General features: G+C 38.1%; 1 protein-coding gene, 1 long non-coding RNA gene and 1 pseudogene across 3 annotated transcripts; all 3 read right to left on the reverse strand.

The window, feature by feature from the left end:
- Window positions 1-40,227: 40,227 nt before the first annotated feature.
- Window positions 40,228-41,689, reverse strand: LOC147475731 (uncharacterized). Its single transcript, XM_086585515.1, has 4 exons — window positions 41,677-41,689; window positions 41,176-41,366; window positions 40,975-41,073; window positions 40,228-40,323 (listed from the first exon to the last, which is right to left on the reverse strand). Exons 1-4 carry the CDS (start codon window positions 41,687-41,689, stop codon window positions 40,228-40,230), a joined length of 399 nt encoding a protein of 132 aa, XP_086441641.1.
- Window positions 41,690-41,819: 130 nt separating this feature from the next.
- LOC147475732 (uncharacterized) lies at window positions 41,820-44,231 on the reverse strand. The gene is made up of 2 exons (XR_015207581.1): window positions 43,904-44,231; window positions 41,820-42,263 (listed from the first exon to the last, which is right to left on the reverse strand). It is a non-coding gene; the product is annotated as an uncharacterized LOC147475732 (long non-coding RNA).
- A 767-nt stretch (window positions 44,232-44,998) lies between these two features.
- Window positions 44,999-48,934, reverse strand: LOC147475733 (formiminotransferase cyclodeaminase-like protein; annotated as a pseudogene). Its single transcript, XR_015209734.1, has 5 exons — window positions 48,518-48,934; window positions 47,627-47,658; window positions 47,285-47,532; window positions 45,995-46,864; window positions 44,999-45,170 (listed from the first exon to the last, which is right to left on the reverse strand). The product of XR_015209734.1 is annotated as a formiminotransferase cyclodeaminase-like protein (transcript).
- Between the last annotated feature and the right edge of the window lie 14,872 nt (window positions 48,935-63,806).

Raw genomic sequence — 63,806 nt, forward strand, 5'->3', positions numbered from 1 at the left:
GTCTTTTGCCTCGTGATTTTTCCCACGTTATTTTCACTTAAGCGTAACCCCTGCCTACAGTAGGAGCTCCAATGTTTGATTCCTTAATTACTCCACTCAAATTTAGCTCTCCAATGTTTACTTGTAACCACCCTAATTTCGGGTATTTTTACAACAAAATACCCCAAATGTCTTCAAATTTTGCAAAGAAAAATTAAAAAAAAAATGTCTTCAAGTTCAATAACAATAACCTAATTACAAGAAAAGGACAATCTTGCATTTATTCAGTCAAGTTTAAGAAATTAAATTAACCAAAACATCATCTTACTTTCATGAAAAGACCAACCTTGAATCTGTATCCAGAGAGAGATAGACTAACCTTGTCCGAAATGAAGAACAGGACTTGGGGAAATCTGAGAGAGAGATAGAGTAGAAACCCTTTTGACAATTGAAAAGATGGAGTTTCATCACGATGTTTTTTGCCCTGTTTTTAGTTTTACTTGCTTGTTTTTCTAGCCAGTGGTTTTGGAAACCCCTTTATCCACGGTAGGTTTGATTTTTCGAAAAACATAAACCACCTTTTTCAAGAAACAGTGGGGTATATGAATTCCCAAAAACAAATTACCCATATTTGGTGGTATATGGCATAATAAATACCACTGTATACTACAGACAGTGGTATTTGCTTGCACCTAAATTGGGAATGCAAATTGTACCGTGGTAAATGACTATTAATCACTGCTATTGGAAAAATAGTGGTATATATCATTTGACCAACCGTGGTTAATGACCCTTTCTGTAGTAGTGTCAACTAATACATTTATACGTCATGCCAACAAGATTTAATTTAAAAAATCTAAAACTAAATTAACACATGGCATCGTCTTTGTCGTTGATAGTTAGATAATCCAATAGCCACTATTTAGTACAACTCCATCTTCTCCATTTTCACAAGCACCACCTCCGCTACCCAAGCACTACCTCCACTCGCCCGACGACCACCTCCTCTAAAACGGTCATAACAACTCAAAAACAATGTTAAGCAATGTCAAGATTAGATCATCCAATTGATTTTAGATAGACGGTCGAGATTAGATCTAACCATTTGGTTGTCTGAAACACACGTGGACTAGTGTTGTATAGGCTTCTATTGATATTTGTGATAATGTTTACATGTGGAAGGGCAAAAAGGGAATCAATTTGTTTTTTTTTCTGTTAGGTGACCAATGGATGGAAGTGAGGAACAAGGGGGTATATCAAATGAATTTGAAAATAGGGGGTACCTCAAAAAAAAACATTCAAAACAGGGGGTATTTCAAATTAACTTTTTTTTTTTATGGATTTTTGTGATTTTTTATGTTTATGATAAAGTAAAAATACAATTAATACACAGAAATATTAAAAGGGAACTTCTCCACTTAATACGTAAACCATACAAATGTTTGAGAATTATTTAGGGTTTTTTAGACTTTGGTCCTATGCATAGTTGGTTTATTAGACTTTAGTCCAAAAAAGCTTGAATATTAGACTTTAGTCCTAGTTCTGTTTGTTCACCGTTAGTCAACTCAGTTGACTAACAGTCAACTCAGTCGTATGTAGGCAGATTGACCACGTTGAATGTTAACGGTAAACAAACAGAACTAGGACTAAAGTCTAATATTCAAGCTTTTCTGGACCAAAGTCTAATAAACCAACTATGCGTAGGACCAAAGTCTAAAAAGCCCAATTATTTAACACACCACACTACTATACAAAGTGACAAAAGAAAAGAGAGATGACGTTACATAGATCTAGATCGATATTTTGGAGAATTAGATGCATAACCAACAACAGTATGACAACAATAACTACTGTTAGAAGGAAGACCTTGAATGCATCATCACATTGCTGCTTTCCAAACTTTTCGATCGGATCCATTATGTTAAACAAGATGAGAGTTAGTGAAGATTAATTTGTGGAGAGTGAGAGAATAGGATGAGTAAAGTATGGTTGGAGGGTCGAATTTTATAGCAAAAAAAATGACCGTTTGTGGATAAGTGTTCAGAATAAAGCCTATTGGCGAATCAAACCGCTGAGCATACTTTTAGATCAGTCCGTTGGACTTACTTTTGGCTAGTGCATAATGCAATAGATTAATCTATATTAGTATATATATAAGGAAGACAATAATCTTATACATAGATAATTTCTCATTTAATTTGTCGCAAGATACAAAATTTTGATAAATTAATCAACACACTGTTTTACAATAATAGAAAAATAAACTTCAATACGTAAACGAAACAAATGATAGAAATCATTTTTAAACTAGAAGGAGTAAAGTTGCTACTGTGAATCTTTAGGATTAGCTGAAGATGAACCAAGGTTACGACGACGACGTGGGCAATGATCTCCCAAGGTGTCTAGCTGATCTTGAATATCCGCTAAAGACTGCAACACCTGACCCTGAAACTGGTGCTGGTTTGCCATGAGCATGCGTTGAAACTCGTTTTGGAGTACGCATGGTCCGCTGAAACTCACCCATGGAAGTTTCCATATTCACTTGGCGCGTGAACATGTTACGCATGCTAGTGTTAATCGAGTGTATTGCTTCCATGGGGTTACTCATTCTTCACATGTCAACCTCATTAAAATAATTTGGTGGGGATGTAGGAGGAACAAGCACGTTATCGTGCTCTACCGCTTCTTTCGCTATAAGGTCCTAGTGATCCATGACACATGTCTCGAAAATCCCAAAGTTTTCAAAGGGCCTTGTGGGAATTAACAGAGTAGCAGACTGGAAACCTAAATGAATCATTATTTGTGTAACAAGAACAACAAGAGGGGCTGACCTTGTAGAGGCATTAGTAATGATATCGCCGAGGAAGCATGCCATGCAGAAATTTTCTTTCCTCTCCTGTAGGATCCACAGCAGGTGAAGAAACGTCTTGTTAACGCCAGATGTCTTTTAGGTGCCAATCACATTGTAGGCCACCCATTGAGTGACCGCTAGTTGGTTGCGTCGCAGAGAGTGTTGGTACACATATCTCGAGCCATCATTGTATTCTCCCTCGATTAACGTGTTGATCATCAAATACAAAGTGGTTGGGTAGTCCGATATCTGCAATGTCAGAGTATAGTAGTTGATTGGAATGGCAGTGATATCAGATATCAACTCCAACATGAGTTCAAGTTCCAGCCCATCTACCACAATCCGAAATTCATTCCCTCGAAAAACACCATTGTTGTAAAACTTTAAAACCAAATCTTCGGAGTAGGATTCCGCATTTTGGTGCAATAAATACTCCCACCCTCTACTTTCAATCTCCTAATCGAAAAAGGGGTGAAACATGCTGCCATTATAAAGGGTGTGGAAATTCCTCTCGACTGTGATTCATTGTTGTTAGGCCATAGAGTGGTTGTTTGTACTAACTCGGGATGAATTTGAGGTGAGGAATGGTGGAGGAACTTGCTGTAGGAACAGAACTAGATTTGGGTTAGTTTAGGTCACGTGTAGGGTGCAAGTGGATATCCAAATATTCGAATCCGATTCGAATTCGTATTCCAAAAATCGGATATTATCCGAAAATTTCGAATTCGGATTCGGATATTATTTTTATGTCCGAACTGGTTTCGGATACAGATTAGGATACTACGATATCCACATCCGATAATATCCGATCCGATTTAAAAAATTAATAGTTATTATATATAATTAATTTATTCATTTTTTATTGTATAAAATATTATATAAAATCATAAACTAATAATATAAAACTATAATAACAAAATAATAATAATAAATGACAAATATATATATTTATACTAGTTTTTATAGTGATAAAATGAATTATTCAAAGCAAATAAAATTTTAATTTATTTTAATTTTCGGATCGAATATTATCCGTTATCCGTTTCGGATATCCGAAATCGGATTCGGATAAATTTTTTAATATCCGTTGGATTCGGATTCGGATTCGGATACAGGCATATCCGCATCCGAACCTATCTGTTTGCGCCCCTACTCACGTGCGCGAGTCGAATTATAGGGATGGGTATCGCGTGCGCGAATGAAAGTGTTGGGAACCATATCCGGATTTTGTGTGGGGGGGAGAAAGAGGAATGGAATGACGCGTGGTGGGTTTATGAAGCGGGCACGTGACTTGGGTCGGGTTGGAAATTTTGGCCCAAGCCCAAATGAAATCCGGAAATGCCCATTATGTCCTAAATTCTCCCGAAATTTTCAAACGCAGATTCCCGATTCGTTACAACTCCAAATGTGACAAATGAGCTACCAAAATGATCACCATTAAAAATTCCATCCAATGGTATATGGAAAGCTCACATTTGAACTTGTTTTTGAAAAAGATGGAAGAAGAATTTACGAAACATGAATGGTTGAGTCATATGGAAACAGAACTCGACCATTTTTTTTTAAAACTATATACAAATGTACAAGGGAAGAGTAACATGATTGCAACACTGGATGGGCAGAAGACTCTCCACGTAAAATCCCAGGCAACTGTCATGTCGGCACTAGAGCGAACCCAATCTAGCTAGACTGTGGCTTAACCTTTATGTTTTGGGGGGCCTAGGGTGTAGGATGATATCATCCTTGACCGTGCGAGGGGCGCAACGGTCTATTAATATTACCCTGATTACATATGGTATAGCATTAAACTGCCCCGAAATGAACTCAAATAGCAAACAGCTAGGGGTTGTTCTGGTGGAATCCATTGCCCATGTCCCAAGTAGGCAACATCCATTGTTGAACACGAATCTTGTTGTGCACAGTGCAAGTGCAAAGGGAAACTGGAAAAGACACGAGTATATACATGTTGAGTCTTTTAACGTCAGATCCTCAAGACGATTTCCAACCTGTAGGAGCAACGACATGGAGGCGAAGTTTATCTTGCTCAGCTAGTGTTAGGCAAAAGTATACCTTATACCGGTAAGTATCAGATAGTGATTGAAGCTAAGACCTGGACAGAAAGGTGTTTGACAACGCATACACCACCCTATATTTCGTGCACATCATTTACGAATAAAAGTACTACGACCATTACCTATTCGTGATGAGTGAAACTTATACCAAATGATTAGCAGAAGTTCACGAGGAAGAGAGTAGAAAAGGGAAGAGAAGGAAGGAGGGGAAATTTTTGGTACCCATCGTTTACCAGAAGGCACGTTTACTCGATTATCGAAAGACATTTATACTCAATTCTGAAATAGAGTTGTTGTGGACTACAGTTGCGACGCTTGCAACGAACCACACACTCCAAGTGATATGAGAGAAGAAAAGAAAAAAGGGCCTGACTACCAAAATGGTGTACTCCTCCCTTTTGTAGACACATGGAAGGAAGTACACCAGTGAATCTATTAGTCCCTGTAGACTGGATCTTTGATAAGTGTCTTTTCGACATCTGGAGAGCGTAACTCGTGGTAATGTTTGAGGCCCTGCCTATTTACTTGAAATTCACTGTTATCGTTTAGATTTTTCAAAGAGATTGCCCCATAAGGGGTGACAGCAGAAACAATTAAAGGACCAGACCATCTTGTTTTCAATTTTCCTGGAAAAATGTGTAATCTTGAGTTGTATAACAAAACTTTTTGACCAATTTTGAAATCTTTTCTCAGTATGTGCTTGTTGTGCACTCTTTTCATGTTGGCTTTATAGGATTTTGAGAGATCATATGCATCACTCCTAATTTCCTCAAGCTCATTTAATTGCAATTTTCGCTTCTCGCCTGCAGCATTGGTATTATAATTGAGGCTTTTGATGGCCCATAGAGCACAATGCTCCAATTCAACTGGCAAATGACAAGGTTTTCCAAAAATGAGGCAGTAAGGAGACATCCCTATATGTGTTTTAAATGTCGTTCTATATGCCCACAGGGCATTAGATAATCAGAGAGATCAGTCTTTTCTAGATGGATTAACTGTTTTCTCAAAATGGACTTAATTTCTTTATTAGAGACTTCCACTTGGCCACTGGTCTGAGGATGATACGAAATTGCCACCTTGTCGGTGACTCCATATTTCTTTCATAACAACTCAAAAATTTTATTACAAAAATATTTTCCCCCATCACTAATGATAGCTCTGGGAACACCAAAACGAGAGAAAATATTTTCTTTTACAAAAAAAAATGACAGTCTTATGATCATTAGCACGACATGTTATTGCCTCAATCTATTTGGACATGTAGTCAACAACTACTAGGATTTAGAGAAAGTCATGAGAATTTGGAAAGGAACCCATGAAGTCGATGCCCCAAACATAAAATTTTTTGACAATTAGAATTGGATTTAAAGGCATCATATTGTGTTGAGTAATGTGCCCTAGCTGCTGGGAGCGGGTGCATGCTTTGCAATGCTCATGTGCATCTCTAAACAATGTTGGCCAATAAAAACCACATTGTAGAACCTTGGTCGTAGTTTTCTTACCACTGAAATGACCACCACAAGATTGTTCATGACAGAAGGATAACACGTCATTATGTTCCCAGTCAGGAATGCAACAGCGTATTAGTTGATCTGAACAATACTTGAAGAGGTAGGGATCATCCCAGAAATAAAATTTCACAATGGAGAAGAACTTTTTTCGATCAGCACGAGACTAAGATGAAAGGACTTCCTCAGTAACTAGGTAGTTTACTATATCAGTATACCAAGGAGACAAAAAGACTAAGTACAATTGTTCATCAGGAAAGGAATCACAGATGGGGTCTAGATCATTATCGACATCACTGACGAGTCGTGATAAATGGTCGGCCACAACATTCTCGTAACCTTTTTTATCTATAATTTCTAGAGTAAACTCTTGCAAGAGGGGGATCGATCGGATCAACCTCTGTTTTGCATCTTTTTTCACTAGTAGGTAACGAAGTACCGCATGGTCAGTGTAGACTATTATCGAAGAACCAACTAGGTATGGACGAAACTTATCAAAGGCATAGACAACAATGATAAACTCCTTATCCATGGTGATATAGTTATGTTGAGCTTCATTAAGAGTTTTACTAGCATAGTAAATGACAATGGGTTTGTCATCACAGTGTTGCCTTATGACAACTCCAATAGCATAGTTGCTAGCATCACACATTAGTTCAAATGGTTTAGACCAATCAGGTGGTTGAATTATAGGAGTTGTAGTCGAGGCGGTTTTAAGGTCTCAAAAGCTTGTTTGCAATTGAAATTGAAGTCAAAGACGACAACTTTAATCAGGAGATTTGTTAAAGGTCGAGTAACCTTAGAGAAATCTTGAATAAATCTCCTATAGAACTCTGCGTGGCTTAAAAAGGCACGTATGTCGCGAACTGTTCTTGGTATAGGAAGAGATGCAATTTTTTCAATCTTAGCTTTATTAACTTCTATGCCATCCTTGGAAATAATATGTCCTAGACCGATTCCTTTTGTAACCATAAAATTACATTTTTCCCAATTAAGGACGAGATTTTTCTCTTCACAACGTGCAAAAATCTGGGAAAGATTTGATAGGCATCTATCGAATGAGTTTCCATATATGAAGAAATTGTCCATGAAAACTTCCATAAAATGTTCAACCATATCACTAAATATGTGAAGTATACATCGTTGGAATGTACCAGGGGCATTTCAAAGACCGAAAGGCATTCATTTATATGCAAAGGTGCCAAAGGGACAAGTGAATGTTGTTTTTTCTTGATCAGCAGGATCAATGACAATTTGGAAATAGCTTGAATATCCATCAAGAAAATAGTAATATCCATGTCCCGCTAAACGTTCAAGCATCTAGTCAATGAAGGGAAGTGGGAAGTGATCTTTACGAGTTACCACATTAAGTTTGTGATAGTCAATGCATATTCTCCATTTCACTGGGATGCGAGTGGAGATGCATTCATCTTTATTATTTCGCAAAACTGTAATAACAGACTTCTTGGGAACAACATGGACTAGACTTACCTAAACACTATCTGAGATAAGGTATATAATACCCGCATCGAGTAACCTTAAAACTTCCTCCTTTACCACATCCTTCATGGCGGGCTTTAGACGACGTTGCAGTTCACGCGACGTCTTTGCACTTTCTTTAAGATGTATGCGATGGGTGTACACACTAGGGTCAATGCCCTTGATGTCATCGAGAGACCATCCAAGAGCAGAATGGTGTTATTGAATGACATTAATTAAACATGATTTTTGATCGGCAGTTAATTTGGATGAAATAATAATTGGGTGACTACCATCTGGATCAAGATGTACGTATTTTAAATCCGAAGGAAGAGGCTTTAAGTCAGGTGTGGGAGGAGTAGGGATTAAAAATTCTTGAGGAAAGTCGTCTTCAATAAAAAAAAATGGATTGAGGTTCTTCAAAATTGCTTGACGTCACGGTAGTAGGGTCAAATAGTGGTATTGACTCTAATAACGCATTGACTTCTTGAGTATAAGAGTCAATATCAAATTCGGAAACACCAAAAGAAAGAAATTGGTGCACTTCATCGTCAGGAAAAGAGTTTGTTAAATATTTTTGCGCGAGGTTGTCAACTATGTTAATCTCACCATCAATATTAGTCTATGGAATTTGTTTCATTAACTTGAACACATTTACCTTGACTAAAATATTTCCGAAAGACATGGTCATGGAACCATCCCTACAATTTATGAGGGCATTAGTTGTTGCTAGGAAAGGTCGCCCTAATATGATAGGAATGGAGTCACAGGCAACTTCTGTATCCAGAATGACAAAATCGACGGGATAGTAAAAGTCTTAGACTTTTATGAGGACGTTTTCCACAATGTCTTTGGGATACTTAATGGAACGATCGGCTAACTGCAGAGTCATATTGGTAGCTGTTTGAAGTTCATGAAAACTTAATGGAACGATCGACTTTTAAGTTCATGAAGACCTAGCTGTTTGAACATGTAATATGGAAGTAAGTTCACACTAGCTCCTAGATCTAGTAGTGTAGTAGCAGTATATTTGTCACCCAATGTGCATGGAACGGTTGGTCTACCAGGGTCCTTATATTTGACAATACCACTGAAATGAGTGATGGAAGGGAATATCCTCGAGTTTGATATAGGAAGAAGGTCCTTCCTATAAGGCAGTATAGAAGTTCGAAAGGGCATTCTCAGCTGGTGGAGTTTTGTCGGCCATAATGAATGGAGTTAATGGCGACACAGGAGTTTGATTATTTTTATTAATAGATAAAAAACTTTGTTGAGGTGAGAACTTATGCAATTGCCTATCGTATTTTCTCCTATGATAAGTATGTTCAAATTCTTAATTATTACTAAACCTTAATCTCATGCAAGCATAAAATTAGAGCACAAAAGAAACTTATTATTACATGAATTTTTAGTTAGTGCCTTCTAACTTAGTTGGTAAAACCTCTGGGTGATGATACCAGAGGTTTGGAGTTCGAACCCTGATAAACATAAAATTGAATAATTTACCTACAAAATGAACGATGAAACTCAAAACGCAAGTGAAACTAAACTTAATTACGCGTTACTATCAAAGATTTCTATACTCTCAATTCTATCAAAATAGAGTGAAGTAAAAAGTTCGTTCCACTCTTAGTTCTTTAGCATTCAAGTTTCCTAGATTGACTAATCTATTCAAAGTCTAATGAGAGCAATGGTGGGAATTATACTACGATGTGAATTAAAACTAGACGTAATATAAAGATTATAACTTTATTAAATTTAACTAAACAATAATTGAATTCTAAATTAATAACTAAGAATTGAATAACAATAACTGAAATTAGATCTAACAATTTTAAATGACAAAATCTAAATGACCAAGAAATAACTATTTTATTTATCTAATCAATGAAGAACTATGATTCAAAGAATTAATCTAAAACAATGTATTAAACTAATTAATTTAACTAATTGAATTCAAAAACTAGATCTACAAGCTATTTTAATGGCTACTTTCTATTCTAGATTCTCTAACTATCTCTTTCTTAAGAGCTAAGTCTTATTTTATGTAAAATAGGAGACCAGATCCACAATTTCGTGCATGGGCTGAGGAGCCATGTTTTGGGCCGGAAAATCGAGCCCAAAGCCCAATTTCTCCAAGTCCACAGAGCCCGTTTCAGGTGGCTTTGACTTCAGCAAACTTTTTGTCCACTTCTACTCCTCTGATTGGGTCAAGGTTTAGACTATTGGAAAGCTCTTTCCGAGACGGTCGTTTTGACGTAAGGTAGGTCTGAGTCCAAAGATATGGTCTTCGGAAATTCTACTAACTTGTGCATTGTTTCTGCCCGTGTTGACTTTTCAACTTTTGACCGGGCTTTATAAAGGCTTTGTCTCCTTGAATCTTGGCCTTTATCACAGAACTTCTTAGCAACCAACCTTTTGCTCCTTTATATCGCCAAAGTGGCACGTTTCTGCACATAATTGAGTTCCATACCTGAAATACATAAAAGCACGTAATTAGCATTAACTCTTATTTATTACTCGCATAATTGGTCTAAAAGTAGTATTATTAAGGGGTTAAACTACAGTTTTGGGCTCTTATCAAACCACCCCCAAACAGCATTTTGCTTGTCCTCAAGCAAATATGAGAAATTAGCATAAGTGACCAAAAATGGAGTTCTAACTAATCTCGTTTCACCGAGTGCGATTGTATTAACCATATGCAACAAGGCCTTAAACCACTAGGAATTCCCTAGTAGACAAGTTATAGCCTTGTGAGAGTTTTCCAGTGAAGGTACTCACAAACTTCATTTATACTATAATGACTCAGAAATAAAACTATTGTTTCCTTATCTATGTCTCAATTATCTATACATCTCACTAGCAAATGAATACAGAATAATCAAGTCGAAACCTAAATTAATATATGCATAATAATCTATCATCTATGAATAAACATATATACAATGAGTAATACTATGAGATGAACTAGCAGGTCTGTTTCTGAAAACTCGGAATAGCGTCCTTAAGTAGGTCCTCACATAAATGTCAAGACAAAAACCACTCTGATTTTTCCGCTCAAGTTTTGATACTCCAGTATGCAGTGGGCACATGATAAAACATAAAAATGATAGTTTACCTACGAAATGAACGATGAAACTCAAAACGTAAGTAAACTAAAACTATGCACGAGTCTATATTTTATCAAAGATTCTCTACTCTCAATTCTATCGAAATAGAGTGGAGTAACAAGTTCGTTCCACTCCTAGTCCTTCCGCATGATGTGTTCTCTATGTATAAGTAAACTTAACTCTAAAGTCTAATGAGAGATTTACGAAATGGCAACTAGACTACGATGCAACTACCCACGAGATGCAACTAGTCGACTATTAGAACAACTATATGGGAATGCTACATCGATTCTATGATAAGGAGTTAGAGGGGGGATTGATTCCACCTTAACTCGACTTAATCCTACTAACGATGAATCGTCGTAATCCGAATTGAACTACTTCGCTAAACAATCTGGTTACTCCTAATCCCTAATTACACATGGCATTTCTACCAATTCATAACTAGCATGTGAACGATTACACCCATTCTCATGGTGAACTAATCGTTTCTAGAGTGGAAGGGAAATTATGACGACTCTCACGATAATCGGAATCAAGCTTTCATCAAGGCTTCTCAACCCCCTCTAATGAAGGTTTAGCCGAGAATCATGACGCAATCATTTTCGACTAAATTATAACTAAACATAATATAAAGAATTGAATTTTACTAATCTAAATTAAACAATAATTAAATTCTAATTAATAACTAATAATTGAATAACAAGTAATAAATGAAATTAGATCTAACAATTGTAAATGACAAGAATCAAAATTGACAAATAGCTATTTTATTTATCAAACTAATTAAGAACAATGATTCTAAGAGTTTAATCTAAAACAAGAATTGAATATAAACTAAACTTAATTTAATTAAATAAAAACTAGATCTAGAATTATCTATTGTTTTAGGTCTAACTAGCTACCATTAACAAAGAGTCAAGCTCTTGTTTTTATACTTTCAGATCCAAAAATCGTGCATGGGCTTGGAGCCATGTTTTGGGCCAGAGAATCAGGCCCAAAACCCAATTCTTTCAGTCCAAAAAGGCCTCTTCAGCTGCAGTTGGCTTCAACAGACTTTTCGTCTACTTCTGCTCCTTTGATTGGGTCAAGGGTTAGACCATTGGAAAGCTCTTTCCGAGCCGGTCGTTTTGACATAAAGTAGGCCCCATTCCAAGGTCTGAGTCCAAAGATACGGCCTTCGGAAGTTCTCACGACTTTTGTGTGTTGTTTTACGCAAGGCGTCGACTTTTTCACTTTTGATCGGGCTTTAGAAAGGCTTTGTTTTCTTGAATCTTGGCCTTTAATCATGGAACTCCTTAGTAACCGACCTTTGCTCCTTTATCTCACTTAAGTGGCACATTTCTGCACATAATGGACTTTGAAGCCTGAAATGCATAAAAACACGTAATCAGTGTTAACTCTTACTTATTACTCACATAATTGGTCTAAAAGTATGACTGTTACAGGGTTAAAACTACAATTTTGGGCTCTTATCAAACCACCCCCAAACAGCATTTTGCTTGTCCTCAAGCAAAGATGAGAAATTAGAATAAGTGACCAAAAATGGAGTTCTATCTACTCGTTTATTTGAGTCGCGATTGCATTGACCATATGCAACAAGGCTTTTAACCACTAGGAATTCCCTAGTGGACGAAGTTATAGCCTCGTGAGAGTTTTCCAGTAAAGGTACTCACAAACTTCAGTTATACTACAACGACTAAGAAATAAAACTATTGTTTCCTTATTCATGCTCTAAATTAACTATACCTCTCACTAGCAATGCATATAGAGTAATCAAGTCGAAACCTAAGCTAATATATGCATAATAATCAATCATCTATAATAAACATATATATAATGAGTAATACTATGAAATGTCTAGCAGGTTCGTTTCTGAAACTCGGAATAGCGTACTTAAGTAGGTTCTCACAATAATAGTCAAGATACAACACTCTGATTTTTCCACTCAAGTTTTCGTTACTCCGATTAGCAGTATGGGCACACTTTACCTTACAATCTCAATGACAACAAGGAAGCCGGAGTCGATCAAACACATCTGCCACTTACTATCACACTAGCCTATTCCTAATTGAGCTAGAGGTCTTTATTAGGTGTTGCGGGGATTAGGAGATGGTTTAAGAAGGAAGGAAATGGATATTCAAAAAGGACAAGTCCGAGATAATTGAGTCTTCCTATTATGTAACTAGAGAAAACCTTGTTATTTACTTTTGCTTCTACACTTTGTTTCCATCCTTAGCCATATATATATATTCTTCTTTGGCATTTGACCCCTTTTATTCTATATTTTTGGAGTTTTTATTTTATTTCTATTTTTATTTTTCTTTTCTTTGGATGGAAACTTCTTTTCTTTATTTTCTGAAGCAATTAACTAACTTTTGTTTACACAGGTTTTTCTCTTCTTCTTTCTTCCTCATTCTATTCTCAGACTTATTCTAGATTGGGTAGGTTGAATTTTTTATTTTGTTTTGTTTTTCTAACAGGGTAAAGGAATTGTGGTTTATGGAAGGCTAAAGAAGGGCTCAGAGGGGCGACTAGCGGAATATAATTCATAGGTATGAATTTCTGGCTATATCGATCCAAAGAGGGCCTAAATTCTCGCTTAGGATATGGTTTAGTGATCAAGCAAGTGGACGTGTGATATCTCTATCCGAATTTTACTTCTTCCTTGTGTCATTTCTCAAATGTTTCGCTCATATAAGGCTTTAGGCTATATTCTCACAGGATTTGTAGAATAAGTACTCTAGCCTAGATTTCAGAAACTCACTGCTAACAATTATAGATACTCATGTAATATATTTATAGATAGATACAAAGATTATTACCTACATATTAACCTAAGTTTCTAAAAATTATTCTAATGCAAAAGCTACGTGAGACTTCTAGATTATTAAGAGCATAGAGAAAGAAAACAATACCAATATTCCTAAGTGTATAGCATAACTTATTTATTTATATTTTTGAATTTTTTTTTAAAATTTTAACTAGAAAACAAATGCATATTATACCTATCTATATCCTAACAGATGCCTTAATTACACGTGTTTCTATGCCCCCAAAAACAAGAAGCATGCTTTGTCCTCAAAGCATTTTAAATAAAGAGGGTTGGAAAAATACCATTGAATCGTGGAAATTCAGGGAACATCCGCAAAACAAGGTTAGAACATACTAATATAGAAAATAAAACCATTTAACTCTATATCATGAAGTTCTATCCATTATGGGGTTAAAAGAATGAAATTGCTTGGGACATAAGCGGACACTAACTAGAATTAAAACTTACCTTATCTCCCCGCTTTTACTCATCATCTTCTCATCATCCTCTTCTTCTATAAAGAAGTGAGGTTCCTTCAGCGCCCCTGCCATGCCATGATAATTTGCTAGGCTTCCCGCCATTTATCGTCTATTATTGCTAACCTATTAAGAGCCACTTGGTCTGATGGGGTGTAGGGTGCAACCTGATGAGGTTGTATCCTCCACCCTTGCCAAGTCATTGCATGGAAAGATTGAATAATACTATTGGTGGGTCGCATTAATGTCGACCGTAATCCAATCCGTGAAACGTGTACAAAAAATAGGAAAGAAACATAGCATAATACGGGAAATTAGAACAGGCATAAGAAGGTACTTATGCCTCATGCTATGGGATCGAGCTAAAGTAGACATCAAGGTTCGGGGAAGGTCATGACACATACGTCCCCGTGGCTAAAGCAAGGAAGACGCGAAAGTGGCATCATTCACGTAAGAAAAACGTCATTCCCCTAAAATGTTTAGCATGATCCAAAACATAATAGTTCCTATGTTCATGGAAAGGCTACCAAAGGCGACGTTATATTCCCCTTGGTCCTCGATACGGAAAATGCCCGCGCCATACGACTCATGCAAAAACTCGTAAGTGTAGACATACATATTATCTACCCAATAGCACCATGGGTCTTGTATTTCAGCGGGCATAGCAAGTCCAAGAACAAATGCTAGCAAGAACCTGGTAATTTCTATTGGTTCATTATCAATGTTGATGGAGAACACTTGTTCTCCATCTGGTCTCTCAAAGAAAATGTAGTTATCGTAAAAATAAGATGCTAGTGTTGGAGAATACAGTGCATCAGGTGAGCGGTTCCCAACCAACGTATGTGATCGCCTCGCGAAACCAAGCACCATAAGTAGTGCTTTGGAACAAATCTTCGAAAGACTGTTCCGGTATCAATGTAGGAGATGTCATCTCAAAATTACGCTCTAGAATAGCTGCGAATGATCCGGAAACAACCCGCAGAAAACTGAAATTTTTCTGGTAGTCCACGGAGTGCGCTCTTAGGCGAAAAGCGCTCTCTTAGGGAGCGAAAAGCGCTCTGAAGATTTTGGGATTCCAGTGTTTGAGCACGAGTCACGCTCTCCTTGGCCGCAAGTGCGCTCTGAACAAAAATTTTGAAAATGTGCGGGCGCGTGCGCCTTCCATCGAAGCTTGCAGCGTGCTCGAGGTCTGTCAAGATCGAAAAATGACACGAAACGTGGGAATCGCGGGAGTGAAAGGTGAGTGATGGAGGTTAGGTGTAGTGTGAGTTGTGAGTGTAGAATGAATGAAGTTTATATAGGTTTTACGTTGCTAAAACGGATCGGAAAGTTGCCAAAAAGTTTTTACGGCAGTTTCCGGAAATACTAAAATTTCCAAACCCGAAAACAGAAACAACTCATTTTCTTGATTCTAAAACAAACCTAGTATCTTTTAGGTTGAATTTAGGATAGAATCTACCTATTTAATCGAGATTTCATCCTACCATGATACTTATTCATATATAGCCTAAACGGCCATATTTTCACCCTGACTCCGCAATAACTTCTAAAACGAAGGTCATATAAAAATCATGTTGGAATAGATAACACCACCCCCAAACAATTTGGGAAGGTGGGATCAATATTAAACAACCACGCAAAATTAAAATAACGACATTATATTAAAATTGGCATCAAATGCATGTTTACTACAAAATCCAAATTACGGAAATAAAACTTACATTAAAATAACTAACAATATTAAAAACTACAAATAAAAAACATCAAACTATACTATCCCTAACCACTTCGGTACTGGTAGCGGAGGGCACATGCTCAGGAGATGGCTCCTGAGCTCCCGATGGGCCAGCACCATTCGTCTTTCGGTGAAGACTCTCGTGCCTCGATGGTGTGTCCTCAGAAGGAGAATCCCCGTGAGGTGGGAATCGTGCAAGCATGTCGGCCCGGAACTGGCGCTGAGCTTCTAGCTCGGCCTTCATCTGTTCCCACCTCTCACCCTCTCTCTGGGTACGGATCTTGAAGTTATGGTGGATAGTTGCCTGTCGAGTCCGGAGGTCTTCGCAGATAGTGTTGAGCTTAAACGATGCCCACGATGAATCACAGCCATGCGTTACGCGACCGACAAAACACCTCTCCAAGGCATCCGCATCAAAACAAGTCAAATCCTCCTCATCCTCCTCGTCATTCCCATTTCCCCATCATCATTCTCATTTCAAAACCATCCAAGTCCTCTTCTCTATCCTCGGGTAACCTCCAAACTCGTTGGACACAATCCTTATAGATCCGAGGATTTAGGTGTAGGGTGATGTAAATCCTATGGAGGGAGCTGCTCTCAACTTCAAAGATGATCTTGGTTATTCGGGGAGAGGTGCCATCAACTTTTCCCTAATCATGCTAAGCAAAACTCCAAGATCTGAGAACTTCGTACTTCTACTCCGGAGTATCCATAAAATGTGGAGGCGATTCGGGCCGATGTCGCCGACCTTCTCCTTCCCCCGGGATGTTCCGACCCGATCATCGATCGCGGCGGTGGTTGGTTCGAGGTTCCGATCTCGCATTGTAGTTCCTTCGCAGAATCGCATCCACGTTCATCAACGGCTCTACCCCATTATATTGGGACTCTGTAACATGACATTCGGATGGATTCTAGGCAGAATGCCTAGAATCTCAGCCAACAACCCAATAGTTACTTCCTTCCTCCTCTTCGCCACCGTAACAAAAATTCTAGTCCCCTCCAACTCCCTCGTGTTGTAGAACCTTCGGACTAAGTCTTCGTGGTAAAAGGCTTTGGTCGAAAGTACCACAAGCTATTCTAGTCTCTACTAATCATTTCGTCATCAGAAAACGGGCGAAGTGGTCGCTAGTAAATAGTAAATGCTTGCTTCGGCAAAATTCGACGTTGTTGAGCCACTGTAGTGTTTGGAATGTAGTGGGGGTTTAAATGGGATATGGGGTTGGAATTTAAGTCAACCAAATGAAACAACTAGTGGTGGTGGCGGTGGTGGTAATTGTGACAGCTTGAATTTTTGTAATTTTCGGTGGTTTTTGGTGATGTAAGTTGGTGGATTTGGTGGTGGTTTGGTTTTAGAGAAGATTTGAAGTGGATTTTGATGGTTGGTGTGGGTTAGTTTAGGTTTCTTTTTTTTTTTTTTAGGTTTTGGAGCTTTGGTGGGTGTTAATGGCAGTTTGGAAGGATGAACGCGACTATTGGGGCAAAGGTAAGGGCGCGGGTGCGCTGCCGGTGTGCGTGGGTTGGGCCCAAGCCCAATTCGAAATTTTTGAATTTTTCAATTTTTGCGAAACTTCAAACTAAAATTGCCGCTTCGTTACCGGTCCGATTTTTACGAATGAGATATGGAAATGATCAGGAGAGAATTTCCAATCCAATGATCCATAAAACACTCTATTCCGACCGTAGATGACATATAAGATAGTGGAAAACACCTCGAAGTCGTGCGGCGACGTCGACGTTATGCTTAACGATCAACTCTAAATTCATAGATTATGTCAACCCGAATCGAAATACAATTAAACGGCCTAAGCAACTCTAATGGGACATAAAACATTCTAGGAAAGAAACACGAACACCCCAAACCCCCAAACAAATTTTTACATTTTTTTTTTTTTTTTTTTTTTATGATTGGGTCTTTTAAAGTCAGATTCCCGAGACTTCCTAGATTACTATGTTTATTATTTAATATATTTTTTTTTTACTTTTATAAGGAAAAACAATAAGCAAGAAAGACATAATTCACCCCATAGAGAAACATGACTCAAAAATCCGAGAAAACATGCAAGAGTGGAAAACGTGAATTATGTTAAACGTGGACTTAGGATCTGGTACTTACAGCCACTCACTCCCTAGGGAGGGCCCGGTTACCTTAATGGTGCACTCACCAATATATGGAAATGAAAGGAAATGCACCAAACACAAAAAATTGAGTCATTTATAGTCAGATACTTGAGACTTTATCTAAATATATGTATGAATATGCAGTTTATCATATATCAACAACCGAAATAGTTTTGGATCATTCAATAAATAAATATCACAGAAAATATATCCGAACACAATCAAGCACCAAGATTTCCTATAACGCAACCTAGTGAACTGAAAGCGAAGTTGGATAGACCTATAACGTAACCTAGCATGCACCTTCTTTTTCATCTTTGAACGAGAGGGTGTCCTAGTAAATAAGTGTGGAAAAGTGAATGGTTGTGGAAAATATGGTGGATATGGATAAGTTATATAAGGAAAGCATGTAAACAATGAGGATGTGGGTTTAGCACAAAACTCATTCATGGTGTAGGTAGGGACTGTCTCAAGTCTAAAAATGAAGGTGTCAAATGGTTTGTCCTTCTGAAGTATTTGTTTACTAGGTGGATTTAAAAATTTATGAAGCACAGGAGAAACAAAAGGATCGAGTGCAAACTCGAGATTCCTTTGAAAGGGTGGAAGGAAGGGAGTCGAGGTGGATGTTGTGCAAAGTAGTTCTTGATAGGGTGAATCATCACCTGCTCTAAGAAACTCATCGAATTCCTCATCTAGGTTAGTCATATCCACATTACTATGGTAGTCCTCTATATCTTTGAAAAAGTCATCTATCTCATCCTCATCCATAATATGTGTATCGACTAGTGTAAGGATGAAAATGTTGGAGTCTGAACTTCCAAAGGAAAGAAATTTAGGCATATGATTATCAGGGAACGTGTTGTTGAAATAGTCTCGAGCGAAACTCTCGATCATGCTAACCTCTCCATTCATAGACGAATCGGGTACATGTGTCTTTTTTTTTTAAAACATTTACTTCAACAGCAAGATGGCCAAAAGACATGGACATTGAACCATCGCGGCAATTAATGAGCGCATTGGCAGTTGCCAGGAAAGGACGCCCTAAGATGATCGGGACAGAGTCGTTAGCGACTTCTGTATCGAGGATTACAAAATCAGCTAGATAGTAGAAATCCTGAACTTTTACCAGCACATTTTCGACCACACCCTTAGGATACTTAATAGACCGATCTGCTAATTGCAACATCATTTTAGTGGGTTGCATCTTGTCTAGACCTATTTGTTTATACAAATAAAATGGGAGTAAGTTAACACTAGCCCCCAGGTCTAATAACGTGATCGTCGTATAGGAATCTCCTAATGTGCATTGTACAGTAGGATGACCAGGGTCCTTGTACTTAACAATTCCATTATGTTCAGATAAAGTTGGGAATTGTTCTGTTAAAAAGGCGACTTTTGGTATATTGGTCTTACTCCTAGTGGTACACAACTCCTTAAGAAACTTAGCATGGTGTGGTAGCTTTTTAATAGCTTCGAGGAAGGGAAGGTTTATAGTTAGATTCTTGAAAACGTCCCTAATCTCCTCATAATTTGTATCCCTAGTTAACATGGCTAATTTTTGTGGAAACGGTGGTTTCTGTCTATATTTAGCAGTGGTATCACCTGGATGTTTAACCGTGGCTTTCTGTTTCTTAGGTTGTGTTAACCGGTACCTCTACGGTGGTAGGCTCTTCAGTTTCTATTTTGGTATCTAGTAAAATAGCAGGGTGTAGGAACTCTTGGTGGGGGTAACTATAGGCATAGTTACTTTGTTATCAACCACTCTGCCAGAACGGAGAGTGGTGATGGCATTTAGCTCACCTACATTTTCATATTCATTACTAGTATTATCGATTACCTCAATGGCTGTGTTTGTTGTTTTAGGATTAGGTATTGTGTGACCTGGCAACACACCTTTGGGTTGGGCTTTATCTTGGGCCAATTGTTGGGTTAAATTATTAACGGATTGAAGAAGCTGTTGGTTAGATTGAGCCATGGTTTGACAAAGTTTTTGGGTCACTTGTATGAAGGTGTCAAGACGATCCGGTTGTGTGGGTGTAGTAGTCACGGGTGGTGTGACTAGAACTATTTCACATGAATTATTTATGGGTGGATTTTGATAATTATTATTTACCGGAACGATACCTCTATTAGCATTATAATTATTATAACTACCTTGACCTTGTGCTTGACCTTGTCGAGGTTGCACTTGGTTGTTATAATTATTAAAATTACCCCGACCCTATCCTTTGTCGTGGTGGAGCTTGGTTAAACTGTGCGTTGGCCTAACATATTAATTATTGTACCTCGGAGGTGTGGCGTGTTGGTTATTTCTCCAACCGAAGTTGGGATTTTGTCTCCAAGGGCGTTAGGTTCACTATTAATGGAACAAGCCTATTCATAGGCTATAGGACGATGGAGTCGGGATCTTTGAGGGGCTAAAACGAAACTACATGAATTTGAATTTACATTCATGACGGGATAGGCTTTTGTGGAACAAAATGGCCTCTACCTTTTAGTGAGTGATTCGATTAGAGTTTTAAGCTCGGGATCGTGTTTAATTTCAAACATACCGGCGGCCTTAACTGTATTAGAAGAAGCGGGCGGTGGATATCATCACTACCCCCGGTTGTTATTTCGCTTTAGTTTGATCCCTCTAAAAATTTATAAGCCTCGAGGCTCCTTTGCTTAAGAAACTACCCCCATTCATTATATCAAGGACTTATTTATGGTGGTGTAGAAGTCCTTTGAAAAAGGCACGAACTAACGTGTCTTTCGCTAAGTTATGATGTGGACACTCTATAAGGAGATCAGTGAAATGATTCCAAGCCTCTGAAAATGATTCATGAGGATTTTGTCGAAAGAAATGAATCTTGGAAAGCATCTCATCCGTCTTTAGGGGTGGGTAAAATTGTTCCATAAACAGCTGAACAAGTTTAGCCCACGAGTCCACAGAATTAGACGCTTGGGCAGTTAACCAAGACGCCGCCTTATCGGCTAAGGTGAAAGGGAATACCCTTAGTTTAATTTGTTCCGCACCAACCGTAGGATGGTGGAATATTGTTAGGACTTGTTCAATCCCACGATGTAAGCCGATAAGGTTTTCATGGTCTAAACCATGAAAACGGTAACAAATTAAAATATTTGGGGATTCGAAATCCCCAATCGGTCCGCTAGAACGATGCAAGATTTTAGGCTATCGCCAAGGCTTTGTAAAAGTCGAGAGAGGAGTCTCTTCGTCTTCGAGGCATTTATATCGGGTTGTGTGTGTGAAATAGTAGCTAGAGGTGTAGTGGGTGGTATACTAGATAGACTTGTTTGTTGACGTTGTTGTGTAATTACGTTCGGTGTTTTTGTTCGACCAGACCTTAATCTCATACAAGGCTAAGACCAAACTTAGCTAAACACATCAACACTCCAAACAAATCTGATATACTAGTATAAACCTCTAACAGGAGATGCGAGGTGTGGAAGAAAGGAATACATGATTGCGTCCTTGCTTCACTTATGAATAGCGTCTTGTTTACGCGTGTTCAGTGTATATAACAAGTTAGAACACTGAAAGACTTGAAAAATCAAAGTTCGAATCAAAACTGTAGAAATCCGGAAAATTTTAGCTTAGGGCGCGGGTGCGCTCGCCTAAGGCGCGGTCGCACTCCGTGTAACTTCAAGTTACAGTGATTTAGTATGGTCGCCCACACATGGGTCGGTCGCCAAGGTTCCAGCTTTTGGGCGCAGTGCGCTCCGTTTGAAGCGCTGGTGGTGCTTTCGGTGTAATTTTTTCGGAACTTTTCAACGCTGAAACGGACAACCACAGTATATATCAAACAAGGGTGGGTGGGTGAAATGGGACTTTAAGAAAAGTACTTATACTATGAAAACAATGCGAAAGTGAAACTAAGATGGCAGCGGTGCCATTTGATAAAACATAAAAATGATAGTTTATAGTTGTTGGCTGAGATTCTAGGCATTCCGCCTAGAATCCATCTGGATGTCACGTTACAGGAGTCCCAATATAATGGGGTAGAGCCGTTGATGAACATGACAGTTATCGAAGGGAACTACAATGCGAGATCGCATTGTGTTCGCCAGGCATCCCTCAGAACCAACCAGCTGGCTGCAGCTCAGTGGATTGGTCGGAACATCCTGGGGAAGGAGAAGGTCAGCGACATCGGTCTGAACTGCCTCCACATTTTATGGATACTCCAGGAGCAGAAGTACGAGTTTTGTATCTTGGAGTTTTTTCTTAGCATGATTAGGGGAGTGGGAAAGTTGATGGCACCTCTCCCTATTTTAATAACCAAGATCATGCTGAAGTTGAGAGCAGCTCCGGCGTCTGATAGGATTTACATCACCCTACACCGAAATCCTCGGATCTATAAGGATTGTGTCCAACGAGTTTGGAGGTTACCTGAGGATAGAGAAGAGGACGAGGAGGATGGTGGAAATGAGAATGACGAGGAGGATGGGGGAAATGGGAATGACTCGGAGGATGAGGAGGATTTGATTTGTTTTGATGCGGATGCCTTGGAGAGGTGGGAACAGATGAGGGCCGAGCTAGAAGCTCAGTGCCAGTTCCGGGCCAACATGCTTGCATGATTCCCACCTCACGGGGATTCTCCTTCTAAGGACACACCATCGAGGCACGAGCGTCGTCGCCGAAAGACGAATGGTGCTGGCCCATCGGGAGCTCAGGAGCCATCTCCTGAGCATGTGCCCTCCGCTACCAGTACCGAAGTGGTTAGGGATAGTATAGTTTGATGTTTTTTATTTGTAGTTTTTAATATTGTTAGTTATTTTAATGTAAGTTTTATTTCCGTAATATGGATTTTGTAGTAAACAGGCATGTGATGCCAATTTTAATATAATGTCGTTATTTTAATTTTGCGTGGTTTTTTAATATTGATCCCACATTCCCAAATTGTTTGGGGGTGGTGTTATCTATTCCAGCATGATTTTTATATGACCTTCGTTTTAGAAGTTATCATGAGTCGGGGTGAAAATATGGCCGTTTAGGCATATCTATGAATAAGTATCATGGTAGGATGAAATCTCAATTAAATAGGTAGATTCTATCCTAAATTCAACCTAAAAGATACTAGGTTTGTTTTAGAATCAAGAAAATGAGTTGTTTCCGTTTTCGGGTTTGGAAATTTTAGTATTTCCGGAAATTGCCGTAAAAACTTTTTGGCAACTTTCCGATCCGTTTTAGCAACGTAAAACCTATATAAACTTCATTCATTCTACACTCACAACTCACACTACACCTAACCTCCATCACTAACCTTTCATTCCCGCGATTCCCCCGTTTCGTGTCATTTTTCGATCTTCAAGACACCTCGGAAGGCCCGTATGCTGTGAGGAGCGCTTTCGCTACCGCACATTTTCAGAATTTTTGTTAAGAGCGCACTCGCGCCCAAGGGGAGCGCGACTCACGCTCAAACACTGGAATCCCAAAATCTTCAGAGCGCACTCGCGCCCTGACTTCCGTGGACCAGAAAAATTCCAGTTTTCTGCGGGTTGTTTCCAGATCATTCGCAGCTATTCCAGAGCGTAATTTTGAGATGACATCTCCTACATTGATACCGGAACAGTCTTTCGAAGATTTGTTCCAAAGCACTACTTATGGTGCTTGGTTTTGCGAGGCGATCACATACGTTGGCTGGGTACCGCTCATGGTAAGACCTGATGCACTGTATTCTCCAACACTAGCATCTTATTTTTACGATAACTGCATTTTCTTTGAGAGACCAGATGGAGAACAAGTGTTCTCCATCAACATTGATAATGAACCAATGGAAATTACCGTGTTCTTGCTAGCATTTGTTCTTGGACTTGCTATGCCCGCTGAAATACAAGACCCATGGTGCTATTGGGTAGATAATATGTATGTCTACACTTACGAAGTTTTGCATGAGTCGTATGGTGCGGGCATTTTCCGTGATCGAGGACCAAGGGGAATATAATGTCGCCTTTGGTAGCCCTGTCCATGAACATAGGAACTGTTATGTTTTGGATCATGCTAAACATTTTAGGGGAATGGCGTTTTTCTTACGTGAATGATGCCACTTGCGCAGCGTCTTCCTTGCTTTAGCCACGGGACGTATGTGTCATGACCTTCCCGAACCTTGATGTCTAGTTTAGCTCGATCCCATAGCATGAGGCATAAGTACCTTCTTATGCCTGTTCTAATTCCCATATTATGATATGTTTCTTTCCTATTTTTGTACCCGTTTCACGGATTGGATTACGGCCGATTAATTTGTATGACCCACCAATAGTATTATTCGATCTTTTCCGATGCGGTAATGACTTGGCAGGGGTGGAGGATACAACCTCATCAGGTTGCACCCTACACCCCATCGGACCAAGTGGCTCTTAATAGGTTAGCAATAATAGGCGATAAATGGTGGGAAGCCCGGCAAATTATCATGGCATGGCAGCCGAAGGAACCTCACTTCTTTATAGAAGAAAGAGGATGAGGAAGATGATGAGTAAAGCGGGGAGATAAGGTAAGTTTTAATTCTAGTTAGTGTCCGCTTATGTCCCAAGCAATTTCATTCTTTTAACCCCATAATGGATAGAACTTCTCGTTAGTTTTATTACCTAGAGTATGTTGTTTGTTTTTTGTTACCTATATCAATGGTATTTTCCAACCCCTTTATTTAAAATGCTTTGAGGATGTTCTTCTGAATTTCATAGAAACACGTGTAATTAAGGCATCTGTTAGGATATAGATTGGTATAATATGCATTTGTTTTCTAGTTAAAATTTAAAAAAAAAAAAAAAAAAAAAAAAAAAAAAAAAAAAAAAAAAAAAAAAATATAAATAAATAAGTTATGCTATACACTTAGGAATATTGGTATTGTTTTCTTTCTCTATGCTCTTAATAATCTAGAAGTCTCACGTAGCTTTTGCATTAGAATAATTTTTAGAAACTTAGGTTAATATGTAGGTAATAATATTTGCATCTATCTATAAATATATTACATTAGTATCTATGATTGTTAGCAAATGAGTTTAAAATCTAGGCTAGAGTACTTTATTCTACAAATCCTGTGAGAATATAGCCTAAAGCCTTATATGAGCGAAACATTTGAGAAATGACACAAGGGAGAAGTAAAATCCGGATAGAGATATCACACGTCCACTTGCTTGATCACTAAACCATATCCTAAGCGAGAATTTAGGCCCTCTTTGGATCGATATAGCGAGAAATTCATACCTATGAATTATATTCCGCTAGTAAGCCCCCTCGAGCCCTTCTTTTTAGCTTCCATAAACCACAATTCCTTTACCCTGTTAGAAAAACAAAACAAAATAAAAAATTCAACCTACCCAATCTAGAATAAGTCTGAGAATAGAATGAGGAAGAAAGAAGAAGAGAAAAAACGTGTTAAACAAAAGTTAGTTAATTGCTTCAGAAAATAAAGAAAAGAAGTTTCCATCCAAAGAAAAGAAAAATAAAAATAGAAATAAAATAAAAACTCAAAAAAAATAGAATAAAAGGGGTCAAAAGCCAAAGAAGAAAAAAAAAAAATATATATATATATATATGGCTAAGGATGGAAACAAAATGTAGAAGCAAAAGTCAATAGCAAGGTTTTCTCTAGTTACATAATAGGAAGACTCTATTATCTCGGACTTGTGCTTTTTGAATATCCATTTCCTTCCTTCTTAAACCATCTCCTAATCCCCCATGACACCTAATAAAGACCTCTAGCTCAATTAGGAATAGGCTAGTGTGATAGTAAGTGGCGGATGTGTTTGATCGACTCGAAACTTTCTTGTTATCATTGAGATTGTAAGGTAAAGTGTGCCCACCGCACACCGGAGATAACTAAACTTGAGTGGAAAAATCGAGTGTTGTATCTTGACTATTATTGTGAGAACCTACTTAAGGACGCTTATTCCGAAGTTTTTAAACGAACACGCTAGACATTTCATAGCATTACTCATCAGATATATGTTTATTGTAGATGATTGATTATTATGCATATATTAGCTTTAGGTTTCGACTTGATTACTCTATATGCATTGCTAGTGAGAGGTATAGTTAATTTAGAGCATGAATAAGGAAACAATAGTTTTATTTCTTAGTCATTGTAGTATAGATGAAGTTTGTGAGTACCTTCATGGAAAACTCTCTCACGAGGCTATAACTCGTCCATTAGGGAATTCCTAGTGGTTAAAGGCCTTGTTGCGATATGGTCAATGCAATCGCGACTTTAAGTAAATGAGAGTAGATAGAACTCCATTTTTGTCACTTATTCTAATTTCTCATCTTTGCTTGAGGACAAGCAAAATGCTGTTTTGGGGTGGTTTGATAAGAGCCCAAACTGTAGTTTTAACCCCCAGAATAGTCATACTTTTAGACCAATTATGTGAGTAACAATTAAGAGTTAACACGACACGTGTTTTATGCATTTCAGGCTTCAAAGTCCAGTATGTGCATAAATGTGCCACTTTAGCGAGATAAAGGAGCAAAGATCAGTTACTAAGGAGTTTCGTGATTAAAGGCCAAGATTCAAGAAGACAAAGCCTTTCTAAAGCCCGGTCAAAAGCTGAAAAGTCGACACGGGCAGAAACAGCACACAAAGTCAGCAGAACTTCCGAAGGCCGTATCTTTGGACTCAGACCTTGGAATGGGGCCTACCTTATGTCAAAACGACCGGCTCGGAAAGAGCTTTCCAATGCTCTAAGCCTTGACCCAATCAGAGGGGCAGAAGTGGACGAAAAGTCTGTTGAAGCCAACTGCAGTTGAAGAGGCCTTTTTGGACTGAAAGAATTGGGTTTTGGGCCTGATTCTCTGGCCCAAAACATGGCTCCAAGCCCATGCACGATTTTTGGATCTGAAAGTATAAAAACAAAAGCTTGACTCTTTGTTAATGGTAGCTAGTTAGACCTAAAACAATAGATAATTCTAGATCTAGTTTTTATTTAATTAAATTAAGTTTAGTTTATAGTGGTGAGTATTCCTTTATTTGTCACGGGTGACAGGTTCGATCCGGCGGCAATGCGCCATTTGATAAAATATAATGATAAGAGCCCAAAACTGTAGTTTTAACCCCTTAATAATCATAATTGTTAGACCAATTATGTGAATAATAAGTAAGAGTTAATACCGATTATGTGTTTTATGCATTTCGGGCTTCAAAGTCCATTATGTGCATAAATGTGCCACTTTAGCGAGATAAAGGAGCAAAAGTCGTGAGAACTTAGAATGCCATATCTTTGGACTCGGACCACCGAATTGGGCCTCTCTTATGTCAAAACGACCGCCTCCGGAAAGTGCTTTGCAATGGTCCAAGCCTTGACCCAATCAGAGGAGCAGAAGTGGACGAAAAGTCTGTTGAAGCCGAATCTAGGTGAAGAGGCCTTTTTGATCTTGAAAAGAATTGGGTTTTGGGCCGATTCTCGGCCCAAAACATGGCTCCAAGCCCATGCACGATTTTGGATCGAATGTATAAAAACAAAAGCTTGACTCATTGTTAATGGAGTTAGGTTAGGTAGATAGTTAGACCTAGATTAGTTAGCCTCCATTAATTAGTTTTAGAACTTAGTTTAATTAGTTTCAATTCATTGTATTAGATTAAACCTTTGAATCTTGTTCTTCATTTGATTAGATCAATAAAGTAGTATTTTTTATCAATTTCAATTTTGTCATTTCCATTTCTAGATCTAATTTCAATTCTTGTTCTTATTTCATTTTAGTCATTAATTTAGATTTCATTATTGTTTAAATTAGTAAATTTCAATGCTTTATATTATGTTTAGATTTAATTTAAATGGAAATGATTGCGGAATGATTCAAGGCTAAACCTCCATTAGAGGGGGTTGAGAAACCTTGATGAAAGCTTGATTCCAATTATCGGAGATTGTCGTAATTTCCTTTCCACTCTAGAAACGTTTAGTTCACCATGAGAATGGGTTTAATCGTTCACATGCTAATTATTAATTGGTAAAAATGCCATGTGTAATTAGGGATTAGGAAGAACCGATTGTTCTCAGCGAGCTAGATTCAATTCGGATTACGACGACTCGTCGCTAGTGGATTAAGTTGAGTTAAGGTGGAATCAATCCCCCTCTAACTCCTTAACATCGAATCAACGTAGCATTCCCTTAGTTGTCTGATAGTCGACTAGTTGCATTTCGTGGGTAGTTGCATCGTAGTCTAATTCCCCTTCGTAAAGCTCTCATTGACTTAAGACTGATTTCTTAGACTTAGAAAACAATCCATGCTAGGGAACTAGGAGTGGAACGAACTTCCTACTCCACTTAGTGCAATTCGCATCGAGAGTAGAAGCTTTGATAATTGAGACTATTAAGTCCAGTTTTAGTTTACTTACGGATTGAATTCATCGTTCATTTCAGTAGGTAGACTATACATTTTACAGCGGTTATCAAATGGCATGGCCGCTTGCCATCTTAGTTACACTTTAGCATTGTTTTCCTTGTAGAAGTAGTCATTTTAAGTCCCATTAAACCCACCCACCCTTGTTTGTTTCATCATCGTGGTTGCCCATTTCACGCGGGACAAATTCGCGAGAAAAATACGGAAGAGCTACGCAAGCAGAGGAGAGCGACCAGCTAAGTTCTTGGAATTTCGTCTACCCATCGCGGCGCCACGCATACCTGCGACACCGCTCAAACACAGAATTGAATTTAATCGAAACCGCTAAAAACACTTATAATTTGACAATTACTTTCACCGAGCTCAGCGACAGCGCGCTATCTACGCGCCGCTATCTATGCGAATAACACCGTGCGGTTAAATTTTTCGGATTTTGACAGCGGTTTGATTCGAACTTTGATCTTTCATATTTTTGGTGTTCTAACCGCTCTATACAGCGAACAAGCGTAAACAAGACGCTTATTCATAAGCGAAGTAAGGGACGCAATCAGGTATTCCTTTCTTCCACACCTCATCTCGGTTAGAGGTTTCTACTAGTATATCAGAATTGTTTGGAATGTTGCATGTTTAGTTAAGTTCGACTTAGTCTTGCATGAGATTAAGGTCCGGCCGAACAAAAAACACCGAACGTAAATACACAACAACATCAACAATCAAATCTATCTAGTATACCACCCACTACACCTCTAACTACTATTTCACACACACCACCGATATAATGGGGAAGAAAGAGACTCTCTCTCCGGACTTCTACAAAGCCTTGAGCGATAGCCCCAAATCTTGCATCGTTTCTAGCAGACCAAATGGGATTTGAGAATCCCTCCAAATATTTTTTAATTTGTTACCCCGCTTTTCATGGTTTAGACCATGAAAACCTTATCGGCACATCGTAGGATTGAACAAGTCCTAACAACATTCCACCATCCTACGGTTGGTATGGAACAAATTAAATTAAGGGTATTCCCTTTCACCTTAGCCGATAAAAGTGAGTCTTGGTTAACTGCCTAAGCGCCTAATTACGTGGACTCGTGGGCTAAACTTGTTCAGTTTGTTTATGGAACATTTTTACCCACCCCTAAAGACGGATGAGATGCTTTCCAAGATTCATTTCTTTTCGACAAAATCCTCATGAATCATTTTCAGAGGCTTGGAATCGCGTTTCACCGATCCGCTTATAGAGTGTCCACACCATAACTTAGCGAAAGACACGTTAGTTCGTGCCTTTTCAAAGGACTTCTACACCACCATAAAGAAGTCCTTGACATAATGAATGGGGGTAGTTTCTTAAGCAAAGGAGCCTCCGGAGGCTTATAAATTTTTAGAGGACCAAACTAAAGCGAAATAATAATTGGGGAAGTGACGATTACTCCGCTCGCTAGTTCTTCTTCAACAGTTAAGGGCGCCGGTATGTTTGAAATTAAACACGATTCGAGCTTAAAACTCTAATCGAATCACTCATTAAAAGGTAGAGGCCATTTCTGTACAACAAAAGCCTATCCCCCGTCATGAATGTAAATTCAAACCCATGTAGTTTTTGTTGGAGTCCCGAGCATCCGAATTTTAACGTCCTATAGCCTATGAAAAGGCTTGTTCCATTAATAGTGAACCTAACCCCTTGGAGACAAAATCCCAACTCGGTTGGAGAAATAACCAACGTCACACACCAAGGGTACAATAATCAATATGTTAGGCCAACGAGCGGCTTTTAACCAAGCTCCACTACGACAAGGATGGTAGGTGGTAATTTTAATAATTATAACAACCAAGTGCAACCTCGACAAGGTCAAGCACAAGGTCAAGGTAATTATAATAATTATAATGCTAATAGAGGTATCGTTCGGGTCAATAATAATTATCAAAATCCACCCATAAATAATTCACGTGAAATAGTTCCACCACACACACCACCCGTGACTACTACACCCACACAACCGGATCGCCTTTGACACCTTCATACAAGTGAGCCAAAAACTTTTCCAAACCATGGCTCAATCAAACCAACAAGCTTCTACAACTCAGTTAATAATTTAACCCAACGGTTGGCTCAAGATAAAGCCCAAACCAAAGGTGTGTTGCCAGTCACATAATACCTAATCCTAAAACAACAAACACAGCCTTTGAGGTAACCGATAATACTAGTAATGAATATGAAAATGTAGGTGAGATAAATGCCATCACCACTCTCTTCCGGCAGAGTGGTTGATAACAAGGTAACTATGCCTATAGTTACCCCACCAAGAGTAACCTACACCTACTATTTTACTAGATACCCTAAATAGAAACTGAAGAGCCTACCACCGTAGAGGTACCGGTTACAACACAACCTAAGAAAAGTAGAAAGCCACGGTTAAACATCCAGTGATACCATTGCTAAATATAGACAGAAACCACCGTTTCCACAAAAATTAGCCATGTTAACTAGGGATACAAATTACGAGGAGATTAGGGACGTTTTTAAGAATCTAACTATAAACCTTCCCTTCCTCGAAGCTATTAAAAAGCTACCACATCATGCTAAGTTTCTTAAGGAATTGTGTACTACTAGGCGTAAGACAAATATACCAAAAGACGCCTTTTTAACAGAACAATTCCCAACCTTATCTGAAAATAATGGAATTGTTAAGTACAAGGACCCTGGTCGATCCTATCTGTACAATGCACCTTAGGAGATTCCTATACGACGACCGCGTTATTAGACCTGGGGGCTAGTGTTAACTTACTCCCATTTTATTTGTATAGACAAATAGGTCTAGACAAGATGCAACCCACTAAAATGACGCGTTGCAGAATTAGTCGATCGGGTCTATTAAGTATCCTAAAGGGTGTAGTGTAAAATGTGCCGTAAAAGTTCGAATTTCTACTATCCGGCTGATTTTGTAGTCCTCGACTGAAAAGTCGCTAACGACTCATGTCAGATCATTTTAGGGCGTCCTTTCCCGCAACCGCCAAACGCTCATTAATTGCCATGATGGTTCAATGTCCATGTCTTTTGGCCATCTTGTCATTGAAGTCAATGTTTTAAAACAAGGACACTTTTCATCCGATTCGGCTCTATGGATGGAGAGGTAAGCATGATCGAGAGCTTCGGCCGAGATTATTTCAACAACACGCGTTCCCCGATAGTCATATGCCCAAAATTCTTTCCTTTGGAAAGTCAGACTCCAACATTTTCATCCCTACACTAGTCGATACACATATTATTGATGAGGACGGGATAGATGACTTTCTCAAAGATGTAGAGGACTACCATAGTAATGTGGATATGACCAATCTAGATGAGGAATTCGATGAGTTTCTTCGAGTAGGTGACGATTCACCCTATCAAGATCTACCTTGCACAACATCCACCTCGACTCTCCTTCCACCCTTTCAAAGGAATCTCGAAGTTTGCACTTTCGATCCTTTTTGTTTCTCCCTCGTGCTTCATAATTTTTAAATCCTCCTAGCAAACGTGATACTCGGAAGAACAAACTATTTGACACCTTCATTTTCAGAATTGAGACAGTCCCCTACACACAAATGAATGAGTTGGTGCTAAAACCACATCCTCATTGTATGCAGGCTGTCTTTCTACAACTTATCCATATACACCATATTCTCCACAATCATTCACTTTTCCACACTTATTTACTAAAACACCCACGCATTCAAAAAATTAAAAGAAGGTGCATGATAGGTTACACAATAGGGTTATCCGACTTCGTTTTGATTCCACCTTTTCAGCGTCGTAGGGAAATCTTGGTGCTTGATTGTGTTTGGATATGTTTTCTATGATATTTATTTATGGAATGATCCACAACTATTTTGGTTGTTGATATATGATCAACTGCATGTTCATACATATATTTTAGATAAAGTCTCGAGTATCTGACTATAAACGACTCAATTTATGTGTTTGGTGCACTTCCTTTCACTTTAGTATATTGGTGAGTGCACCATTAAAGTAACCGGCCCTCCCTATGGAGTGTGTGGTGTGTAAGTATTTGGATCCTAAGTCCACGGTTCACATAGTTCACGTTTTCCACTCTTGCATGTTTTTCTCCATTTTTTGAGTCATGTTTCTCTATGGTGTGAATTATGTCTTTATTGCTTATTGTTTTTCCTTCTAAAAAAATAAATAAATAAATAAATAAATAATAAATAATAATAAACATAGTAATCTAGGAAGTCTCGGGAATCGACTTTAAAAGACCCATTGCTAAAAACAAATTTTCTAAGCCGTTGTAAAAAATTTGTTTGGGGTCAGGTGTTAAATGTTCCGCACTAAAAGGTTTTATGTCCAATTAGAGTTGCTTAGGCGCGTTTTATTGTATTACGATTCGGATTGACATAATCTATTAATTTAGAGTTCATTCGTTTCGCATAACTTACGTCATGCACGCACTTCGAGGCGTTTTACACTATCTCGTATGTCATTTGAAGTCGGAATAGAGTGTTTTATGGATCATTGGATAGGAAATTTCTCCTCGATCATTTCCATATCTTATTCGCAAAAATCGGACCGTAACGGCGGGAAGTTTGAATTGAAGTTAAAAAAAAAAAATCGAAAAAAATCAAAAATTTCGATTTTGGGCTTGGGCCCAACCCGCGACGACAATGGCGGCTTCAGCGCCACTTACCTTTAGCAACAGTTCATCGTTTTTTCCTCCATTCCGCCATTAACAAAGCTCCAAAACCTTAAACAAAATAAAAATTAAAAAGAAAATACAATAAACCCACGCCCAAAATCAAATCCTAACCCCAAATCTTCTCTAAAACCAAACCACCACAACCCCCACCGATTTAAATCACTAAAAACCACCGAAATTTACAAATTTTGGTGCTGCCGCCGCCACCACTCCACCACCACCACTGTTCTTTCAGTCGGTCAATTTAAACCACCACCACCACATCATATTTAAACCCCACTCCATTCCAAACACTAGATGGCTCAACAACGCTAGAATTATCCGGAGCAAGTTTTCTTTGCCGACCATCACTTCGCTACCGTTTTACGTGTGACGAAATGGCTAGTAGGGACTGGAGTAGTTTATGGTACTTTCGACCAAGCCTTCTACCACGAAGACTTGGTCCGGCGGTTCTACAAACACCAGGGAGTTGGAGGGGAGTAGGATTTTTGTGTTGCGAAGAAGAGGGAAGGAGTTGACTACTGGATCGTTGGTCGAGATTCTAGGCATTCCGCCTAGAATCCATCTAAATGCCACTTTACAGAGCCCCCGGTTTGACGGGGTAGAGCCTTTGATGGGCGTGGATCATCAATGGGAGCTACAATACAAACTCCATTGTAATGCGCCCGGGCATCCTCGGGACCAACCAACCGGCTCTGACTCGGTGGATTGGTCGGAATGTCCTAGGGAAGGACAAGGTCGGTGACATCGGACTGCGCCTGCCTCCACATCTTATGGGTACTCCAGAGCGAAGCACGATTTCTGTATCTTGGAGTTTTTCTTTGAAAGCATGATTAGGGGGTCGGAAAGTCTTTGGCACCTCTTCTTGTGTTAATTACCAAGATCATCTTTGAAGATGAAAGCAGACTCCGGCCCGATAGGATTTACATTACCCCGCACCGTAACCTGCGTATCTATAGGAGTATGTCCAACAACGCTGGATATTGCCCGCATGGATAGAGAAAGGATGAGGTAGAGGAGGAGGATGAGGATGATTCGGAGGAGGATGAGGAGGGCGTGACTTGCTTTGATACGGATGCCTTCCAGAGGTGTTGAATTACGATGCAGAACGCATGGCTATGCTTCATGGGGCATCGTTCACTAAACACTATCCTGCAGGAGACCCGGACTCGACAGGCGACTATTCATCACAACTTTGAGATCCGCACCCAGAGAGAGGATGAGAGATGGGAACAGCGCTTGGGGTCGAGATGGAGGCCCAGCGCGCCGGTTTAGAGTGGACATGCTTGACGCTTCCCACCTCATACGGACTCGCTTCGGACACAGGACTACGAGGCATGGCATGAGCGGCGACGACGGCGACTGACTTCTTGGGCCGGACCTTCGGAAGCCCGTGAGCCACCACTAGAGAGTGTGCCCTCGCCACCGATGGCGAGGTGTTTAGAGTCCGAGGTTTGATAGTGGTTGTTGTTTTATTTATTTTGTTGTTTTATTGTAATGTAACTTTTATTTTTCAGTATTTTGAATTTTGTAGTGAAAGGTACTCCGAATGAAATTTTAATATAAGGGGTTATTTTCAGTATGTGTGGTTGTTTCATATTGATCCCACCTTCCCAACTTGTTTGGGGGTGGTTTTATCAATTCAAGCTTTGTTTTTATATATAACCCTAGTGTTAGAATTTATTGCGGAGTAAGGTGAAATGATGGCCGTTTAGGCATATCTAGGATTGAGAATCATTGTAGGATGAAATCTAGATTAAATAGGTACATTCAATCATAAAATCAACCTAAAAGATACTGGGTTTGAATTAGAATCAAGAAAATGAGTTGTTTCCGTTTTCGGGTTTGGAAATTTTAGGATTTCCGGAAACTGCCATAATTCGTTTTTGCAACTTTCCGATCCATTTTAGCAACTTTAAACCTATATAAACTTGATACAATCTATCCTCACAACTCACACTACACCTAAACTCCATCACGCAGCCCTTCACACCCGGGCGATTCCCACGTTTCGTCTCCATTTTAGCAAATCGCACTTCGTTCCACGCCCAGAGGAAGCTCGCCTCTACACTTCGATAGAAAATTTTGCTTTTCGAGGCGCCGCCCAAGTCAAGCGACTTCGGCTCAAACACTGGAATTCCAAAATACAAAAGAGCGACTTCAGCGCCCTAGTTGCAGCGTTGGGCCGCTGACCGCTTTTTACGTGGACCGAAAAATTCCAGTTTTCCCATGAAGTTGTGCCGGTTGTTTTGCGGCTGTTTCCAGGCGTAGTTTTGAGATGACATCTCCTATAATAATACCGAACAGTCTTTGAAGATTTGTTCCAAAGCACTACTTACGGTGCTTGGTTCATGAGGTGATCGCATCGTTGGTACGGGAACCTCTTATGGTAAGACCGTGAACTTTATTCTCCAGCACTTGCATCTTATTTTTATAATAACTTCATTTTCTTTGAGAGACGGATGGAGAACAAGTGTTCTCCATCAACATTAACGATGAACCAATGGAAATTACCGAGTTCTTGCTAGCATTTGTTCTTGGACTTGCTATGCCCATTTGAGATACAAGACCCATGGTGCTATTAGATTCGATAATATGCATGTCTACACTTATGAGTCTTTTTGACGGCTTATGGGGCGAGGCATTTTCGTATTGAGGACCAAGGGGACTATAACGCGTTGCCTTGGTAGCTTTGTCCATGAACATAGAACTGTTATGTTTTGGATTATGCTAAACATTTTAGGGAATGGCGTTTTTCTTACGTGAATGGCGCCACTTGCAGCATTTTCCTTACTTTTACCGGGGCCGGTTCTATGACCTTCCCGAACTTTGATGTCTAGTTTAGCACGAGCCCATACCATGAGGCATAAGTACCTTCTTATGCCCGCTCTAATTTCACGTATTATGCTATGTTTCTTTCGCATTTTTTGTACACGTTTCACGGATCGTTGGATTAAGAGTAGACGGTGCGACCCACCAATAGTATTATTCGATCTTTACGTGCAATGACTTGCAAGGGTGGCGGATACAACCTCATCAGGTTGCACCCTACACCCCATCGGATCAAGTGGCACTTAATAGGTTAGCAACCATAGATGATAAATGGCGTGAAGCTTGGCAAATTATCATAGCATGGCGGATCGCCGAAGGAGCCTCACTTCTTTAAAAAGTAGAGGATGACGAAGATGATGGCGAATAACTTGGCCGGAGTGGAGGTAAGTTTTAGTTTCTGTTAAGTGTATGCTTATGTCCTAAGCAATTTAATCTGTTAACCCCATAATGGGTGGAACTTCAAATTGATAGAGTTGGTCAGGTTTTATTTCCTATATTAGTGCGTTCTAACTTTGTTTTGCAGATGTTGAATTTCCATGGCTTCAATGGTATTTTTCCTACCCTTTTATTTAAATGCTTTGAGGACAAAGCATGCTTCTTGTTTGGGGGGGCATAGAAACACGTGTAATTAAGACATCGCTAGGATATAAATATGTATAATATGCATTTTGTTTTTCTAGTTAAAATTTCAAAAAATTCAAAATATAAATAAATAAGTTATGCTATACACTTAGGAATATTGGTATTGTTTCTTTCTCCATGCTCTTAACAATCTAGAAGTCTCAATAGGCACATTTAGCGTCGAATAATTGTTAGAAACTTAGGTTAATATATAGGTAATAATCTTTACATCTATCTATAAATATATTACATGAGTATCTATGATTGTTAGATAAGTTTTCTGAAATCTAGGCTAGAGTACTTATTCTACAAATCCTGTGAGAATATAGCCTAAAGCCTTATATATGGTGAAACATTTGAGAAATGACACAAGGGAGAAGTAAAATCCAGATAGAAATCACCGCGTCCACTTGCTTGATCACTAAACCATATCTGGGAGAATTTAGGCCCTCTTTGGATCGATATAGCGGAAATTCAAACCTATGAATTATTTTCCGCTAAGTAAGCCCATCCGAGCCTTTCATTAGCCCTTCCATAAACCACAGTTCCTTTACCACGTTACAAAAACAAAACAAAATAAAAAAGAAAAAAAATAAATCAACCTACCCAATTTAGAATAAGTCCGAGGGAATAGATGATGAAGAAAGAAGAAGAGAAAAACTGTGTAAACAAAATTAGTTAGTGCTTAGAGGAAAATAAAGAAAAATAAGTTTCCATCCAAAGAAAAAAAAAAAAAAATAGAAATAAAAATAAAAACTCAAAAAAATAGGAAAAAGGGAGTCAAAAAGCCAAAGAAAAGAAAAAAAAAAAAAATATGGCTAAGGATGGAAACAAAGTGTAGAAGCAAAAGTAAATAACAAGGTTTTCTCTAGTTACATAATATGAAAACTCTATTATCTCGGACTTGTCCTTTTTGAATATCCATTTCCTTCCTTCTTAAACCATCTCTAATCCCGTAACACCTAATAAAGACCTCTAGCTCAATTAGGAATAGGTTAGTGTGATAGTAAATTGGCAGATGTGTTTGATCGACTCGACTTCACGTATTGTCATTGAAGATTGTAAGGTAAAAAGTGTGCCCACTTTGTTGCTTTGGAGTAAGCGAAACTTAGTGGAAAAATGAGTGTTGTTTCTTGACTATTATTGTGAGAACCCTACTTGGGGCTATTTATTACGAGGAGTTCTCGGAAACAAACACCGCTAAACATTTTATAGTACTACTCATTGTGTATATGTTTATTGTAGATGATGGATTATTATGCATATATTAGCAGGTTTCTGACTTGGTTATTCTTATTGATTGCTAGAGATGTATAGATAGTTGAGCATGAATAAAGGAAACAATAGTTTTATTTTCTTAGTGGATTTGTAGTATAGATGAAGTTTGTGAGTACCTTAAACAAGAAAACTACCGAGGCTATAACTTCGTCCACTAGGAATTCCTAGTGGTTTAAAGACCTGTTGCATATGGTCAATGCAGTAGCTCAGCTGAGAGTAGTTAGAACTCATTTTAATCACTTATTCTAATTTCTAAATCTTTGCTTGAGGACGAAACAAAATCTTGTTTTGGGGTGGTTTGATAAAACCCAAAACTGTAGTTTTAACCCCTTAATAATCATCTTGTTAGACCAATTATGTGAATAATAAGTAAGAGTTATCTGATTACGTGTTTTTAATGTGTTCAGGTAATTAATGTGTGTGTTCAAGCGTTCAAGTGCTTAATTTGTTTAGTAGGCATGTTGTGAAAAGTATGTCAGAAGTTAGACTATAAGTTAGCGTGCGATACCGACTATTCTGTTTGTTTTCGCAAGGACGAGAGTACTAGACTAGAGTTAGAGGAAAGAAAAAACAACAAACAAACAAAGTGAATTGTTAGCAGAAGATGGAGACATTTCCCTTTGTTGGTTCACACTTCCAAAAAGTTGTTTATATTTGACAGAGATAGGTAGAAATACATATTTGACTGTGGATAGATGATGCTAAGCAAAAACTTTACAAAACTTTGTTACCTTAAAAAGTTTCAATTCCTCTATGAAAATGCTTGTGCTAGGGATGAGAATCTTTCATTCGGATATCAGATTATGAACTCGGTGTTAAGTAAAATTTATTTTGATCTATACAGCATGTTCCGGATTACGATTCACAGAACTACATGGAAGGTTGAATGGGCATTACAAAAACATTTTTAAACTAAAATGAATAACCTGAAAATCAGGGCTTGGATGTATCTTTTTAGTGGCATATTCTTTTATTCAGATCAATTATAGTAGAGACCAACTTTTCAATAGTTGTTGGGATTTGGTTTAAGAGAATAGGAGTTAGGAATTAGAACATGTAATAATAAGAACCTTTTGTAGTGTTTTGGTTTGCTGAGAAGGTAGTGGTCCTGTTCTGGACATGCACGAAACAAAAAATTCAAAATGAGTACTCAAGTCTGTAACCAAGACTTGTGTAGAGTAGATAGTTAAAAGTATAAACATATTTAAAACTCAAGAGGAGAGAAAAAGTACCATGGGGTTTGTTGGAATCTCAATGGCCATGAAGGAAACATGTGTGTGAGTGCTCTGTCCTGGGAAAGCTTTGGGTCTGGCTACTGTTAAACTCTATTGTGAGTGGAGTGACATGTGGTGGGGCTGGCTTGTGTTCAAGAATGAATCAAAGCTTTGGACATGCTTATTTCTGACATGGTAATTCATGGTTTAACATGCTTATTTCTGACATGCTTATCTATGGTTTAACATATGCTTTGGTTAAATACGTACATATGTTTAGTTTCAAATTTAACATTAGATTTGTGATACAGATATGGGGGAGGCTTTTTGCTATGTAGTCCTCAAGGCAAAACTTCGTGGAGTTGACATGGATTGGGAAGATTGTAAAACTCAAGTAAATGGCTACAAAGATGCAAAGTTCCATGGATGCTAGTCCGTAGAAGAAGCTGAAAAAAGTTGGCCGCTCACCTTAGGCGTAGAATGTCTACCACTACGTCTATTCTAAGTAGGTGCATTCGACCGTCAAAGAGACCCAGATGATGATTGCAACTCCCCAAATTGCTATGAAACCTTCTGACATTCCAAATGTACCAATAGAGAATATGGGACATGATGTGGTTGAGCAACGTGATGATTGGGTGTACATCCAGTATTTGATAGCTGTGTTTTTAGTTGTTTTAATTGCTGTTATGATCAAGTTACTTTTCGTGTTGTAGTCGAATGAGTTGTAATTTAAAGACTTTGAACCAAGTATTAAGTTATCTTTGTTCGTGTAAGGATGTACTTATATATTTTCATCTTTGTTGATGTAAGGATATTTGACTTCGCATTCGTCTTTGTTCATGCATTGTAATTTATTAATTAAAGACATTTGAACCAAGTCTTGTTCTTTGCATCATATTCGAATGCTTTTCCATCAGTTTTGCAGGTAAGGAAGGACGTTTGACTGTGTAAACATATCAGTTTTGCAGATGTTTTGAGCAAGTAGTGTGTACAGAGCAATCGTGAAGACTGGCAGAAGGTGGAAAGAATAGGGCACAGTCTGTTTTTTGTGCGTTGTTACAGCTCCTTTCTTTCTTTCATTTTATTGCCAAGATCCATAACCATGACTGAGAACCTCACCAGTATTTGCTGTTTGTGTTAATACTTCTGATAGGTCTTCCGCTCTTCATAGCTCCAGTGCCTCGAAGGATTCCCTCAATTTCTCTATCGCCCTGCTTCACTTGGGAATAGTAGTAAAAGATCAAGAGCGGAAAGAGTGCTTTTGTTTCTGGTCTCTATATTTACCACTCCAATGGTAATAAAATCCTTGACAAGCAACAGCTCCACCCACACCTTGGCCTATACATGAGTTGGTACACCTGCCGGACATTGGAAGGGATTATATCTTATCAAGACACTAATCGCCCTAGAGACCTAGAGTCATAAATTGAACTTTAAGTACACAACAGAAGTTCTGAATAGAACTGAACGCATCCAAATAAGTGATAATTCTCTAAAACAGAGCAAGGCCGGACTACCAAAGAAATTTAAGTCTACTACACTCAGAACAATCAGAATTTTTTAGCCCTGAATATCTCCATTCTCCAGTACCGCAAGCTCTGGGGAAGGGGGCTCCAGTGCAGTTGTGGGACGTATTCAGGTTCAATTGTTTCAGCACACAAATGTTTGCTGCACTTCAAATAGCACATCTGGATTTAGCACTAGTTGAGCTTGGCACGTCTAGATAATTTTAGTTTTGAGCCACATACATCTGAGTAGTACATATTTAAAACTGTGGAACTAACATACACTCACAACAATTTTACTTTAAAAGCAACTAGAATAAATTTACCTCGAAAGCATCCATGGCTATTGTTACAGACCTTATGAATAATAAGTTTCAGCTTTTGAACCATGACTTTAAATGCTTCAAATTGTCTGTTTTGCACCGCAAAATGAAGAGCAGTTTCCCCTTGAATAGACTAATTGTACTCACTAACGACATTTATTCTACCTTTTATAAAGGCGTAGTGAAGAGCAGTCCTGTCTTTACTGTAAGACGACAGTAAGCAAGGTCAATATTCAAAAGCTTCCTTACTATTTCTGACATAACCATTTGCAGCAGCTATATGTATGGGGCTAAACCCATCTTGATTCAACTCAGGCTTCAATAGCATCATCTCCTTCACAAAACTAAGATGGCCAACCATAGCAGCAACATGCAAAGGATTCTCAACGGATGTTAGTGCAACACCATAGACCAAAAGTAGTTGTTCTTAAAGCAAATGTAGCTCACCCCCCAACATCTCCTGTTAAAGAAGCATCAAACAACAACTTCCTAGGTGCAATGGCGCCACATCACAGACCAGAGTCCCCTGGTACCAAACAAAGAAAAAGGAGGTTCGAGATGATTCAGAAAAATTCAGTATCTAGTTTTAGAAAGTTTTCAAAATAAATTCAGTATCTGGGGATCTTGAACTCTTCTGCAGTCTCCCTGAACTCATCTTTCTTTTTTCTACCTGCACACACCAGAAGCACACCGCAGAACACAGTCACGCACAAGCAGCCCAACCACCTACACACACCTGCAACACACATCTGCACCACCAACACTACACACCACACACATCCCACCACAACCTCACACCACCACAAGGCACAAGCTCACAATAATTTAATTAAAACATTCAAATCATTCCACACATATTAATTCAAATACCACAAAAAATTAATTGTAGTAAACACTTTTAATAATTTAAGTTGAATACATACTAATCATGTTTTAAGTTTCTTCAACAATTGGATTGTGTATGAAGTTATTCTAAAATATCTAGAACACAAACCAAATTCAAGAAATAACAACACGCTCAACAAATATGAAGTATACTACCATGAATGCTCCACAGAAGGGAATGGATACTCCACTAAAGGGGGGGAGGGGTAGTATCATAAACCACCCTAGATCTTTCACAATGTCAACCAAAGCTTTCACCACTCTCAACTTGTGTATCACCAAGAACACTCTCAGCTTGTGAAGTGACAGGAACAACTTGCCCAAAGCTTTAACCAACGTTGCCAGTATATGATGTGAAAAGTCATTCTCAAAAATTACACAAACTTTGGCAAAATGAGAAAACATCCTCCCTCTTAGGTGCTTCACTGCGAGATGTGCCTATAACAATAAACAGTTTCATATAAGTACGCTATGGTTATATAACTTCTAGTAATAATTTGTTACAAGATAGGTGTCACGCCCCAAATTTCGTAATGTCTGAATACCAAAGACACATGGCATCTCCAGTCATTCTTAAACTTCGGACGCGGATAATCTGGGGGCAACCAAGGAAAAGCCAAACTATACAAAGACATAAAAATCCTACAAAAATTTCGACAAAGTCTCCTCTGTATTTTCGACATTTCATAAACTTAAATCATGTCATAACCTAGAAATCATAACAATATATATCTCATTGCTCAACCTACTACTTAACCGTCTCTCAACGAAGGCCGAAGCTAAGTAACTCTTATGCCTCGTTATGATATAATTGTCCCATTTTAGTCAAAAGAACTTATCTAGAGCTCATCTTGGAACTCTAGAGAACAAAACAGTCTCCCACGACATCTAAGCATAAAATTCCTCAAGCAATAAAAGCGAATCCAAAAGCAAAAATAAAACACCCAAGAAAAGTATGCTACAAACTATATATAAAACACCCAAGATAAGTTTAAGAAACTTTTTGTTCATTTCTAGACATATTTCTCAAAACAGGTTCATGTTCATGCACATAGGTTTCTTAGCCAACTTGTCAATACTATAGTTTTTCCTACATATATCCAAATGAGACATGACTTGATTATTTAGAAACTAGGATATGTAAACTTACTTTTCATGCAAAACTCTAAGTCCCAACCTCAGCCCATTTAGAAAAAAAAATTGGTTGAAAACGGTACAAATCCTGATTTTCAGCAACTAGATGTCTGACAATTATCTTCAAAATAGCACAACTCTTTCCATAGATATCCAAAAACAACGAGGCTTTTTGTGTTGTAAAGATAACACACAGACATTACTTCTTTATGTTTTACAAAAATTCTTAATCTCGTTCTAAATATGCTAAAACTAGACTCGAACACAATGCGCAGAAACTGATTTCTGATGCACTGTTTTCTGCCAACCAAACTTTTAAACTTTTAGAGACCACATCTCCACAGGACTCTGAATGTGTCGAGACCAAAAGGGTTGGAAAGCAGACACACGGGTCTTGCTTTTTCATGCTTTAGCATGGGGTTGAATCTTAGCCAACCTATGCGAAAATGTGGCTCCAAAACTGACGCAGTTCCTGATTTTCAGACGACAGATTTCTGACGGTGTATCTTATCAACTGCCTAACCTTTCACATACACCTTCACATAGCGTACGACTTGTTGCATTGGACTGAAGTCTCATTGAACCTATCTATTTATGTTTAGACATAGGCCATATCAAACAGGAGGTAGTAGCTATCTTACCTCTAAATCATAACAAAGGTATTTGAAATATCCATCCCAAATTTATAATATGAAACTGTTTTGAAGTCTTTTCACCTTAATCCACTATATATTTACAACAAGAAAAAGACGAGAAATTAGGAAATGACAATGTCCAATTCAATCAAAAGCTCCAATTAAATGATCCACACGAAATTGATAGGTTTTTACACTATAAGCCATCTCCCAATATAAACTATTGAACTTCCAACTTAATGACATGCAACAAATAAATTTACAGCGTTACTAAAAAAAATGGGGTGTTACAATAGGCAAATAACTTACCCTGAAATACGCATCCCATGCTTGACAATCAGCTTCAATACACTTGGTTTCTTGGTTGTATGAAAACCAAACTCAGTAGTCTCGATAAGTTCATTGACAGTTATGTAATCCCTCTTCATAGTTTTAATCCTTGAATATACATGTCCATCCCCAACTGACAAGTTCAAGTGTTGATTCAAAACCTTCGCCACCTCTTTTAAGGTCCAGATGTCAAACCGATTCCCTGATATTCTACTAGTTCATTTAGACACTTCTCCAACAACAACTGAATCAGGATCTCATCCATCGCCGAGGAGACCAACGGGTTTGCTGCCGACTTCGCCAGTAACTATGAAAAATAAACTCAAATGTCAACTAATCAAACCAACACTTACAAGCATTTTTATATCATCAACTGAACAACATTGTGTATATATAAAGAATGATAATTATTCTAAACCCCTGGTATATATAAGTAATATAATTCCTTAGAACTTATAACAAATAGTAAAGCTTGGAGATATTGACTATTGATATTATAATGAGCAACCAAATAAATGATAAAGGTGAAATTAGCATAGCATATGAAATGGAATAGGTGGAACTAGCAAGGAAATTGACTATCTACTTATCAATAGATGTAGATCATGTATAATATAATTCTCGAAAGTAGAAAGCTTAAATAGTGTGACACCCCAAATCTTAAAATAGATCTTAAGACCCAAGATGTACATTTATTCCAAATGCCATTACTCAATAATGAAGGTTCAAAATAATTTAAAATTCAAAAGTACAATATCACTACCTAGAACTCCAAATAAATCAAGCTTAGTCTTACATCCAACAATGAATGAAAACGATAAAGAGACCTACTACTAATACTACTAAATCCAACTCTAAATTCCCACTATCCACGAATCCAAAGATCCCTCGAGCTTGTGAAAGCTTACTAATTTGAAAAAAATAAAAAGAGAAAGGGGAGTCAATACATTGAAATAACTAATTTTTCTTAAAACATATAATATGCAAAAACCATGCACTTAATTATATGAAAACCTTATTCTAAATATGTGAACACCAAGTAGACTTAAACCGCTCGACAAATAATACCAACTGTGCAACTCAAATTACACATTGTACTGTGGGCATGAGCTCTAATTAACGAACTAACTAGCTGAAGTATGTAATTAGCAATACAAATATTTGAAAAAATATAAGTGAAAACCATTAAATTTCTCACCTTGATTCGAATTAAAAGAAGAAAAAGATGAATCCAATCTCCCTAAATCTGTCAAATTGACATAGCAATCACAGTTAAAATGACTTTTTTTTTTTTTATATATATAAAATTTAAAGAGAGAGAGAGAGAGAGAGACAGTTGAGGCCGGCTACCTTGACAGAGAGAGAGTCAGAGAAGCAAATGATTGAAAACTAGGGTTAAAATTATTTGCCAAATTTGCCGATGGCAAATTTTTTGTATTATCAAGCACTGCCAAACCTAGCAAATGACATTTGCCAACATTTGCCATTTGATGAAACAAGCAGCTGCAAAAAATTATTTTCTTGCTGATTATTTTCCTGGCAAATTTTTTAAGTGGGAAATTGTTTTCCCACTAATCATTGCCCAACAAGCGAGAAATTTTATCAAGCAGGCCCTAAACTCCTATAAGAATTTTTGTGGGAAACAAGTTGCATGTGATGTGCATCTCTCTAAAGGGCATATGCACAACTGCACAATAGCAACAATGACAGGTTAGTCATGAAAAATTGGGGAGCACAACTGAAGCTTGGAAGGGCACTATAGTGAAGGAATGCAGATGGCTGCCAACTATTAAGATAAACACTGGAGGGGCATCCATAGGAAACTTTTTTTAACACATTGTATTCTGCAGTTTAGGGTACATACCATACCTCAGACAAACATATACGAAAAGATAAAATTGCGTATGGAATTGAAAACTCCATGCAAAGAACAAATGCCACAAACAGGAAGATAAGATTCAGCTGGGTGTGAAGTCTATTTTATATTTGCCACATTTAATTTCTATAACCACTAAAGATGCTATCAGAGTTATATCGTTATTTGGAGAAAAATTAAATGAAATGTATTACCAGTATAGATACATTTCTCTATCTTACAGATTGAAAGAAGTAGCTTGCTCGGAGTGCCTGAAACTTCCATTGAAGCACACATGCTGACATGCCCGCAAATAAATTCTGAGAGCTTACGTTCACTTCATTCACACTAAACATTCTGAGCATATTGTACCTTATCAAACCTTGAATATTACGTCTAGAACTCAGTAATCAATAGTTCTTCTGTCACACAAAAAGTATCCCTATTGTTTATAAACGATGAAGTTTGGCATTTTGTGTCTCAGTTCAAGCACCTGAGGTGTTCAGAACACCCTTTTGGCCATTAGATCAAACATCCTCTATTAGAGCACTTCTTTCCCCCCGATGAAAGAAAGGATCTCGTTTTCATAGGTACTCTTTCAGATACTTCTGGATTATCTTTTCCTGTGAAAAATCAGTGAAATAACCCATCCCTACAGACAATCCCTCTTTCTTCGCTAGTCTTTCCACTTCACGCTGAACTTTATCGGCACCAACTCTACTGGGCTCCAACAAATTACAGGCCACCTCGGTTATGTCTTCACCATGGGCTAGTGCCATAGCTTGTACTGATGGAATCCCACCTCCTCGTTCACTTAGGCATTTAGCTAATCTACTTAACAGCAGCAACATCAGTAGAGAAGATAGGCACATTGTAGTTATCAACCCATCTGGTTGTCCCCACTACTACAACACCTTTGGTCCGAGTTGCTCAATGTGGACCCTCATCTGGCTTCAGTGGCAAGGTCTCAGACTGAGGTCCTCCAGCCCATTGGTTTCCTTCAGAATCTGGCTTGAATTAACCTAATTCTCTTCTAATTGAGGCAAGCGTTTTCCCTTCCAGATCGGCTGCTCCATATAAATATCATGAGAACTGCAACATATCATATACAAAAGAAACCAGCACAATGTAACATTTTAAAACCATAACTACTGAACAAACTTCCACCTTGCAATGCAACTAAGGAGATCAAGACCTTACTTGAACATAAGTGTACTTATGCTTTGCATATGTGAACCTCTTCTATCAGGCATGCATAACCTCACAGCATTCAGTAATAATCAATTTCTTATTACGCACTGAACAAAATATCTAGATTGGCACAATAAAAAGGAAAGAGTCGATAGACTAAGTAGCTGTACTAGATGGTATGACTGAGATTGGTGCATATGTCTACATTAGCAGTGCTTTTTCATTAACAATCTCTATCATTTGCTCAGATAATAGGCTACAATGCTACTATTTAAAACCCACTTTCCAAGATTTTGATGAAAAAGAGTACAAACCATGAAGATTGGAGCCAATGTCAGCTGCTACGGATCTGGCAAGCCATGCTGCTTGGTCAAGAGAAGTTTGAGCTAAAGGGTGAAAGCAGATGTGGTCAACGATCCCAAGACGAGGATGACTACCACAATGAGATTCAAGGTCAATTGTTTCTAAAGCTGCTTTAACCATTGAAACCACTGCTCCTCTCAAGGAGCTGGAATCTTGTAATTGGGTGGGAGAAAACTCAGAGACAAGGGTGTAACCAACTCTGTTGTAAGCCTCATCTTGACACTTGTTCAATCGAAATCACGCTAATTTATTTCGACTTTCGGATATGTAGACTTTACAACAAGCAAGCATACCTCTTAACATTTCTCTTTTCCTCTTTCACAATCTGCACATAGATATCAACAGTAGGTAACAAGTATGATTGTAATACTGATAAGAAGTTTGTAGCTACAACTCCTGTTGGACCACATGTCTACTAAAATACACATGACTATTGAGGATAAGATTCTTGCTTCACATACATCATTCTGAAAAAAGTGAAGAAACTTGACATTTGAAACAAGTCTGATACTCTCGTAAGGGGTTTAATAAGACTCAGAGATGTCGTTCGGTCCATACTAAAAAAATGAAGAACACAATCCTAAACCAAGTGAAAGGGCTTCAAATTCACAACTTGAACAGGGAAACTTGATCGGGGGATAAGTTATATTACATAGGTACAAGACAGACTCTGATGGGTATAATAGTATCCACGTAATGCAGGCACGATATACAATTCATAACGGTCTTGAACTACATTACGACTTACGAGTTTAAACAATCTGTCACTGCTATTGTGCAAAATACAATTACACGAGCAAACTATGTTTCAGATATCATATCAGATTGTGCAGGATGCAAGAGCTTCCTATGTGTTTGCAGATTTAGCACAATAAATATCATACTAAGTATATAAAGAACCTATCAAGATGGTTGTAAAACGATATGGCTGAGAAGGATGGCCTACTTATGCAAGAACTAAGGAACAAATTATCAATTCGACTAATTCAAGAAGACCTCACAGAACATAACAAAAGATTATGAGCAATGACAACAACAGTTTAAGCATTTGAAAAAAATTGCACAAACCAAAAATAAAAACATACATATCCACTGCAATTCAAATAATTTTCGTTAAAGAAACGAAACAAATCTTAAAAACTAAATTACAGTAAACTAGTATCTCCTCCTTAAAACTCAGACACCGAAGACGCATTTCGATACCCAACATAATCCAATTTAACACCTAGAGTAGCAGAAACAGCTTTAAATTTCAACCTCAAAGAATCCAAAACATCTTGAACAGACTCATCTTCAGGTTCCATCATTGGATATTTCTTAACCAAATCTTCCATTTGTTTAATACTTTTCTGTACTCTACTTGAAAAACAAGACGAATCCATTTGTATAGCTGAGTTCCATACATTAATACAACCTTTGTAAAACCCCAACTCTTCTCCTACTTCAAAACCATGTTTTAGTCCTACTTCTTTCCCTTCTTCTTTTCCTGAGATTTTACCATCTTTATATCCATCTTTGTACCCTTCCTCAAAATGGGCGTCTTCTAAATTTAATGATGAGTCGAATATGTCTGACATATTTTGTTGAGATTGAGTTGCCATGATTTTTTATAAAAGATAGAAAGAGAGAGAGAGATTTTATTTTCTACCTTTGCTGTGTTCCAGTGGAGTTCTCAGATTCCTCCACGTCCCTTTTTTTTTTTTTTTTTTTTTTTCTTTTGATCCCTAACCCAACCTCGTCGGCCAAAAAGGAGGAAAAATGTTGGCGGCGATGCGAACCTTTCTGCTTTACAAGAAATGCCTGCCGCTCTAGTACCAATAGAGGTACACCCACTTCGATTATTTGTGTTGACTCTTGTAAGTAGAGTTGAAGTAAACAGATTTTACTCTCTATTATTAATTTTCTCCATATATATATATAAAAGATTTTATTTTTTATTTTTATTTTATTATGTATATATACTAAAATTCTCTCTATACAAAAGATTTTATTCTTTATCTTTATTTTATTCTGTATATATATATATACAGAATAAAATTCTCTCTATCTTTATTTTATTCTGTATATATATAAAAAAAATTATGTTTTGTAAAATATAGTAGAATAAAGATAAAGATAAAAAATTATTCTCATATATCTTTATTTTATTCTCGTATATATATATAGTAAAATAAAGATAAATAATAAAATCTTTTGTATATATATATGGAGAAAATTAATGATAGAGAATAAAATATGTTTATTTTAACTCTAATAACTCAAGAGTAAAATAAAAATAAAGAGTAAAAATCTTTTGTATATATCTGAGAGAAAATTAACAATAAAAAGTAAAATTTATTGACTTTAATTCTACTTTAAAAAGAATAGAGAGCCATTAAACTCAGCCTTTTCTTTTAGTAGTTAAAACATAGATTTTAATATTTTACAATCTTGAAAAAATCATAATAAAGAATTGGAGTTACTTTTTGAGAGCATGCAAGGCCCAAGGCTTACGAGCACGTAAAAACATTCTTGAGCATCGGGCCGGGCTAAGGCCAAAACAAAAAAAGAAGGATGATGATGAGAATTAAGAGGACGTGCAAGAGCTTGTTTTTTTTGCATCAAAAAGCTATTTTGACTTAAAATGCCAGAAATATCACGATTATTTCAGCTGATTGAGATCATGAAATAGTTTATCGAAAAAAAATAGAGAGATCATGAAAGGTGGGAGGTGGAGAAATTTGGTCGTGTCAATTTTGTTTTACTGGTAGGAGGGAGACAGGAGACTAACGATTTGGTTGACATGGACAAGGTGTTATGTGCACACCTTCACTAGAGAACGACATTCTTACTTACATGCCGATTTGAGAATTAAATTTGCGTGAACTATTTGCAAGAATATATTATGTACTAAACAGAAGATTGTTATGAGATAGAAATAAGGTAGTGGTTGTGAACTTTTACTTATTTGTATGTGTGATATTTTAGACATTTTATGTATACTTTTTATTGCTAATGTTCATCTACAATAATCGTGTGAGATAGGTGTGCGATAGAATTTCTACGTGACATATTGGATATGTTGCAGAAATAAAGTTGAAGAAAATCGATTTTTAAAGTTAATGCAACGACCATTCTACTCGAGAGGCCAATGGTGGCCACAAAAAAAGGCTATGGCAGAACTGGCAGAACTACCAAACTCGCACTGATGGCAGAACTATATCAGTTTGGATTGTTACATTTCAATCATAAAATAGAAAGAAATATCTTCTAAGATTACGATATTTAAAATTGGGACCTCTAATATTTGAGAATTGAGTTTTGAGTTTCGATTATATTTACATCAAGGAGTGACTCTCAAGAACAAAACTGCCGAAAACGTAACTCTCAGGACACCTTTTTTTTTCGTAACTCACGGGGTAGATAAAAGGTCAAGTACACCCTTGACGCGAAATAAAAAACGGATCGGGTAGATGAAATGTCAAATATACCCCTGACGCGAAATAATTAACGGCCCGGCCCAGACGAAACGACCTGGTGTATTTAGTATGAACAATCATTATTCATACCTTTAAGCAGGTGTGAACACTCATTGTTCATACCTCCAATTACAAATATTAGCTATGAACAATGAGTGTTCATACCTATTGGAGCTATGAACAACGATCCAATAGGTATGAATATTGATCCAGTTATGAATATGGATTGTTCATACCTATTTGGGAGTATGAAAAATCACTGTTCATACATCAAAAGTGTTCATACATCAAACATGAACAATCATTGTTCATGACTACTTTTAAATTTTTTTCAATTGATAGAATGAACATTGATTGTTCATAGTCCTTGGGTATGAACATTCAATGTCCATAATCCTTTGCGTATGAACATTCAATATTCATAGTGAACATTCAATGTTCATAATCTTTTGAGTATGAACATTGATTGGGTATAAACATTCGATGTTCATAGTCCTTTGGATATAAACATTGATTGGGTATGAACATTCAATGTTCATAGTCTTTGGGTATGAACATTCAATGTTCATAGTCCTTGGTCCTTTGGGTATGAATAAGGTACATTCACCTATTTGGATATGAACAATCATTGTTCATACACCAGCAGAAGGTATGAACACTCATTGTTCATAATAAAATGATAGAAAGGGTAAAATCGGAAAATATTTATTTTAAATCTGGGTCATTTGTCCTTGAGGGTTATTTTCATGAAGGGTATAACTGGCATTTAAAAAAATGTAAAAAGACGGGGACAACTTATTTTGTCTTTGAGGGTTACTAATTTTGAAATAGTGGGTTCGTGAGTTACTTTTTCTCAAAATTTGTCCGTATGAGTTACTCATAAAAAACCGTGTCCTCTAGACTTCATTTTCCCCAAAATTGGGCCTTAGGACCAATTTCTTGTATTTACATACCATTGTTAATTTTTATGGACTTTTACGGTTTTCAGCCGTACTTGTGCCAGTAGAACCCTCATATTTTTATTTATTTATTTATTTATAAGAACCCTCATTCATCCACCCATATACAAACCAACTTATCCCACGATTTTGGTGTGCAAGCAACATGGGTGGGTGGGTGGAATGGTGGACGATTTTGGTGTGCAAGTAACATGGGTGGGTGGAATGGTGGATGGATGAGATCTAACGAGTAAAACGTAGTATATAGAAAATTTGTTTCGCGAAGTGTCAGAAGTGTTGGGAAATCAAAAGAGCGTTATGAAGGAGAACTAATGAGCTTCAAGTAAAATCAAGAAATGGGCCTCACCTCCCTGATTTTGATCCGGGTACTTAAAAAACCCTCCCGTTCAGCCGCACCACATAACCTCCTATAATTTCATGGCGGCGTTAAATAACCTCCCTATTTTGAGAAAAAGAAAATCATGATCTCTTTCATTTATCTTCTTTTTTTTTTCTCCCTTTTTACCCTTTGAAGAAAAAAAACTCATTTTCACTCATTGTTTCTCCTTCAATAAATTTAATTTATTTACTTTCTCTTCTATTATGTTCAATTTTAAAATGTCTTTTTAGAAAGTTTTCATTTACGATTCAAAAATCACGTATGATTATGCTATAGAGGAGTTTGGTTCATTGGAAGATTTGATCTTGAATCAACTCATTTATCTCTTCAACTTGTTTTTTGAATGAAAAATAACGGTCTTAACTTCCAATTGGAGGGGTGGAATCGATTTTTATTTCTTTTTCAATTCAACTTCATATGTATTGAAAAAGATTAGTTCAAATTTATCTTTTCAACTGGTGGATTTGGATATGTTTGCTTTCACTCTTATTTGTTTCTCTCTGGTGGATTAGTTTTCGACTTTTCGTCAAAATTTGATTTTCTTTCAATTGATTTATTTATTTTCCAGTGTTATAATTAAATGGACATTTCAATGTGCAAAAAAAATCTGCATAGCAAGTTGACTATGTACATTTATTTTTGCATAGAAATTTGATTATGCAAATTTAGTTTTGCATAGCATTTCGGTATGTAAATTTATTTTTGTATATAAATTTGACTATGCAAATTTAGTTTTGCATAACATTTTGATATGTAAAATTATTTTTGCGTAGCAAATTGACTATATCAAATCGACTGTGCAAAATTTTTTTTTGCATGACAATTTGACTATGCAAATTGATTTTTACATAGTAATTTCGAATGAAAATGTATTTTTGCCTAGCATTTTAACTATGTAAAATTGTTTTTGCATATATTTTTCAATATGCGAAATAGTAATTGTAGTATATTATGTAAAAACAAATATGATTTTTCAAACAAATTTTGGATTATTTAGCTTTTTGATTTGCAAAACCACACATTTCTTTAAAAAAAAACACACACAGAGGCTTTTGTGGTATTTTTGTTTAGACTTTTCTTTTTGTGTGGAGAAATAAGTATTTTTACATTTGTCTTCAGTTTTTATTTTTATATTTTGAGATTTTTTGCAAGAAAAAAATTAGATCTTTGTATTGGGTTTATTATTATTTTTTTATTTTTCAATAGAAAAAGGGACTTAGAAAAAGATGAGAACCTGGTTCTCTGTTCAGGAGCTAAGTTACGGGGGTATTTGTGTCTATTTAAGTTGTGGTTTTGTTTTTGAAAAAATAAGGAAGTTTTATGAGTTCTCTTCGCTGGGGAGGAGTTTTTATAGACCTGATTATGCACTCAGAGAGATTTATCCTAAAACCTGCAAGTAAAATACATGATCCAATCAACAGTCAACTTATACATCGAGGGAATTCTTTGAGAGTCTGTTGGGTAAAGAATGCAGTAAATGCATCCATTTCAATTTTGTTGAGAACTTAACCAATCTCGACCTCTCGTATCTCATTTGGGAGATCACAAAGAGATATAGCCGCGGTAATATCAGTTGAAATAGCTACTGATTTCGTTGGATTTCCCCATCCAAAATCTGTTTCATAAATAGCCAATTTGGTTGATCCTGCAACATGTAGAGCTCGATTTGGAGGCAAAGGAAAGTAACAGGACAAAATTTTGTCCATGTCTTCTAATATCTCATATTCCTGTCCATATTCTGAATTTACTTGCCAACGAGCATTATTGCTGCAGTTGCTATCCCATCTTGGCAATTAACTCGCTCCTATTACTAGTTACTATATATACCAGAACATAGACAGTGCGTGACCAAAATAAGTGTGGTAAAGGTGGGTCTGGCCGTGCCCTGCATTTCACTGGAAAAAGAAAATGCTCTGTTTGATCCTCAAGAAATTGCTCACAACATATTTGCCCCACCGTGATTTCCCCCTTCAATCCAAAAAGGAAAATAGTAATTACCAAACAGAAGCACTTGTTAGCACAGATGTTGATAAATGCAATGGTGGTAGAGTTTTCTCTTCTTTATTAAGATGACTCAAGAGTCAAGACCAATTGCTTGAGCATCTTAATGTCAGTCATTACAAACGTGGGCCAAACCTTGTCAACTGGAACTGCATGTTTTTTCGGAATGGTGAAGGTCTCTTTGGTGATGTTAAGTTTCCTCAAGTCATTCAAGTAGACCGGCGGTACCATCTCTATTCCATTAGGGTCTTTATTCTTTAACCATGCTCCTGTCATAACATGGAAGTGACTTAATTATTATAGATGTGTCGCCTTTTAGTTTGCAAACCAATGCCCATGACTTAACAAACTGAATCAAAATCATACCATCATCAGAATCGTGGTTATAGGTGAGAAGCCAAAGACAAATACCCTTCTTTGGGAAACAAGGTTACTTGCAAAGCCAGTACGGGATGAAGTTTGCTACTAGATGTATTAAGCAACCGATAAACAAGTTGGTATCTGTTGGGTATTGTGAACCTGAAATCTAATAGTCCCATATGGGAGAAGAAATGAGTTCATCATGGGTTGATAAAGTGGGAAGATCATATCACTAACTAGTACCGATGCCTTTTCGGATAAAACCCCACACCCAAGGCCAAGATGTGGCCCAAGCCCAATGGGTGGTTAAGTGGGGGACAATATCGGTACTAGTTATCCCATGGGCATAGAGGCCCAGGCCTGACAAGTGTACCTAGGTCCTATCAAATGGTATCAGAGCCAATGGTTCGGCTAGGACAAATGGCACAGATCATGTAGAATTTGAAAACAAAGTCATTCAAGGTGGAGGCGCCAACGATGGCGCAACTCATGTGGAGTTGCTTAACGAAGCGTCCCTGCACACTATGGCACTCTTGGAACTCGTGGATGCTCGAGAGAGTGTACCCCGAGTGGAATCTAATGACATCGAGTGATCTTCGAGGTGGAGCTTGTCCTTTCAACACCTACAAAGTCTGGCATGATATCGTGCAATGGTGATGAACAAGTGAAGATCCTTGGATTTCGGTTCAAGGTGGAGATTGGGGTTGATAAAGTGGGAAGATTACTAGTATGGGAGAAAAAATGAGTTCATCATGGGTTGATAAAGTGGGAAGATCACTAACTAGTACCGAGGCCTTTTCGGATAAAACCCCACACCCATGGCCAAGATGTGGCCCAAGCCCAATGGGTGATTTAGTGGGGGACAATATCTTTTTTTTGAACAATAAACTGGGGTTCTAGCCTACCCCTAACCTGTATTAATTAATCCTCATATACATCTTTCCCTACATATCATCCTTTACAATAGTCTACAACTTTTCAAATAGAGGAGGGGTGAAGATTATACAAGAGTCATCTATCAACTCTGAATGGTCAGCCAAGGATGCCAAATGATCCGCTGCCTTATTTGTTTCCCTAAAAACATGTTTAAACTCTATGAACTCAAAAGCCACTCCCATTCTCTGGATGGATACTACCATATCTACCATCTGCCATGGAGGAGCTTCTATCTTCATTATAGCATGAACTGCTCTTAACGAATCAGATGCCACTGACACTTTTGGGATTCCAAGTCGCATACATATTTCCAACCCTTGGTGTATTGCATTTATCTCCTGATATAGTACTGAGCAGTTCAAGCTACTGCCTATGTAAGCCACCACTGTATCTCCATTGTTGTCACGGATGATTCCTCCTGAGCTAGCACCTCGACTATTCACTGCACCATCTGTGTTCAATTTCACTACTCCCTCATCAGGTTTAGTCCAGTAGCATGGAATTTCGGTGTTCTCCTTTAAATTCACTTGCAATCGGAGTGTTTGTAAGAGATGTTTGATCTCAGAAGAACTGACAATGTCTTTAATTTCTGCCTGTAGATAGAGTCTAGTATCTTTTACAATGAGTTCAACCACCTCCTTAGCTTGGAGGTGAGGGATAGACTGGAACCTTCTCCTATTCCGCTCAGCCCAAATCTCATGTACCGTAGCATAAATGAATGCTCGATAAATGTCTGCCAAGTCTTTCTTCTTTTCACACAATCGAAAAATGCTGGACCATTCCCTATTAGCATTGACAGTAGTAGTGTAAAGATTTAACAACGCTTTAATCCAATCCATCACTTCCCTTGAATATGGGCACTCAAAGAACAAGTGTTTCGAATTCTCTTTTGAACAGTGACAGAAGCAACATTCAGAGAATTGGAGGACCTTTCGGTATACTAACCTGTCTTGTGTTTACAAACTCCCTGAGAACAATTGCCAAGTGCAGAAGGCATGTCTCGGGTGAACCCATCTTCCCCATACTAATGATGCCCAGCGGACTGTTGGGGATTCCCTAGTGAGGGCTGTATATCTGAGCTCGACGTGTATCTTCCTATATGAGACGGAGTCCATATCACTTCATCCTCATGAAGGTTCGAGTGGATGTGTATACTCCTGATGTGCTCTCGCAATGCATAATCGTGGAGAAGTTCAATGTGGTCATTCCATCTTCCATTTGTAATAAGGTCACTTACTTTGGCTTCAAATGGGAAGATCTCATTCCAGGCATCATGTGCATGCATGTTTTGACTCAAAGGTATGTCTGAGCACCAAAGATCATGCCATAGGAGTGTGTTGGAGCCATTTGCAATTCGACTCCTTATAAATTGAGCTACAACGGATCTAGTAGCAAGGACCTTTCTCCATACCCAAGGACAGTCTGCTGGATATGGCAACGACCAAAAATGTTTCCCGTGAAGATGTTGCTCATACACCCATTGGACCCAAATACTTTGCTCTTTGGCCACAATACTAAACACTATTCCACAATAAGCTGCTTGATTCCACCTGTGTAGGTTTTTCAAGTTCAAACCCCCTGCCTCTTTGGATAGACACATCTTTTCCCAACTAGCCTGATGCATCTTCCCTGACAACTCTAGTCCACTCCAGATGAAACGGGCACAAATACTAGAGATAGTATCCAAAATGCTTTTGGGAAGCATAAAGGATCTTGCCCAATATACATGGAATGATTGAAGAACAGATTGAACTAGTTGTACTCTCCCAGCATGTGACAGAAATCGTGCCTTCCAATTTGTAATCCTCGAAGTAATTTTCTCAATAAGTGGCTGACAGTCTTTGATCCCTAGCCTTGTTGCAAGAAGTGGAACACCAAGTTAGGTAACTGGAGGTAGAATCAGTTTCACCTGAATGCTATCTGCTAGTAGAATGGCTTCATTCTCTGTTAGACCCCCAATCAAGATGGTTGTCTTGGAGGTATTCATATGTAATCCTGAAGCTTCAGAGAATTTGGACAGAACTTCTTTTATAGCAGTTAAGGATGCATATTCAGCTCTTGAGAAAACTAATAAGTCATCAACAAAGCACAAATGAGACAATTTAATCCTCTTGCAATGAGGATGTGGCTTAATAGTCTTCAATCTCATCCATTCCTACAAGAGGCACCCAAGGATTTCCATGACTAACACAAACATATATGGGGAGATAGGATCACCTTGCCGAATCCCTTTTTTCCCTTGAAAGAAACCTTCGATAGAGCCATTTAACATGATAGAGTAATGGGGAGTAGTCATACACACTGATATCCATCGAATGAGCTTAGGAGGAAAATTGAATCTAACCATCATTGCTGTAATTGCGTCCCAGTTCACCATGTCATATGCTTTCTTGAGGTCTACCTTGAGTGAGCATCTAGGAGAGAGCCTATTTCTGGTGTAGCCTCTGAGCAGTTCATGGGACAACAGAATGTTATCTTGGATGTTGCGCCTTGGGATAAAAGCTGTTTGATTAGGGGAAATCAATTCCTCAATCACTCCTTTGAGTTTGTTTGTGAGTACCTTAGTAATGCACCTATAGATGATATTGCAACAGGCAATGGGTCGATACTCTTCCACCTTAGAAGGGTTCTTCACTTTGGGAATAAGGCAGAGTAGTGTAACATTAAGCCATTAACTCCTCTTGGCATGTGGAAGGAAGTAAAGAAGTTAAGCACTGCACTGGTGAAATCATTGCCTACTATATTCCAACAATGCTTATAGAAGAAAGCATTGAATCCATCTGGCCCTGGTGATTTGGAGTCATCCATGGAAAAGAGAGCTTGCTTTATTTCTTCAGGACTCACATCAACGTCTAGGGTAGCTGCTATTTCATGAGGAATTGTTTTTCTGACATTCAGTTCACCAAAGAAATTCTCACTGACCTGCAATGGAGAGTTAGTACCTAAGAGTTCTTGATAATAATTCAACACCTCATTGGTTACCTGGTCTTGCGCGTTAAGCTGCACCCCATCATGCGTGGTAAGGGATCTTATGGCACTTCTATTCTTCCGTTCCTTTAGGCAATTAAAGAAGTAAGCCGTTCCTTTGTCTCCCTTTGTGAACCAATCTCTAGAAGCTTTCTGAGCCAGTTCAACATATTTTGATTTAACCAATAGTGCATACTCTTCCATTGCAGCTTTTTCCCTTGTTACTAAAGAAGTGTTCAAGGGATCGTTTTGAATCTGTTTCTGAAGACTGAAAAGAACTTCTTTAGCTTTCTCTACCCGTGAGTGAAGATCAGAAAAAATTCTCTTAGCCCAAGGTCTCAGCTGAATTTTGAGAAGCTTGAGCTTTTGAAGCAGGATGTACATGGGATTAGATCTGATAGGCTGATTCCATACATCAAGTAGTAATGCATTATACTCTGGGTGGTTCACCCAAGAATTGAAGAACTTAAAAGGGCTCGCTTTCCTGCTTTTGTCATACCACATTACCTGAACTGGGTAGTGGTAAAAAATACCATGAGGAAGGAATTCGACTTCTGAAGCAAGAAATCTAGTGAGCCAAGCTGAATTAACTACACATCGGTCAATCTTAGACATGATTCTGCTTCTCCCTACAGAGTTGTTTGACCAAGTGTAAAAAAACCCCGAGTATTTCAAGTCTGTCAGTCCTATAGTTTGCAAACAATCCACAAACTCTCTTGTGTCTCTCGGGTGTATAGGAGCTCCACCACATCTCTCTCCAGCATTTGTTACATTATTGAAATCTCCCATCATACACCAAGGATCAGAAGTCTGCAATGTTACCAAACTCTGCCACAATCTCGTTCTTGCTGGCTTGTCATTCCTGGCATACACTACGGTTAAAAAATAGCTTATGTTTGTAGCCAAAATAGTAATCTTGGAGTGAATATATTGGTCACATGAGCTTATGACTTGAGCGGCTACTTCATTAGGATTCCAGCATAGCCAGACTCTACCATTCGGATCATAGTCATAGTTATTCAAACAACTCCACTGTGGGCAACACAATTCTCTAACTTTATCAAAATGCTCTTTTCGGACTTTGGTTTCAAGCAAACCCATCACACAAACATGTTGTTCCATTCTCATTTTATTAACTTCCCGAGCTTTATGATGATCATTAACTCCCCTTACGTTCCACATAATGATCGGGCTACTCATCGATAACTATTTTTGTTTTTCCTCCCCTTTGGTCTGCCTCTCCTGCTCTTGGAGTTGCTATTTTTCCGTTGTGGGCTATGAATCTCCACACTTTGCTCCTTGTTGTCTTTGTGCTTTTGCATCTAGTCATTCTCGGGCCCGCACAACAATTGCTAGTGGAGTAGAGTGCTCAACCTCATTTTCGTATGCATAGAGGTGGTCTTCGAAGTATTCAGTTTCATGGAGTGATTCACCTTCCAATTCTTCCCCTGCTAGAAGTTGAAAAGGGTTAGGCTGTACTACCAGGACAAGCTCGTCCACTTGAGGCTCGTGCACTACCATCTGCATTGAGTCATGCATTTCAATATTCACTTCTGTCATTTGTGTACGACCCTCAGTTAATTCAGATTGTCCTACATCAGTAGGAATTTTCGTTGGCTCATCTTGGGATGCTGGACAAGAGTTATGCTCCCTAGTCTCTTCTCCTCTGTCATTCCTGATACAACTTGGACCTGCTACTTCAGATAGGGACGTAGGACGATTTCGAACCCTCCATATCCTCCTGCTTTCATTTTCTCCTGTCCCATTACCAGCATAAATTACAGTATTTCTTCCTGTATTCTCATAACTCACATTGGTATTGGTACTGATTCGTTCAATCTGTTCTCCTTCCTGTGCTCTATTTGCACTATTTGAATCCAAACCAGATTGTACATTAGTTCTTATATTCACTCTCCCAGTTCTATTGATATTTGTTCTCCTTACTGAATTTGCCTCTCTGAAGTAGTTCTCAGTCGCATGCCCAAATTTTTTATAGCTCTCTCATCTTGCTGGGATCCATGGGTATTCAAATGAAATGAGTCGTTCATCACGTGGAGCTAGTTCAATAGGGAACGAATCAGGAAGTTTAGCCAAAACATCAACCTCAACACATACACGAGCATAGTCGATTCTCTTTTTCAGTTTCGTGGCTTCATCTTGACTATGAGGCACACCAACCTTGCTGGCTAGAAATCCCAACCCATCATCAGTCCATAGCTCCTTAGGGACATTGTGAATCTTAATCCACTGAGGTACTGTTATTATCTGAGTTCGTTGTTTCTCCATTCCTCGAGTCCATGGACTTATTATCAAACAATGACCACTAATAAAGATTGTACCTTCCTCTAGAACTGCTTGTCGTGCTTCACTGCTAGAGAATTTAAAATAGAATAAATCCTTGTCTGCAATAATCTCAAAGTGTCCTTTATCCTTCCATCTCTGTTGGAGGACATTTTTGACATAAGTAAAATAGAGGCGTTGCTCAATGAAAACCCACCGACATATTCACTCCATTTAGTGCATCCTTGGATGATAAGATCTATAGGTATTGTGGTTACTCCATTCACTTCTTAAAGAGTGAAATGTTTGAGATTACTTGTACGCGCAGCCGCTCTGTTCTGAAGGAACAAACTGCTCCATGTTCGTACTCCAGGCACTTCCATATTTAAAGTAGCAGCTACTGTAGGCTCTAAAGATGGAGCAGATCCATTATACTCCAACTCCGTAGATCTAGCAGTATTGTTAGTGTAAGAACCTTGTCTAGCTGTCTCCGCTCCACATCTATTTGCCCAGCTAACATGCTGCCGATTCATTCCAAACCCAAGAGGAACAGGGGCTGATTCATACGATTCTTTATTTGCCTCCACTGTATTATTGTTCCTGAAGGCGCCTTGCCTTGATGACTCTACCTCACCACTAACAGGAAACCTCATTTGATGTCAACCCAATCCTAAACCAAATGGAACTGTAGCCATTTGTTCCTTGCGAATCCAGAAAGTTTGGAACTTTTTCTTGTTTTCGTGAACTCACACTGTTTGCAGTTGAGGATTTTACCAGCAGAGGATAAAGAATTAGTTGCTTCCACTACTAAACTCTCATTGTTGACAATGGAGGATTTTACTATTAAAGGAAATAAAGCTTCGAAAGAACAAGATAAGAACAGACGAAGGGTTTCTAATTTGCTATTATTGGTAAGAAACGGGATCACCAGATCAAGACAGCGACTTAGGTTATCTCACTACCTGTCGCTCCTAAAACTGTCCCCATTGCTATCAAACTAAAAAAAATTACTTCATGCGTTGATATTTTGCCCAGGTCATGGAGGGACAATATCAATACTAGTTATCCCATGGGCATAGGGGACAATATCAGTACTAGTTATCCCATGGGCATGGAGGCCTAGGCCTCGCAAGTGTGCCCAGGTCCTATTAGTATCTTTTGCATAGTTGCCTATTAGACGGGAGATATCGTAACTAGATTCGGCACAACTAAAGAGACCGACTCGCCATTGGTATAGAGGATTTCTGCAGGTTTTACTAGAATATTGTGCCCCATACAAGATTTCCAACAAGAGGGTAGTAGTGTTGGAGCTGAGAGTGAGGGAGAGTGAATGTTTCATGTTGGGAAGGATGTTGTTCATGAAAAGGACCTTTCAATGATGGAATTAATACAAGAGAAGGTGTTAGTGTTGGAGTTATCCATCACATGAGGATGAGGATGAAGGAGAGAAACAATACTGTTCATGTGAAAAAGTCTGAGCGTGCACACGCGCTCAAATTGGCCTTGCCCAAGGCGTGCCCACGCCCTTGCCGTGAAAAAGAAGATAGTTTTTTTTAGCCTCTCACGAAACAAAGTTACTGGACATTTGGGTTTGAGGAAATTAAAAGAGCGCGCACGCGCTCGATTTTGCCTTACCGAGAGTGCGCCCGAGCTCAATTTTGCCTTACCGAGAGTGCGTCCGCGCTCATGCCTAAACTTGTCAGTTTCTATTTCTATAGTAACCGCGAAATTGCAAGTTTAGTATAAAAATAGAAGTTAGGTTCTGGAAAACCAAGTCTTGAATAGAAACCCAATTTTAGGAGAAACCATAATTGAGAGAAAACCCTTGCAAGAGAAAAACTTGTAAGGAGAAAAGAGTGATCTAGTAAGATGGAGAGAATTGAGAGGAGTGATTGTAATCTTCCTTCCCATACTTATAAAAAGATTAGCTCTTGTGGAAGTAGTCATCATTGGCCGAACCACGTTATATCTTGTGTTGTGGTATGTTTTACTTTCTTTGTATTATTATTACTTATTTGTGATAGTTGTTGATTGCTTGGAAGGTTGGGTTTGTTATTGGTTGTAGTGAAAGTTTAGAATTTTTGTCTGAAGTAGTAGTTTGTCTAATTGCAAGTTATCTTAGTGGGGATCGATTGGTATTGTTGTCCCCAACAAGTGGTATCAGAGTTATATTAGATTAATTTATGTTGTTATCCAAATTTTTCTCGAAAGATGTTTGACAAAATTCCTAAGAGAAGGTTTGAGTTGAAATAGCTTGTAGGAATGGACCATTCTGTAAACACTCGCATGACTAGTTTGAATAGAGCTAACTACACTATTTGGAAAGCCAAGATGGAAGACTTGCTCTATTACAAGGAGTTAGCACAACTCATTGAGAATGTAGGAGTAAAACCGGAAGCGACTGTTGTGGGTGAGTGGAGCAAGCTTGATAGAAAAGCAATTGGGTACATTTGACAGTGGATTGACGACAGTGTCTTCCACCATATATCCCAAGAGACTACTGCTTTTGGCTTGTGGAAAATGATAGGGTTATATACTAAAAGTATTACTTTTGTATTAACTCTAATTCTTTATATTTTGAATGAGAATCATATGGGCAAATATTATGCATATTATATATGTTATTAGTCATATGCATGTGTCTAATACTTTATGTTGTAGATGATATGGTGTGAACACACAGAAGATCATATCATCAGTATCTTATAAAGTATAAGTAATCGTTCACAACCTAGATGGATTTGGACAAACCATTAGTATGGTTGTAGTATAATCTGGTATTAGTCTATCTTGACTATAGAATTATACTAGTACACTTTGTGTATATTGAACAGGACCAAGTGAGGTTGTTTTTCATTATACTGACTACATAAGAGAACAAACACCTCTGTTATTATGGATGCTTGTCCTCCTAATCCGGATATAATAACGGGCACTTACATGCATTGTACATTGCTTTAAATCATCAATGAGTGAGATTCATTTGTGAATCAACAAACTCGATGGATTGGGTAATGACATTGTATGTAAGGTGTGCTGTTGATTATAGAAGGAATCCGTGTCTCGCAAGAAGTCGGGTTGATGATGTCCCCTTGAGGAGCTCAAAAAGATTGTCATGTAAACCCTGTAGGTG

This window comes from Coptis chinensis, chromosome 9 (assembly GCF_015680905.1).
Source record: "Coptis chinensis isolate HL-2020 chromosome 9, ASM1568090v1, whole genome shotgun sequence".
NCBI classification, from domain to species: domain Eukaryota; kingdom Viridiplantae; phylum Streptophyta; class Magnoliopsida; order Ranunculales; family Ranunculaceae; genus Coptis; species Coptis chinensis.

Bases quoted from the DNA above. Each gene is read 5' to 3' on its own strand.
- LOC147475731 (XM_086585515.1), bottom strand. The intron at 41,074-41,175 runs GAATATTGACCT...GAGTACAATTAG, and splicing joins GAAATAGTAAGGAAGCTTTT to TCTATTCAAGGGGAAACTGC. The intron at 40,324-40,974 runs GTCTGTAACAAT...CAAGTGAAGCAG, and splicing joins TGAAACTTATTATTCATAAG to GGCGATAGAGAAATTGAGGG.